At 36.7% G+C, this 61,248-nt stretch overlaps 3 protein-coding genes across 32 annotated transcripts; 2 read left to right on the top strand and 1 right to left on the bottom strand.

Annotated features, from left to right (window-relative positions):
• Positions 1-4,392: 4,392 nt before the first annotated feature.
• On the top strand, positions 4,393-5,651 carry LOC140178761 (uncharacterized). The gene is made up of 2 exons (XM_072216002.1): positions 4,393-4,464; positions 5,343-5,651. Exons 1-2 carry the CDS (start codon positions 4,393-4,395, stop codon positions 5,649-5,651), a joined length of 381 nt encoding a protein of 126 aa, XP_072072103.1.
• A 37,391-nt stretch (positions 5,652-43,042) lies between these two features.
• On the top strand, positions 43,043-48,039 carry LOC112744385 (uncharacterized). 30 transcript variants are annotated; one of them, XM_072215124.1, is made up of 13 exons: positions 43,057-43,849; positions 44,044-44,159; positions 44,590-44,664; positions 44,759-44,875; positions 44,965-45,138; positions 45,571-45,675; positions 46,043-46,135; positions 46,330-46,437; positions 46,918-47,073; positions 47,173-47,252; positions 47,373-47,439; positions 47,506-47,554; positions 47,771-48,039. In XM_072215124.1, the coding sequence occupies exons 5-9, from the start codon at positions 45,109-45,111 to the stop codon at positions 47,017-47,019; spliced, it is 438 nt and encodes a 145-aa protein (XP_072071225.1). In that variant the 5' UTR covers positions 43,057-43,849; positions 44,044-44,159; positions 44,590-44,664; positions 44,759-44,875; positions 44,965-45,108; the 3' UTR covers positions 47,020-47,073; positions 47,173-47,252; positions 47,373-47,439; positions 47,506-47,554; positions 47,771-48,039. The 30 variants fall into 30 exon arrangements, with proteins under 30 accessions (XP_072071222.1, XP_072071220.1, XP_072071228.1 ...); XM_072215117.1 differs by having other exon boundaries at positions 47,353-47,439; XM_072215116.1 differs by having other exon boundaries at positions 47,353-47,439; positions 47,760-48,039.
• A 1,833-nt stretch (positions 48,040-49,872) lies between these two features.
• On the bottom strand, positions 49,873-53,675 carry LOC112744382 (uncharacterized). The gene is made up of 2 exons (XM_025793988.3): positions 50,572-53,675; positions 49,873-50,481 (listed from the first exon to the last, which is right to left on the bottom strand). The coding sequence occupies exons 1-2, from the start codon at positions 53,408-53,410 to the stop codon at positions 50,096-50,098; spliced, it is 3,225 nt and encodes a 1,074-aa protein (XP_025649773.1). The 5' UTR covers positions 53,411-53,675; the 3' UTR covers positions 49,873-50,095.
• Positions 53,676-61,248: the final 7,573 nt, after the last annotated feature.

Below are 61,248 nucleotides of genomic sequence, written 5' to 3'. Positions count from 1 at the left end.
TTTTTTAAAATTTATTAAGTGGTGGCTGACTTTTCCTTTCCACTCGGACTCGGGTTTTACTATAATTAAAAAAGCATCCTTTAAATTAAGTAGAATAATTTGAGTAAATTAATCCATAAATGGAATTTCATACCTATCTTTCCTCCTCAAAAGAATAGTTCTATCATTGTGCGGACTGTGACGATAAAGTAGAGCTCATTTGAAAATTTACTATTTTTATATTCTTATAAAAAATAATTTTATACTAGTGGAAAGTATTTAATTATGTATACTAATTTAATTTGTACCTGATCTGTTTCTTTAAGTCAGATTACACCAACAACTCCGGAATCAGAATCAGCGAAATAAGATAAAACAAAATAACTTTTCTACATATCTCTTCAACCAAATCATCAAAACCCCAATAACCGAAATAATAGCAAGTACGACTTTGTCAAACCTAACGGAATTTCAAATAATCGTCTATAGGCTAGTAATATAAAATCAGATGACTAGTCTAGTAAAAGGTACACAATTCATTCTAATTCTACTTTGAAATTCTCATACATTCATGCTTACTTGAGCGTTGGAGTCCCTTTGCAGGTACCCAACGCCGCCTTTCCATGAAGAAGACATCGTTCCACCCTCTTTACACCAAGGAAAGCTAGTTCAAGTGTCTGTAAAACGAGCTATACCTCGGAGCCCACTTTCACATAGGAACATTTGTCGCCCACCGTAGGGCCACGATTTTTCTAACCCCACAATCCTTTACTTTGTACGTTTTCCATACTTTTTTTCGCAGGTCACGACGTATGGCGGACGAGCACAGTCACGCTCCATCAAGCACCAATCAAGCTGAAATCCTGGCGATCAATGAGGCCCTCAGAGCCGAAAACCACAAGATGGCCGAACTCCTACGCCAAATGGAGCATGACCGTATCAAAGGAGGAGAACACAAGAATGCCGAAAACAAAGGCAATGATGATGAACATACTTCAGAAACTAAGCACACCATTCCCAAAGCCATGAAAACAACTACCAAGAGAACCAACCCTTTCACAAAAGAAGTTATGAGCTTCAACATGCCCAAAAATTTCACCCTGCCTTCCACCCTAAAACCTTACCAAGGAATAGGAGACCCGAATGTCCATGTCACTAAATTTCATGCCATGATGTTTATAAATAAGGAATCTGATCCAATCCTATGCCACACTTTCCCAACTTTTCTAGACGGAGCCGCCTTAATCTGGTTTTCTAACCTTCCTGAAGGATCAATCTCAAACTTTGATGAGCTAGCCGACCAGTTCGTCAATCACTTCGCCGCATCCAACATATACGTCCACAATTATGATTACTTAAGCACCATCAAACAAGGGCCGAACGAAATCCTGAAAGATTACATGACCAGGTTTGCCGAAGCGACCAACAAGATACCCAACCTAAATCCCGAAGTCTACCACCACGCCTTGAAGAGCGGTCTCCGGCCGAGGAAATTCAAAGAATCTATAGTCATTGCAAAACCAAAGACCCTAGCCGAGTTTCGAGAAAAAGCGACGACCCAGATTGAAGTCGAAGAATTTTGAGCACTACGAAGAGCGGAAAAACCAAATAGGGAGGAGGAAAGGCGAAACAAACAACCAAGCAACAGGACGGACCAGAGACCGTTCAGGCTAACACCAAAATTCAACAATTACACCCCCCTCAACACAAAAAGAGAGGATATCATAAAAGACATCCTGCACTCAAAGCTTATTAAACCTCTTAATAGAGCCGGTACATATCAAGACCAACGATATGTAGACAAATCTAAGTACTGTGCTTTCCACCAAAAGTACGGCCATATCACGAACGACTGCGTGATAGCAAAGGATGTCCTTGAGAAGCTGGCCAGCCAAGGGCTATTAGACAAGTACATCGACAGCCGTGGTCGAAAGCGGATCACAGAAGACCTCGGCCCGCCATCCAAAACGATTGACAATTCCCGAGACAAAGGGAAAAAGGTAGACAGTGATATCAATCCACTACGCAGAATAATAAATTGCATTTCTGGTGGTTTTACAAGTGGTGGATGTACAAACTCGGCAAGGAAAAGGACATACCGAGCTATGATGACGATGATAGAATCAACTCCATCTCGACCTATCAACAAGGACAAGCCAGAAATTTCATTCATCCCTAATGACTATAAGGCAAATGATCAAAACCTGGACGACCCTGTTGTCATCACAGCACAGGTCGGAGAGCCACTGGTAAAGAAAATCCTGATAGACCCAGGAAGCAGCGTGGACGTACTATTCTTTTCAACATTCCAAAAGATGAAGTTGAGTGACAAGAACCTCCAACCTTCGTTCGGAGAATTGGTAGGTTTCTCAGGTGAGCGGGTCTCTATCCGAGGTTACATTTGGTTACAAACCACTTTTGGGGAATACCCTAACAGTAAAACAATAGACATACAATACCTTGTCATAGATTGCAAAAGCCCTTATAATATCATCCTGGGCAAACCTTCATTGAACGCATTCAATGCTATTGTCTCTACTGTGCATTTGTGTGTTAAGTTCCTTTCGCAGGATAACAAGGTCATAACTATCCATGGAGACCAAAACGAAGCCAGGCAAGGCTATAACACCAGCCTGAGGAACAAACAACCAAAACAACCCGAAAAACAACATATCCAGGCCGTATACAATTCGGAACAACTACCCCCCTGGCCGAACCGGACCCAAGGACCAACCACCAAGAACGGCCGATGCCAATCGACGACCTCACTAAAGTTTAGTTAACAGGCGAGGAAGCCAAGTATACATACCTCGGCAGCGTGCTGAGAGACGAAGAACAGGATCAACTGACCGAGCTACTAAGACAAAACGCCAACTTGTTTGCATGGACCCCAGCAGACATTCCAGGGATAGACCCCAACATCATTTGTCACAAGCTAGCCATCAACCCATCAGTTCGACCTATAGCACAAAAGAAAAGACACCTCGGCACAGACAAAAGGGCATCCTCCCTCGAGGAAACCGAAAAACTGCTCAACGGCGGCTTCATCAAAGAGCTCAGATATTCCATCTGGTTAGCCAACGTGGTAATGGTAAAAAAGAACAACGGTAAGTGGAGGATGTGAGTGGACTATACAGACCTTAATAAGGCCGGCCCAAATGACGCATACCCCCTCCCGTGTATTGATAAACTTGTTGATAATTCCTTTGGTTTTTGATGTTTAAGTTTTATGGATGCCTATTCTGGCTAAAACCAAATCCTAATGCATGAGGCTGACCAAGATAAAACTGCTTTTATCACTGACAATGGTAATTTTTGCTATAAGGTCATGTCATTTGAACTCAAAAATGCAGGTGCCACTTACCAAAGACTCATGGATAAAATTTTCACAAACCAAATCGGGTGAAACATTGAAGTCTATGTTGACGACATGGTAGCAAAATCTACGCATACAGCAGAACACGTCAATGACTTGAAAGAAATCTTCCAGCAACTCCGAAGATATAGCATGACGCTCAACCCAGAAAAATGCGCTTTCGGAGTTCAAAGCGGAAAATTCCTCGGATTCATGCTAACTTGCCGAGGTATAGAAGTCAACCCCAAAAAATGTCAGGCAATCCTAAACATGAGAAGCCCAAAAACAATTAAAGAAGCCCAACAATTAACTGGCCGACTTGCAGCATTGGCTAGGTTCCTGCCCCGCATAGTACACCAATCACACCATTTTTTCAAAAGTATAAGGAAACAAGAACAGTTGAATTGGACCGAAGAATGCGAAGCAGCTTTCACCGAGCTCAAAGTCATACTATCAGCACCCCCAATCCTCTGAACTCCAGAAGTTGGTAAACCACTTTATCTTTATTTGTCTATCACTAATCATGCTGTCAGCTCTATCTTAGTAACAGAAATAGGAAAGCAACAACACCCGATATACTTCATCAGCAAACACCTTCAAAATGCAGAGATTCGATACCCGAAGCTATAAAACTAGCTTTGGCTCTGGTAACAACCGCCAGGTGCTTGAGGCACTATTTCCAAAGCTACACGATTGTAGTCAGAATCGAACAACCCCTAAGACAAATACTAACGAAGCCTGAACTAGCAGGGAGATTAATCAAATGGCCGATCGAGCTGTCAGAATATGACATCCAATACCAGTCCAAAGGTGCCATCAAATCACAAGCACTGGCCGACTTCATTGCGGAACTTACTTCAGAAGAAAAAGATCCCAGAGATAACATATGGACACTATACGTCGACGGAGCCTCAAACAGTAAGGGTTCCGGAGCAGGAATTATACTCAAAGACGAACAAGGAACAACATTAGAACAATCCCTACAATTTACTTTCCACGCAAGCAACAACCAAGCAGAGTATGAAGCTCTAATAGCAGGACTATGACTGGCTAACACAATGGGTATAACACAGTTAAACGTCAAATGCGATTCTCTCCTTGTGGTTCAGCAGGTAACAGGTAACTTCCAGGTAAAAAATCCATTATTAGAAAAATACAACACTATCATCAATAACCTCGTCAACAATTTTCAAAAATTCAATATATCCCACATACCTCGGGAACAAAATGATAGAGCAGATATCCTCTCAAAATTAGCAACAACAAGAAATCAAACTCCCACACCCATATTATCTCAACTAACACTCGAAGAACCTAGTGTTATGCTAACAACAGTCTCGAGTATTTCGCAGGAAGATGATTGGAGATTACCTTTCATAAATTACTTACAAACAGGTAACATCCCCAGTAACATCCAAAATCAACGAAAATTCAAAAGAAGAGCAAGCTTCTATGCATTGCTCGGCACCGACTTATACAAAAGAGGATTTAAAAGACCTCTCCTACGATGTTTAAATGCGACAGAAGCCAAGCTGGAAATAGATGAAGTTCATGAAGGTGTCTGTGGCACACACATAGGCGGCCGAAGTCTCGCTTCCAAAATCCTCTGAGCAAGTTACTACTGGCCAACAATACAACAATATTGCATGAACAAAGTCAAGCGTTGCGATCACTGCCAACGCCATGCACCAATCATCCACAACCGGGCCGAGCAGTTACACGCATCCGAGATATGCTGACCGTTCAACAAATGGGGGCTAGATATCCTCGGACCTTTTCCACCCGTCCCAGACCAGGTTAAATTTTTAATTGTCGCCATTGATTACTTTACAAAATGGATAGAGGCAATACCTTGGCAAAAATTACTTCTGAAAAAATGATTTCTTTTATTTGGAAAAATATATTACGTCGATTCGGTATTTCTCAATTCATTATTACTGATAACGGCAGACAATTTACAAATAAAAAATTTGCAAATTTCTTACAAAATTTCAAAATAGTTCAACAGTTCTCTTCTGTCGAACATCCACAAACTAACGGTTTAGCCAAAGCAACAAATAAGATCGTTTTGCAGGGTCTTAAAAAGAAACTAGAAGACTCAAAAGGGGAATGGGCCGAGCTTATCCCTGAAGTACTGTGGAGCTATAACACAACTGAACAATCATCAACAAGGGAAACACCCTTCAGGCTGGTCTATGGATGCGATGCCATGATACCCATCGAAGTATCCTTACAAAATATTCGAACTACAAAACTTAGCGAAAGAGATAACATCAAAAACAGAAAAACTGAGCTTGACCTCGTCGAAGAACACTGAGACACAGCGGAACTACAAAAACTAGCATCCAAACGAGCTATATCTCGAAAATACAATCAGAAACTCAAACCAAGAATACTATCGGAAGGCGACCTCGTCCTCAGAAGAATAGAGGACATACGACAACATGGAAAGCTAAGTGTAAACTGGGAGGGACCATTCTGAGTGCTTAAAGTCATCGGCAAAGGAGCTTACAAACTACAAAAACTTGATGGAACTATCCTACCAAATAGTTGGAACATATCTTCCTTAAGACTGTACTTCAGTTAGTCTACAAGTCGGGCATGGTGATGTACTCTTTTTCCTACTACCAGATTTTATCCCTAAGGAGGGTTTTGCTAGAGAGGTTTTAATGAGGCACACCACCCCGCACATACTTCATCATATCCAAATTCAATTAATTTTATCCACATTCTATATCATACTATACTCAACCTGACAATACTAACAAACCGAAGTATTCAAACAAACATCCTTCACAAAAAATAAACATGTAACAGAAACATGAAGCAAAATATCAATGTTATAAAACTTGTTCGGCTAAAAGCCAGCATTCATAACAAACCTATCAAACAAGGCCAAAACGGCCATAAGTCCAAAAAACTTCAAAAACTCAAACCTAAAGCTAATACAGCTTAAACACCAGGATTTTCATCCTCGCCCTTAACATCATCATCATCATCATCAACTAATTCATTCCCAACAATTACTTTGCAAGGGTCCAACGCTGATAGATCCACGGCAGGCGCCAGAAGCTTTGCCTGCTCGACCGCTCTCTCGAAACCAGCAGAAAACATTTCAAACCCATGGTCCTCTTTCTCACTCTTGAGCTGCTTCTTCTCAGCAGCAAGGACAATCAGCCTAGCCTCCAGAGTAGTTTTTTCCTCGTCTACTTTCTTTCCAGCATCCTCGGTGGCGGTCAACTTCTCTTGCAAAGAATCCACCAAGTCCAGCGCAATGTGAAGCTTATTCCCCTTCTCCAAATTATCTTGCATCAACTGGTCAACCGAAGCCTTATCAAACGAATCTCTCGCATGTTTAAGTTCCTGTGTATGGCCAATTGACACTAGTCGAGCCCCTATCACCTAAAACAAAACAACAGAATGAATGACACAGATAACAACTAACACCACCAAAACAAGGAGAATACAGATATCTTTACCTGAAGATATTGACAGATACCCATATCACCAACTTCCTGAACAAGCTTAACGTCAGCAGGGTTTTGGCAATATTCATCAGCCACCACGTTCAATGGGAAATGCTCACACCAAAGAGATGTCAAGTCTTGCTCTTCCCTATACCCATGGAGATTCCTCTGGTTCTCAACAAATCTCTTTACCTGTTCCAAATTGACCTCTTTCCCACCAAATTTATCCTCGGCTGCCCCCCAAACCTTTTTTTTACCCTCCCTCTTTCTCTTATAACTCACCTTCTTAGCAGGCGACAGCTGATCAACCTCGGCCCCCTTCTTAGCCACAGTATGGCTACTCGAACCCTACCTCTCCACATTCTTTGTTCGAAAAAACGCTCTCAAACTATTTGAAGTCACCTTCGGAGCCCTCTCAACTACAGAAGAAACAGAATGCACATTGAGTCAATAATCAACAAACACGATGTAGAACAAGACAAAATCACAACTTACCAATATAACTCAACAATGCATCATTATCAGATTCCAACTCCAGAATTTCCACAACAGATAACAAACTTGAAGACGAAATATTGTTAACCAAAAACTCTACCAACATCTCATTTTCATATTCCATCCTCTCCAACCCAAGAATCTGCCTAGGCCTCGAACACCAAAACAAAGGAAACCTTTCTGACAAGCAATCATCCACATACCATGGAAACTCTTCAGCAGCAACAAACACTTTCACAAACATTGATTTAAAACCCTTGTACGACGACTTATATAGACTAAATACAGAACGACCAGGAGCACTAGCCAAATTTATCCAACCCCCTTTCCTTACACCCTTACATTGAAACAACGCGAAAAATACCTCCAGTGACGGAACCAGATCAAGATAAGACATCAATACCTGAAAAGCTCTAACAAAAGTCCACGAATTTGGATGTAATTGAGAAGGTGCGCACTTTATTTGATTCAAAACCCCGCACTCAAACTTAGAGAAGGGAAATTTCAAACCCAGATCAACAAAACCGCAACTATACATAAAAAAATATTCAAACCCCTCCCCACGATGATACACACGATCAGAAGAACAACATGACGAAAACACAAGACTGATAACACTACCCACCCTAACCCATGAAGACGACACACCCAACTGAGCCAAACTACGATCATCATCAAACACGAAAGCATACTCTTTAACCGACTCTGCCACTCATGCAAAAGGGTCCCGAGGATCCCATACCCAAGCCTCCTCAACAATTTTATCTTCAATAACGCCCTTCTTTCCCCGACCCCAACGTTCTTACTCACAACACTTTTCCCCTTATCCATCAGGAAAAATAAACCTACAGTATACACATGCAAAATTGAGATAAGAAAGAAAACCTAACCTTTCCTGCTCATCTTCACGATTAATTCGAAAAACTGGAAGCAAAACTAAAGTCCAACCCTTTTCAAAGCCCACTATAGACACGACCCTTCAAAAACCTCAAAACAATCTGAATCGTTTATCTAAGACACACACATTACGATCTTGGACAGAGAAAAGAGAACCGCCCCGTTCCTTGCCACACATTAATTGCAATTGTCCCATCAATTTCCCACTCTTTCTTTCCCAACACATATTAGAAACAAAATTCAAAATCTGCCGCGAAAATCAAAACCTCCAAAAATAAGACCGAACTAAGAAAATCCATCACAATTCCGAAGTATATCTAAACAAAATCTAAACCATCCATACCTCAGCTTTCCCATTACAAACCCGATCACCAGCCCTAAAGAACCACCGATAAACAAGGGTGACCTTGGGGGCTTCCACTGATTCTGATTCCAAACTATAAATCAGTTTTAAGCTCACTCTGTTTATAGCTCGGCTCTTCAAAACAGGTCGACCTTGGGGGATATGATCCGTTCCCTTTAAGTCGGATTACACCAACAACCCCGGAATCAGAATTAGCGAAATAAGATAAAACAAAATAACTTCCCCGCAGATTTCTCCAACCAAACCATCAAAACCCCAATAACCGAAATAATAGCAAGCACGACTTTGTCAAACCTAACGGAATTTCAAATAATCGTCTATATAGGTTAGTAATATAAAGTCGGATGACTAGTCTAGTAAAAGATACGCAATTCATTCTAATTCTACTCTGAACTCTCATACACTCATGCTTACTTGAGCGTTGGAGTCCCTTTGTAGTTATCCAACACCGCCTTTCCACGAAAAAGACATCGTTCCACCCTCTTTACACCAAGGAAAGCTAGTTCAAGTATCTGCAAAATGAGCTATACCTCGGAGCCCACTTTCACACAGGAACAGTACCAATAAGCTAAGCCCTGTTATAATTAAATATATTACAAAATCATTTTATACTAATTCATGAATTAAACTAATTTAATTTATTTTTTTAACAATTAATAAAAAAGCTGAAAACTAGTCCAATTAAAAAGAGAATGATGGAATACGAAGCATAGCTTATATAAATCTCTCACGTACTAAAAGTCTAGGAGTGAGACATACACCAAGTTAAAACTCCAAATCAGACCAATCAAAGGCACCGACAAAACAAGAACCAGATAATAAAGACATACCATACGCACAACAGCACAAACAGTAATAGCGTAATACGAAAATAGAGAGACATGTAATCCAACGAACCATGCATGGCTTATATATGTATTCTATTTTATGTTTCATATCTTCGAGCAAGAAGTCAAGAGTAGAATTGGGTTTCACGTGATGCAGAATTGCAGAGAGAACAAGTCTATTAACTGAATATATATATATATATTAGATCACTTCCTATATACACAAAGGCGAGAATTGAAAAGAAACTAAAACACAATTAATTAGCATTTATTAGCAGTATTGGATTTCGTTAAATTAACTCTGTAACGACTTTGAGTATATCTACTATGTGAGTTTTATTCTAAACTTTTCAGAGAAAATTTGGTATACGATTTTATTTTTCTTATCCTATATACGACTAGTCTAATTTTACGTGAGTTTTATGTGGCTGTGTGTGTGACTAATCAAGACATACATATTTGTGCTTAACAATATAAAGAGAATTTCTTAAATACTTAACATAAAACTCTTGTTCTAATTAAATTATAAGTGATAAAACACCTGTTAGCATAGTTGGGGCCATGCTGTCATCCATTTAGAATCTCTAGAAAAAAGAGGCATGCGCACAAAATAATATGATATGCTATACTACCAACCATTATATTGTAACAAACCTTACTATCATAATAAAGTGAGCAATTATATATTCCTCTTGTTCTGAAAGTTGTTGTCTTTAGCATTAACATATCCAATAATTATTCATTAAGATAGAATGAAAATCTGAAATGGGGCCATCTGCTAGCACTACCGTTTGTTACATGTGGGTGAATAATGTTAAATGTTAATTATGGCTCGCATATAATGTTACCAATAATTTTGAGTGAGTTGATTTTGTTTCTAGCATCTAGCTTACTAGGATTTAACTTTATAGAATGACGAGGAACGCTTCACGTCAACATGATAGAGGAAAGAAGAACAATTAGTATTATGAGTTTAATCATGGAGTTAATTTTTTTAGTAAATATTAATTATTTTTTATTTTAAATTTTAAATCTTAATATTAAGTTTTATATTCTTCAAAAAATAAAAATTTAAAAATAATTTTACAAAAAATTAACTAATATTAATTAATTAAAAATTAATTTATTATTATTATTATTATTATTTCTTCCTACATGTACTCAAATGGCATAGTCTCTCCATACTCAATTAAGAGGTTACGGGTAGCAGTGGAAACAGGCCAGGCCAGGCTTTGCTCTTAACAGGCCCTGTCATGTAATTAATTGGCCTGACCCTGGCCTGCAGCCTGCTATAGGCTTTTTTCAAAGTATTAAGCCTGACCTGTTATTCAGTCTGGCCTGACTTAAAACCTGTTAAAAGGTCAGTTAATTTTTTTTTTACAAAAATAAAAATATTATTTAAAAAAATATTTTTTAATAAACATATTTATATATAAAATGTCATATTTAATATTTATAAGAATTTTTAAATTTTAAAGTATTTAAAATATATAAAATTATTTACAATTAAATATAGTAAATTTAAAATATCTCATTATTTTGTTAATAATAAAAAAATTATTTATATATATAATTATATATTAAAAGGCCCAAACAGGTCTGACAGGCCAGGCCAGGCTAATTAGTGAGTCTGAGCCTGGCCTATTAACATAATAAGACTTTTATAACAGCATGAACCTGTGCCTATTTTATAACAGACCAGGCCAAACACAGGCTGCAGGCCCCTCGCAGGCCGCCTGACCTTTTTCCACCCCTAGTTGCAGATTCGAGTCTCCTATCTTTGGTAAAAAAAAAAAAAAAAGTCTCCCTTGACTCAAATTTGTACCAACCATTGCATTTAGCTATTTTATTTATTTCAAAAATGACCAAAATCCCAATGTTAAAGATATGTGTGACATCAATTGACGAATTCTCTAAAATCTGTGATATCATATTAGTTTTTAAAAAAGTACAAATTAATATCATTAGTTTAGTCTTTGAAATATTTTATACATTAATTTAATTCTAAAAAGATTATATGATATCAAGTAAGATAACGAGTTTATGCATGGAAGAAAAATTAGAAAGACAAATAGCGACGATAACAATTTTCAAAGACTAAACTAATTTAACATATATATCTTTCGCGATAAGAATAATAGCATAAATATTTGATTCTGAGATACAAAAGTAATATTGTGTATTTTCAAACTAATATTTCTCCAATTGTTTGATATTTAACTCAAAGTTATCAAGGGATTCAGCAGTAGAGAGAGTCCCCATTAGTCATCATATTTTTTCCTTCTCCACCCATCCGGCTTGAACAGGTAAACATCGCTCCTGCTTCAATGATTCAATGCAATTATTTTTTAATTAGGAAAACAAAATTAAATTCCATTTTTTATTCTTTTTGGATGGAGGCCACTTTTAGGGGAGAAAGGAATTACTATATGCTAGCTAAGTCTTTTACAAGTCAGTTTTAAAAGATAAAGTAAAGAGCACTAAAAGAAAAGTCATATATATAGACCTAGAAAATGAAAAGTCTTGAGAAGAATAAGAAAAATTAAAGAAATAAAGAGAAAGTATGGCTCAATGCATTTCAAAAAAGCAAAAAAAAGGAGAGAACAGACAAGATAAAAAGTATACACCTCTTTAGGCATCCAAAATTCCAAATTTCCACATGTCTATTGTGGTAGATATGTATATATAGATATTTCACTACTGCATATTTGACTTGACTTTTACTATCATTTAAAAGAAAACATTCTAATTTCATCCCTTGCGAGATGCTAAAATGACACTTCTCTTTTTTCTATTTATAAAATATACATTTTTCTCCCTTATAACTTTTAAAAAATTTTTTCTTAATCCATTTTAAATTTTTTGTGTTAACTAATGTTAACTTTATCCATTTTCAAAAAAAAAATTATTTTTTACAAAAATACTCTTTAGCAAAAATTTTATTTTTTTGTCATTAAATTTTACTTACCAAAATACCCTTTAATAAATTATTTTTTATTTATTAAATTGTATTTTTATCAAAATATTTTAAAAAAATTTAATAATTAAATTATTTTTTTATAAGATACCCTTCAATAATTTTTTAATTATTAAATTATGATTTTACCAAAATTTTTGTTAATATTTTTTTTATATTTTACTATTAATTTTTTGATATCAATATATATTATTTTAATATTAAAAAAATCTTAGTAAGATTATTTTTCAATATTAATATCAATATATATGAATTATAATATATATTAACGATAGTAAGATTTTTTTATTTAATATTAAAATAATATACATTGATATCAAAAAATTAATAATAAAATATAAAAATATATTAACAAAAATTTTGATAAAATTATAATTTAATAATTAAAAAATTATGGAAGGATATCTTAGAAAAAAATAATTTAATTATTAAATTTTTTTAAAAATATAATTTAATCAATAAAAAAATAATTTATTAAAGAGTATTTTGGTAAAAAAAATTAATAACAAAAAAATAAATTTTTACTAAAGGGTATTTTTATAAAAAATAATTTTTTTTTTTGATAAAGTTAACATTAGTTAACACAAAAATTTAAAATAGATTAAAGATAAAGTTTTCTAAAAGTTACAAGGGAGGAAAATGTACATTTTATAAATAGGGAGGAGGGAGGTGTCATTTTAGCATCTCGTAGGGGGAGTGAAATTTTCTCTAAAAAATATTATCAAATTATATTAAAATGTTATCTATATATATTAGTAACATTTTAATAAATATTAAATATATTCTATGTTACAAAAAAGTTTTGCTAACATTCTTCTAAAAATTTAATAACATTTAATAAAAATGTTACAAAAAATATTATTACCTAGATTATTTTTTTATCAATAGTTGATATAGGCTTATTTTTTATAATTTTTTTAGTAGGAGTACATAAGTAGTACATAGTATATAAAGAGTAATAACTCAACAAATATTTTTAAGGAGATTTTTTATTATCTTCAACAATGAGAATAACTTGTTCATCAAACCATCAAGATCACAGGTTAAACAGTTTAGGATATGAGATTTTCTTCATGGTGCGATGAGGGTGGAGAACGACAAAGTTATAAATCAAATTGAAAAAAATTGTAAATTGAGATTCAATTATTGCCAATTTTGCCATTTTCTTTCTTTTTCTAATTTTTCTTTGCACATTTCTTTTCCCCTTTTCTTACATCTTCCTTCAAACTCATTCAATAGAGTTTGATGAGAGGCTATTTCGCAAGATTCTTTTTCGGTGAACAAAACTATTCTGATCAAAGAGTTGGAAGGAAGAAGATTTGAATTCTTATTACTCTGTGATTTGATTTCTCAAAATGGCGAATATGGTAAACAGATCCTCGAGTGGTGATTTTGACAACCAGAGCAATGCCAATCTCCTCCATCAACTCACAAATCTTCAATCTCAAATTTTGAAGAACACCACAAGTCTGATTCAATATCAATCAAACCCCTATTTTCTTCCCCTAGAGAAAATCTAGGTAGTAGAGGTCTTGGAGTTACATTGGCATGCTCTCATTGTAACAAGAAAGGCCGCACAGAAGATGTGTGCTATAAGAAATATGGGTATTCCTCCCATTTCTATAAACGACAGCAACATAACACCACCATCAATTACATGATCACTGAGGGCATGATGATATACTCAGTGAGTCCCAGCTCAATTGTCTTTAATAGAACACTAGAATATCAAGATTTGGGTTCACTCCAGAGCAAAGATTTGCCTTGTTAGAGTTGATCAAAGACAAAAGTGTGCAGCAACAACCTCATAATGCAAATCAAAATTTAACTAATTCCATTCAGACTTTCACTTCAGGTAAAACCATTGCATTACATTTTAATGCGAGAATTATTTGTATTATCACTCCAAAATCTGCACTATAGGTCATTGATTCCGGTGCAATAGATCATGTGACTTTTGACTTAAAAAATTTTGCAAGCTTTCCAAATATTGCTCCAATCAATGTGATATTGCCAAATGAGACCAAAACTGTTAGCACCATCATTGACACAATCACATTCTCTAAACAAATTTTTCTCTAAAATATTTTATACATTCCTTATTTTGATTTTAAACTGATCTCTGTGTCAAAATTAATCTCAAACTTATATTGTCAACTGTTAATCAATGATAAGTGTTGTGAGATACAAGATCGATCCACATCAAAGATGATTGGCATTGCTGAGTGTATAGAAGGGTTATATACAATGAGTAGAGGACCAGAATTCTCTCACTTTTCTCCTCTTCCAACAAAGCAAGCTTCATTGGCGGTAACTGCAACTACTACTCATCCCACAACACCTTCACACAATGAGCACAACAACATTTGGTATCTTAGATTAGGACACATACCCATGTATAAATTGATTTTACTGAAGAAGTATTATCCTTTTATAGATTGTATTGCTTCAAAATTTTCTTGTGACTCATGTCATTTTGCAAAACAAAAGAAATTATCTTTTGATCTTAGTACCACTGAAATAAAAGACTGTTTTGACTTAGTTCATATGGATATCTGGAGTCCTATTTCTATCCCTTCCAATGAAGGACATAGGTATTTTTTTACTGTGGTGGATGGCAAAGGCAGATTCACTTGGATTTTTTTATGAAAACTAAATCTGAGGCATCACAATTGGTTATTAATTTTGTAAATTTTGTTAGAGTACAATTTGAAAAACAAGTTAAGTGTATAAGGACTGACAATGGGACAGAATTCACTCTAAAATCTTTTTTTGCATCAACTAGCATTTTACACCAAACCCCTTGTGTAGAAACACCAAAATAAAATGGGATTGTAGAGTGAAAACATCAGTACATTTTAGGTGTTGCTAGAGCAATGTTATTTCAATAAGAAATTTCACATTATTTTTGGCAATACGCAGTTGCTCACGCTATTCATCTAATTAATAGGGCGCTCAGCACTAAACTGGATAATGCTAGTCCTTATAAGCTTTTGTATGATAATTTACCTGACTTTCACATTTAAGAGTGCTTGGTTCTCTTGCATATGCCTCCACATTAACAAATTCAAGAACAAAATTAGACCAAAGAGCAAGAAAAATAGTTTTTCTCGGTTTTAAATTAGGAACAAAGGGTTTTTGACTTATTGATTTAAAATTAAAGAAAATTTTCATATCTAGAAATGTAACTTTCTATAAAACTCATTTTTCATTTTCACATTTCACTAGCACTGACATTCATGCGATACCCACTCGTACTTCACAATGCGTTGATCTTTTTCAATATGATACACCATCCACACATCATTTGCAATCACCCACACCTACCACACTCACAGATTCAAATGAACATTTGTCAAGTTTCATGCACTCATCAATTTTCTCACACACCATTTCACCCATTACCACACCACACACCAACAATGCACCTACATCACAAAACTACGACATCACATGACTGCATCACTAGAAAATCTGAAAGAGTTAAGAAACTGTCTGCTTATTTGAAGGACTATCATTGTATGATAACCCATGCAACTCACTCTAGCAACTTTTCCAACTCTAACTCTTTATATCCTATCTCACAACACTTGTCATATGATAAACTAACCCCAAAATATAAGTCACTTTTTTCTAGCCATCACCTCAAATCCAGAACCTAGCACTTATGAAGAAGCGGCTGCACATGAATATTGGAGAAAGGCAATAAAAGATAAATTGACAGCTCTAGATCAGAACAGAACTTGGTGTTTCACTGAACTCCCAAAAAGAAACAAGGCTATGGGTTGCAAATGGATTTTTCGGGTAAAATTCAATCCCGATGGCACCATAGAGAGGCACAAAGCGAGGCTAGTTGCAAAAGGATTCACTCAAGTGTAAGGAGTAGATTATGGTGATTCTTTTAGTCCAGTTGTCAAAATGACTATCCTACAAGTAATGTTAGCATTAGCAGCGGCAAAGAAATGACATTTGAAACAGGTGGACGTCAATACTGTCTTCCTTCATGGAGATTTGGACAAGGAAGTTTATATGAAAATATCACCTGATCTGGCTGTGTCACAATCAGGTTTGGTTTGTAAATTGCAAAAGTCTCTATATGGGCTTAAGCAAGCAAGCAAGCGATGGAACATTAAGCTCACTCAGACTCTTGTGGATGATGGTTATAAGCAGTTTTTTTATGATCATTCACTCTTTATCAAGAAACAATCCGAAAGCTTCACTGTCATTCTAGTATATGTTGATGACTTAGTTTTAATTGGGATTGACATTGGTGAAATCAATACCATCAAGCAAATTTTGGATGACAAATTCAAAATAAAGGATCTTGGTGATTCTTGGGAATGGAAGTAGCACGCTCTAACTCTGGAATTCACATTTATCAGCGGAAGTACGTCATGGACAAAAGATTTACTTTGCTAACAATAAAAAAATATTACAATAGATCTTTAGTAATATTTAAAATGCACAAAATATTAAATTAAAATCTTTTTCTTCAATTACATATTCTACACCACTTTACAAATTAAATCCAAGATATTTAAACATTAAAATTGGTCCAATAAGTTAATTTTTCTATTTCTTCAATATACTTACATGATTAAATACAAAATTATGTATAATATATCTATATTGATAATCTAATTATGTATGGAGCTATCATTTAGGACCTAGGGATGAACTGTTGAAGCAGATGAACCAGTAAATTTTTGTTAGAGAAATAGAAACATATCCCGCACGCACCCCTCTATCATAGATATAATTTACTCTTAGTCCATAAGGTTGTCCTTCTGAATAAGAAGCAAGTCCATGGAAAGCACAATGATCAACGTAATTTGTCTTACGAAATCCCATCCATTTTTGCTATTGGTGATCGAATCCCATCACAACTTATCAAAATCTAATTATTCATGAGATTAATTTATTAGAGAGAATCATAATTCACCATCATATTTCAATCACATAACTAATTGCTCATTTTGTTGTTATTGCTACTTTTTGTTGCATTCTTAGATCAATATATATGAATAGCTAAGACGAATTGAGCTAAGCTAATTAAACCAAAATATGCACTACTAACCTTTGCAAAAAGCTTAGACCCATATGCAAGTTTTAACAAAGTTTTTCCATCTGGATTTGATTCGATCATTGCTAGCTTTGAAGAAAACTGAATCACATCCTAGGGGAGCTGGCCAGCTAAAGTTTCCAAAAGTACTCGCCTTTCCACAGCTCGCACCTCTTGGCTGCAGCATACCCCTTCTTTAACCATTTGAAAAATACAAAAACTTATAGTATAAACTAAGCCACCAAAAGGTAAATTAAGAAAGTTTGGAATTTTTGAATCCAGCCTGGGTACTTTTGATCCTCTTATTTGAAAGTAAAGGAGCACAGTTCTCTGCCATCTTCGGACTTCACCACCATCTTGTACAGCTGATAATAATTTTTAGAGTTAAAACTGACAAGTACCAAGAAAGAACCCGATACAAGTTCGAGAAACCATCTAGGGGATTAGGACTATGATCATGTGAGAGAGAAAAACTTACTTAAGCCTTCATAAGGTGTCAATGGCTTGTAGTTAAAGTTGAAAACCTGTGTCACGTTATCAAAATTAGGATGCTGAACAATAAGGTTCCATTGTGAATAGTTCATTCTGTAATTGAAATTTGTGACTGATCTTGATCCTCCGGTACTCTTTGTATTGGAGCTTGATGTGCCAGTGAGCTCAAATCAGACACATATGGCTTGTATACTGAACTAGAGGTGGATTCAAAGCCCTGCTTGGTGGTGAAACGATGAAGCTAAATGCAGAGACTTTGGACTGCAAAAACAAATCGTAAAGGATACATTAGAAGAAGAAAGTCTAAAGATTTTCATTTCTTTTAAACCAATAAAGGTAAGTAAGAACTTACTCTACACAGCTTCCAGGTTTTGTTTTGTTTTGACAACCACAGGTATAAAGTGGGCAATTGACTATTTTTAAATCAAAATATTTTTAACTTAAAAATATCAACTCAGCTGATAATAAAGCACTCCATTACAAAAAGAATATAATAAGTTGTGTTAAAAAACTGTTATAGAATTCTCATAATTTAACAAAATAATTATTAATAAAAGGGATTGAGAGCATGAAATCACCTAGAAAATCATAGAGTTGACATATCTCTATGACTAAAATCAAGATTATCTTGAGACTCTTCTCCCATTGGTTGATTATCTAAGATGCATGTATCAATTGTTGTTCCAGGTATATCATCCCTAATCAAATTAACATCATCTTCAATACTTGTAGATTGATAAAGCATAGAACTTGTTATTTGAGGACCATTCTTGAACTTTTTCATGTCATCATTATCTAAGTCATCTATATATCAAAGAAATCTCTTGGAATGGTGTTGGTAACAACATGTCAAGTATCGCTTGGATCTTCTGTGGAATAAATTTGTCTCACTTGATGAGTTGCAAACACGAATGGATCATTTTCATAAATTGGCTTTCTAAAATTGATAACTATTATCAGTTGAGATTGAACTAGTTCACATTACCCTTTAGTTCAACTTTCAAGTAAGAGGATCAAAGGTACTAAAGCTTAGTTTAGTTAGTAGGTTCAATTTAAATTTATATTATAAATTTTTCTATTTACATAACACACACACAATAAAATAAAAATCTTGCAATGAGATAAAGAAATGGTTACTATATTTATCGACAAACAATGTAGAGATTACTGTTTGATAGCTCACTAACTAGTGTAAATTTCCCCTGACAAGTATGTAATAAAAGCATTTAGTAATGGTTCTAACTTTTAAATGCAACAAATAGCAAAAACAAATAAACTTAAACCACTTACAATATTTGTATAGCCAACAACAGCAACAATAGAATCATTATACTATATTTGTATGAGGATAAGGAAAGGGTTACTAACACCAATTCTCAACCTCTTCTATACTAACAAGTAACAATACAATTTACAGATCAAAATTTCCTCTATCATTGTTTGATTAACAATAAAGGGGTTCTTAACAGTAAAATCAAAGTAATGTTGAACAATGTACAATACAATGAACAATGACTTCTTAGCGCTTTTTTTATCATAAAATTGGAAGCTCTTTTTTACTAGCAATAACAAAATAACTCAATCAGGCGTGAATCATGACTGCAAATCATTCTTTTTCTAATAAGTTAATTTGGTAAAAATGTACAATTGATTGAATTTTTGCATAAGTACAGAAGCAACAAGACTAAAAATCTCTTTAAGGATCTTTGCATTAAGGTATTAAAAATAATGAATAATTGATGAATCAAATAATTCTATTGAAATAGTAATAATATTGTTACCAAATTTTGCTAATCAACCTACTCTATATTTGTAGAACAAGACAAATCTGCTGCTATAACTGAACCAAATCCAATTATACACAAAATTGACAAAAATTTCAGCCTGTAACTCCCGGTGCACGCAATAGTCGTAACATGTCACATTATATCCAAGTGATACTTCTTTGTTCTAGTTACTAACTACTAACACTTTACTTTCTAGTGCAAAAAATTGCTATGATAACTAAATGAATTTGGTAAATGAAGCGAAAAAAGAAAAAGGAGTACCTTAGCAGCTGGAGATGCAATTTTGGAATCATCAGTGTCTTGTTCGAGACTCCCGGGCTTGAATTGAGCAGATCTTAACATTAAGAATTCAATCAATTCATGGCCAACAGATCTTAACAAATATATACAAAATACTTAAGAAGATTGCAAGAATAATAATGAAGCAGTGAAAATTAGAGAAGAAAGAACACGAAAGGAGATTTTTCTTCTCCTTATCCGTTAGACTCACCTCAAAACAGAGATAAAAAACCCTAGATATGATCGAGAGAGAAAAATAGAGTTTGTTGAAACAAGAGAGAGATTCAAGGGGCGGAGTGCGAGCAAGATTGAAGGCACGATCGAGATCGAGATCAATAACGCCAGTGAAATTAAGAGCGAGAGTGCGAAGGAGAGCAAGATTTGGAGTGAGATCACGCTGATAGCTTTGGCGCATTGGTTCTCTGTGCTAGCAGGTTTCCCAATCTTTTTTCTGTCTCAGCCGTTAGGTTAGATCTCCAATTTTGATTTTCAAAGAAGGGGATGTTCATTTATTTTCTTGTCCATAGGAATAGGTAACACTTTTTAAGTTTTTTTAAAAAAATTACATGTATTTTTACTAACATTTCATTATAAATGTTACTTTATATACAATTTTATAATAATTACTAACACTTTAGTAAATGTTAAGAGATAAATATTACTAAATGTTTAAAATATAGTAGTAGTTTATGTATGTTCTAATGGATTTTTCACAAAAGACAATTAGCGGGACTGAATTCAAACCGAACTAATTAAATTGATTCTGAAACTAATGAATAATCGAATAGAATCCGAACCGAATCGACAACACTCTCCATTAATTGGTTCGAATAATGAATAGGAGTGTGAAACTCAAACCAATCCGTAAATCTAAATTTTTTATTAATTAAATTAAAAGATATATAAATTCAATATATATATAAAACTTTTAGTGAGATCATTAACCTAATCCAAAAATTATTGCAGCCTCCCTATCCAAATCTATCGTATTTTTCTCCTCAAAGAAATCCTAGCAGAGCTTTTTTACCGTTACTCACCCTAGCAAATCGACGAGGGCTTCCTCACGATGGCGGCAGAAGGTTGACGGCAATCTGCAGAGCACCAGCAACACCGTCATCTGTCGGTGTTGTCTTTTCTCCAACAGCGTCGTCTTCGCCGGCAACATCGTCTACTCGTCAACAACATTGTCTCCTCCGTCTATGGCGGTCGTCTTCTCCAATCAGGTAAGGATCTGATTTTTTTAGGTTAAGTGTTATTTTTTGTTAAATATTATTTTTTTTTGTTCAATTTTTACTATTTATTTTTTTTTGGTTGAAATTCTAAATTTTGAGTTCTTGTTGGAAATCATGTTTGTCAAAATTTCTGAATTTTTGTAAAATATATAAAAAATTAAAAATTTTGAGTTGTTGATGGTTTTGGTATGTGTTTCGCAACTTCAAAAATAGGGAAATTAACCCTATATGTTATGTGTTTACTGTATTTATAGAATTTTTAAAATAAAATTTTTGTTTTTTCAATTTTTTTTGAATTTTTGTTTTATTGGGTATCTAATTATTTAAACCGAACCAATTTATTTTTAATCGATTTAATTTGGTTCGAATACATATACAAAAAAACGTAAAATCGAACCAATTTAAACTAATTAAAATTCAATTGGTTCGATTCTCATTTCATTCCAAATTTAAACCAATTCGACCTTTGAATACCCCTATGAATGGTTAAAGCTTTCCTATAATAATTGTAAAGTATTTTGTTTTTTTTTTAGGAATTTAATTTTAATGTCAGGATAAACTATGAATAATGCATTTATATTTTATTAATATAAATAATTATTTTTTATTTTAACTATATAAATAATTATTTAAAAATTTGAATGTATTTTTGATTATCTAAAATATTTTACAATACCATCAATAAAACTAGACTCTTTCTTTCATCATACATTAGTGAGAAATCCGTGTGATGCCATATTTTATATGAAACGATTCAGTTATATGCAATAATATCAATAGGGTTAAATTTTGATTTATAATAAAGATTGATATATAATTGTCTTTATGTAAAGTTGATAATTAAAAATTATTAAATAATTTAACATATATAACTAAATTATCATTTAATAATTTTTAATTATTAATTTTATACAAAAATAAATAATGTACGTGAACTTTCACCTTTTTTATTGATATTAGGTTTCTAACAATATATTTCTTATGTTTCTAAAATAATATAATCTCTGAGCGGTATATCATCAGCAAAACTAGAAATGAATAGTAGTTTGCTGTGTCAGTAAAAACCCTCAATATAATATGATTTATATTTATATCTTTACAATTTCGCTATATTTACACTTTTTATAATAAATATTATTTCGATACCAATCATTTTTTAACAACTAAATACACATTTTTTTTGTTTTGTGAATTAAAAAATAATTTAAATACACAATAAAAAAATTAGTAACAACCTTAGTTTTTTATGAATATTAAAATTGTTTGGTGTATGAATAGTATTTTTTTTATACTTTTATATGATAAAGTCCTCTTAATATTATCCTGTAGTTAAAAAAAAAAACTTATAAAAATTATAAAAAATATATATGTCATTGTGGTTACAAAAAATATTTCATACTTAAAACGAATTGAAATAATCCTCACTTAAAACGAATAAATATCTTCCATATCCAACTACCCTCTCCAATAACAACTTTAATTTCACAAATATTTTTCTTTCACAATAATCATGTAATTTATTTGTAATTTTTTTATAATAGGTTATTATTTTTATTTTTGTTATAATTCAAATAAGCATATTAGCATATCCATGATTGGTAGAGAAGTCACATTGCATTCAAAACACACTTTTATCAATAGAACATCAAACTAAAACTGATTTCATAGGTGAATTCTATTTAATCCTTTTTATTTTAAAAGGTAAGTTATTTTTTTGTTATATATTACAGTATTATTGATTAGAATATGTTAATTTATTATAATTAAATTTAATTATTTATCTAATTTAAAATTTGATAACTTAATCAATCAATTATAGTATAATTCTTTATATAATTTATAAAAATCATTAAAAAATTTTTATTTTATATTTTTTTTCAAACTACATATTTATTAATTATTTTTAACCAAAAAAATTTCAAAAAATAAAATGAATAGATAAAAAAATTCAAAATACATAAAAAAATTATTCTCATAATGCTATCGGTTGATAATTCTATCTTACTTTCTTTGTATTTAAAAAATCATTTTTCATACAAGAACATTTTTGTATAGAGATGAAGATAATTTGAAAAAAAAAAGATTAAATTCGGAGTTGTTGACAACAGAAGAAAAAATTAGGAGATAAAGAACTATGCAATCTGCACGTAATTCGAAATTTAAATTCAATTGAATGAAATTAAGGAGATTTATTTTATAAAATGTGTTATTATCTCAAATTTTTTTTATAATTTTACATGCTTATATATATCTCAATTTATTTATTCAATAAATTCATTCAACATGGCTCTAATTGAACTATAATTGAAAACAAACTTTATTGTAATGGAAGATTTTTTTAGTAACTATCAAATATATTATATATGAAAAATTTTTTAAAAAAATATAAAGGAAGCAAGAGAGAATTATCAAGATATAGTGTTTTAGAAAATTTTAATGTCTCTTAAATTTTTATATTTATTTTTATATCTTTTGAATTTTTTTTGTTAGAAATGATTAATAAATATGTGGCCTGAGAAAAAATAATAGAGAGATTTGGGTAAAATTCACAAAAAAAATACCTGTTTATTAAAAGAAAAAGAGTTTTTTTTTTTTTTTTCGAAGATAGATAAATTGTATTTCTTTAGAAAGTAAAGAGACACATGAAACGCTTTATCTTTTCTGAAGAATTTTTCTTTGCAATCGGAAGGCCATTTCCATTATGCTTGACGCTGATGTTCTCTTAGCTTCAAAAATTTATGGGATTCGGACTTTCCATAAGGACCAGCATATACATGTAAAGGCTGTGAGGGAGGATTCACTTCCTTGGCTGCATCTCACTACCGTGAGCCACCAGATTGCAAAATCGACAGGATCCTGTTGGGTAATCGCCGGTACAACGGGAAAAGAGCTCCAGATTTCCTTTGCTGGACCACAGTGTCGCAAACAGTGCACGATTGATTCCTGCTCCGTTCCACATCTTGAGCACAGTGAGTCAGTGAGGAAGTTGTTGGAAATCGATGGTGAAGAAGTTCCAGCACAGGTAACTTTCCGTGGCAAGCTTTCCATAAAAATACTTGTATTTTCGATGGGATTTTTAACCCCCTAATGGCTTTCCGGATTACAGGATTCTTCATTACAGCTGGGATTTGCTCCACTGGGTCATGGAAAAAATTGTAAGCAACAAGATAGCCCGACGCTGAATCGTACTGCTTCCTCTTATTCCCGATCCACTGGATTTTGTCTCTACTATCTGCATTAATGCTGAGGGAGAGAATACGGTTCCTGACTACTGAAGGAAACAACTCGGTGATCAAATCCTGGTTCCATCTTTGCGTCTCGGTAAGGGAGTAGCCAAGGGTCGTGCCATATGCGAATATTCTCTCCTGTGCCAATGCTTCAACACAAACCTTTTTCCACCACCTTTCTCCCCTCTAATAAGCTCTGCCATCCCCAGGACGGTTGGTAACCTTTTACAGCTTGTAATGTGTTTGAGTATCTATAGTATCTCCCTTTCAGTATGCAAGCTAGCAATGAGTTAGGATTAATAGTAATACATCATAATTATTTGCCTAGCAGTGCCATATTCTGAGCATTTAAGTCCTTAAATCCCAAGTCTCCTTACTTTTTTGGTCTCGTCATATGGTCCCAGCTGATCCAGGCCATCTTTCTCTCTGAACCATGCTGACCCCACCAAAATTGTAATAATATCCTGTGGATATCATCTATGAGTGAGTCTGGTAGTCGAAAACAGGAAAGGGTGTACACAGGAATAGCTTCTCCAACTGCCTTGATTCGGACATGTCGTCCCCCAGCTGATAATAGTTACCTCTTCCATGTCTGGGCTCTTTGGCGGATCTTGTCTATAACTGCACCAAAAGTGGCTTTCTTGGATCTTTGTATCACTGATGGTAGACCAAGGTATTTATCCTGAGCTCCTACATATTTAATGTTAATCACCTCTGCCAAATGCTGTCTCAGAGTATTAGGAGTGTTCTAGCTGAAGAAAATTGCAGATTTATTTAAATTAACCTTTTGTTCGCTGATTGTTTCGTAGTCATAGAGTAGATCTAGGATATTAGTGCATGCCTGATGCGGTATTTGTACCCACTAACTTACCGGCAAGTGCACCGGGTCGTACCAAGTAATACCTTACGTGAGTAAGGGTCGATCCCACGAGAATTGATGGATTAAGCAACAATAGCATTTGATAGGATTAGTTAGACAAACAGAAGATAGCGTTGGAAGTTCAAAAACATTAAAAAGTAAATTCAAAGTTTAAAGACAGGCAAGTAAATAAGTTGGGAATAAAATATGGAGAAAATAGTTAAGGCTTCAGAGTTATCTATTTTTTCGGATTAACTTTTCTTACTAACTATTTTAAACATGTAGGATTTAATTTATGGCAACTATATGTGACTAGACCCTAATTCTTTAGACCTTTATAGTCTCCTCTAAAATTCATCAACAGCCAATTCCTTGGTCAATTAATTCCAATTAGAGGGTGATGATCAATTTCCAGTTTATATGCCACAAAAACTCTAATTACCCAAAAATAAAAGGATTATATGTCACGTATCCCGTTAAATCCAGATAATTAAAATTTAGGAGAATATATTTTCAAGTTGTTGTTCAAGTAGAGAGCTTTTCCAAGTTTTACAAGAACTCAAATAGAAAAAAAGGGTCATACTTCCGTTCCACCCAAATTCATAAAATAAAGAGCGAAAACAATTCTTAAATTATAAATCCATACATAAATTAAAATAGAAAAAACAATAAAATTAATCCATAGAAATAGACAGAGCTCCTAACCTTAACAGTGGAGGATTAGTTGCTCATAGTTTAGAGTAGAAAACTAGGATTGTAAATTGGGATAGAATGGGATCCTCCCCAAGACCTCTACAAAGGAAGGAAAGCTTCCTCCTTTTATAACTAATCCTAATAAATTTAAAAATCTAATATCTAAAACTAAAAATTAAAATAATATCTTTTCCCAATTTAAGATTTGAATTTAAATTTGAATTAATTAACAGATCTTCAGTTGATGGGTGGGGACCACTTGTTCTGTCCATTCTGCAGCTTCTAATCTGTATTTTCTGGGCTGAAAATTGAGTTAAAACAGCCCAGAAATCGCCCCCAGCGTTTTTCTGCGTTTTCTGCACGTGGCGCATGTGACGCGTCTGCATCGTCCACGTGTTCGCGTCATTTTTACAGATTCCAGTCCACGCGTTCGCGTTAGGCACGCGATCGCGTCATTGCGATCTCCTCCATTCCGCGCGGTCGCGTGAGCCTTGCGTCCGCGTCGGTATTCACTGGTCATCTCCTTGGTTTCTTCTCTTTCTCTGCAGAAACTTCATCAAATCCATCCGAATGCTACCTAAAATAAATAAAATTGCACAAAACTCAAAATAGCATCCATATTGGCTAAAATATAATTAATTCTTAATTAAACTCAACAAATTAGATGCAAATTCACTAGAAAAAGATAGGAAAGATGCTCACGCATCATAACATCAAACTTAAACTGTTGCTTGTCCTCAAGCAACCAAAACTAATATAAGCTTAGGATGTGAATTTGCATAAGAATGAGAGTTCGATTAAACCCATGTCTCTTCTTATAGTGGGATTTACAACTGCAATCTTGAACAGTTTTGGCATCTCACTTTATCCTTTGAAGTTCAGAATGATTGGCATCCATAAGAACTCAGAATTCAGATAGTGTTATTGACTCTCCTAGTTTAGTATGTTGATTCTTGAACACAGCTACTTTATGAGTCTTGGCTGTGACCCTAAGCATTTTGTTTTCCAGTATTACCACCGGATACATAAATGCCATAGACACATAACTGGGTGAACCTTTTCAGATTGTGACTCAGCTTTGCTAGAGTCCCCAGTTAGAGGTGCCCAGAGTTCTTAAGCACACTTTTTTTTTTTGCTTTGGACCACGACTTTAACTGCTCAGTCTCAAGCTTTTCACTTGACACTTTCACGCCACAAGCACATGGTTAGGGACAACTTGATTTAGCCGCTTAGGCCAGGATTTTATTCCTTTGGGCCCTCCTATCCATTAATGCTCAAAGCCTTGGATCCTTTTTACCCTTGCCTTTTAGTTTAAAGGGTTATTGGCTTTTTCTGCTTGCTTTTTTTTTATATATTTTTTTTCGTAAGCTTTGTGTTTTTCACTGCTTTTTCTTGCTTCAAGAATCAATTTTATAATTTTTCAGATTATCAATAACATTTCTCTTTTTCATCATTCTTTCAAAAACCAACAATTTTAACATTCATAAACTTCACTATCAAAAATATGCACTATTCATGTCATGCATTCAGAATCACAGAAAATACCACCACATTTAAGTAAATAAGACTATTCTTCAATATAGACTCACTTTCTCATGCAATATATCACTCCTGTATTTTTTATTTGAATTTAAGCACAGTGAGTAATACATGAGACATCTTTTCAGAATTAAAGCAATAGGGAGAACTAAACTAGTCCTAGGATTCTAACTAATAAAGGATCATGCAACAAACAAAGAAAAATAGCAGAAGACCGGAACATAACATAGACAAAGAGGGGAGGAATAAAAAATGAAAGGAACTCAACCACCTTAGTCATTCTAGCAGTCGTTTATTCTTCAGGTTGTGCTCCTCAGTGAAGATGATTCGCCTCCCTTTTGGTGCCATAGGAATAAACAGAAAACTTCTAAGCGAAGCGTCAACACCAAACTTAAAGGTTTGCTTGTCCTCAAGCAAAGAAGAACTGACTGACGTGTACGCATCAGCGACGCGTGCGCGTTGTGTGCTTTTCTTTCTTTTTTTTTTTGGAATATAGCTTGAGGTGTTCGGTTCCTATTATAAAATAGCTGCATGATCAGAAAATTAGTAAGAACTTAATAAAAATCAAATAAGTAAGAAAACTACTACTATGAAAAACAACTAAGAATGAAAAGGAACGATCATACCACGGTGAGTTGTCTCCCACCAAGCACTTTTAGTTAAAGTCCTTAAGTTGGACATGTTGTGAGCTTCTTGTCATGGTGGCTTGTGCTTGTACTGATCCAAGAATCTCCACCAATGTTTGTAATTCCAATGGCTACTGGGATCCCAAACTAGGCGCATAACGCCTTTGAGCAAGTTGAAGCAAGTGACAAAGTCCCAAGAGTGTTGATTGTGGGAATGAATTTTAGGGTCCCAAACCTTGCTTTTACACCCGTCTTCTTGTGTATCACCATTGTTCCCACCAGGTGGCAAGCAATCTGAATTCTCACAGAGACATCCAAACAACCTTCTAGACCCATTCAAATTAGCTCTACACCAATTCTTGCACTTCAATTCAGAGCATGCAACCATATTGAACCTTGCTTGACAACTCTTACCACTAACCATCTTCCTCTTACTCTTGATGCCACAAAAAGCTCTAAGTTGACCATCCGTCTCCAGTAGCCCATATTCAAGTGGGAAAGTAAAGGTTAAGGATAGGAATTTTACCCTCTTGAATGTTGTATTGGATGGTAATGGCCTTGGGAGAGGTCTTGCAAGCTCCACTCCCTTGTGTTCTTCTCTGAATTCTACCACCTCTTTGCAAGCTTCCTCAATTTCAACCTCTTCTTCTTGGTAGCTCTCTTCTAATTCAATCTCTTCTTTATTGCTTACCAAGGGCATGGGAGGTTGTGCATCTTCCCCTTCTTCCATGTGTGAGGATGGAAAGTTCTCTAATTCACTGGAGTATGAACTCCTTTGATTGATTTCCTCACTTTCTTCTATAGGATCTTGCATTATATCTCTTGGGAAGGAATTTGCTTGCTCCTCTTCCTGTGACTTGATAATTGACTGCACATGCTTCTCTATATTTTTGACACTCATCTTTATATCCTGTAAGAATTCTTTCATGAGAAGCTCAATATCTGATGGTATTTGAAATGAATAAGGAGGAGGTGATGGTTCTTGATAAGTGTAAAAAGAGGATGGCTCTTGGTATGAAGATGGATATGGTGGCTCTTGATATGGATAGAGAGATGGTGGTTCTTGGTATGGATATGGAGATGATGGTTCTTGATAGTTGGAACATGAAGCATTGAAGTTTCTTTGGTTTTGACTTTCCCAACCAAAATTCGGGTAGTTCCTCCATCCACAATCATATGAATTACTACTTGGGTGGGAGTAGTAACCCATGTGATCTCTCTCCATTATTTTTTCTTAGCACAACACACCAAACAGAATTAAACGCACCATGTGGTAAACAGGAAAGCAAAGAAGAAATAATAGAATTCTAAAAATTAAAATAAGAAAAATTAAAATAAAACTAACTAGGAAACACCAAACTTAATTTCAGAAATTAAAAAAAGGATTTATTGTTATTTTATTTTATTTTATTATTTTTTTAAATAAAAATAAAATAAAACTAATAGAATATAAAAAGTTAAAAAATTAAACAAAGTAAAACAAAAAAGAAAAAAAAATGAAAATAAAAAGAGTAATAAAATAAAACAAAAAAAATCAACGAGATTTTTTTTAAAAAAAATATTTTTAAACGGAAAAAAATAAATAAAACGGGGGCAGGGGGTTTGCAAATGGAAAAAAAACAAGGAAAAAAATTTTTTTTGAAAAATAATAAAACAATATTTAAAACGCCTAATCTAAACAATCAAACAACTAATAGTTGTTAATCACAGTCAATCCCCGGCAACGGCGCCAAAAACTTGATGCGGTATTTGTAACCCACTAACTTACCGGCAAGTGCACCGGGTCGTACCAAGTAATACCTTACGTGAGTAAGGGTCGATCCCACGAGGATTGATGGATTAAACAACAATAGCATTTGATAGGATTAGTTAGACAAACAGAAGATAACGTTGGAAGTTCAAAAACATTAAATAGCATTTTGATGGAATTTCACTATAATCATCCTTGATTACAAACACCAATTCTCCCTAGGAACTACCCTTCCTATCCGGGACAAGTCCAGAATCTAAACCTAAAATGAACTTGACTTGGTCACTGCCAAGCTTTCAACTGTAAAGTGCTAACCCAACTTACAAGGGAATTCCCACAGAATCATGAAACACAACACAGATGTACAAAGGAACTCTAAGGACATCTATGGCTTTTTCTTTTAATTTTGCACTCTCTGCCTTTTTCCACTCTATGGCTTTTTCATACAAACCTCACTGTTTGCTTTTTCCATGAGACTCAAGACATGATAAAATTAAACAAAAAAAATTATAAAATGAGAACATTGAAGGAGAAGAAATTCTGCCAGCTTAGAGAGCTATGAGAACCCTGTGCTTTTGCACTCTCACTCCTTGAATCAACCCTAACTGTTCACCCTTACTTATAGGAAGAACCCTCCAAGGTTGAAACCAAACAAACCAAGCCAATCTTCTTCTTCTTCAAACAGAACCGGTTCGGCCAGAGAGAGAGAAGAGATAAAACATGAAAAACCCAACATGCAATTACCTCTAGTCCTTCCTTGGTCACCAATCTTCATAAATCTGAGCCCTTCATCCTTGCCTTGCTCTCCAAGATGAACTTCTGGCCCTTGATGCTTCATGATGATGATAGCTTCATCTGCTCCAATCTCTGCCTCTTCCATCACGTAGCCACTCTAGCTACCTCCTATGATAGTTGAGCAGAAACAGAGATAAGCCATCCTCCCAAGATTCTTCTTCTCTGTTGGCCGAGATCTTAGCCACAGCATACTTTTCGTTTGCTTTTTCTTGCCATCATTGTGATGGTCTTTGGGCGTGCTTCTTCTTCTCTGTGGTAGCTTGCTATAGCTTCCATGGTTGGCTGTGTAATGACCGAAAGAGATGAAGAAAGTTAAGAGAGAGAGGAAAGAGAAATTTGAACATTAACTAATGGATTTTTACAAAGTAAATTAAATGTTCACTTCCCTTTGTTTCTCAGTGGCGTGTAGCAGTAAAGGAGCTGTTCTGAGGGTTACCTGAAACTGGAGGTCGATCTCGGACGAGATCTTCTGTACTGGTCGGAGATAGCATGTCCGGCTGGCTGATGGCGGCCGGAGCTGTTGTATCCGACTTGTTGGACTTACAGCACTGCTGATCCTCGGTCACCGAAGGGTGGGGGGTACCTGCAAGAGACTCCGATGCTTAAGTTAGCACGTGTATTAAGCAGGTTTTTATGTAGAATCAGAGTATGAGTTATACCTGGGTGATCCAGTGTATTTATAGTAGTGTGGGCTGACCTTTCAGATAAGATAAGTTAGTTATCTTATCTTATCTTATCCTGTTTTGGGTGAAGTCAGCTTATCTTCAAGGGAACCGCCTTTATCTCTATAGGCTTGGATTACCTTTGGATTTGGGTCGTGTTCCTCTATTTGGGCCCTTTATTGGACCTTCCTGTTGATTTGGCCGATCTCTTTGAGAAGAGATCGGATAGTCGGACCTGAAGGGGTCGGTCGCCATGTCGCTAAACATCCCGGGTCGGACAGCTCGACCCAGGGTATGAACAGTGCCCCTGCTTGAGCTCGGTCTTCTGATTTGAGGTCGAGTTTTTTGACTTCGAACTTTTATAGCGAAGCCGAACTCGAGCACTTTTGTCGATTCCTTTCTTTGTAGAGCTTTTTGAATGTAGAACGTTTTTCTCTAAGAGCGCGCTCTTTTATATCGGCGCTTTGGAAACATGCGAGGGTTTAATGCCCTTATTAATTTTAGCATTAATTGCCCCGTTTCCTTTTGGCTCTTTATTTTGATTTTGAAATCCTAGAAATGGTTTCTCTCCTTCGCTCTTTTTGTAACTTCTTTCTCTGCTCTCATCGTTCTCTCTCTTTCGCTTGCGCTTCTGCTTTCTTGTGTTGTGGCGTTTGTTTGGCAATTTTCTAGGCAGCTTTCGTTTCTGCGCCTCCATTTTTCTCCTCAAAGCTTCTTTCGCCACCAGGTTAGTCCCGTTTCGTGCTTTCTTTTTGTTTTTGTCTTTGTGATGGAGTTTTGATTTTGATCCTCCTTTAGAGAAAGTTGGGATCTTTCTGTTTTCATTGTGCCCTGTTGCTATTGAAATGTGCATTTCTGGGAGTTTCTTCTTCTTCTGCATGATCCTTTCTTGCTTTTGCTCAATGCCTTGAGGGCTTTACATGTTCTTTGTTGTTTCTGTTCGGATACCATTTTTCCAGAAGAATCCGCATCTGTTCCTTGCTTTATTTGACGGTTGCTTTGCCTGATTCTGAAAAAGTTTGCACCTTTGATGGTTTCTTCTTAGCCTACTTGATTTTTGGGAATGTTTTTGCTGGTAGACTGTAGTGATTTTTGTGTTTTACTTTGGTGGAGAATGCTTGCTGTTTGAAGTCTTTATCTTGTTTGAGAGATGCTGTAGATTTTCCTGGAAACCTTGCTTTGTTACTGCCTCCAAAGGATGCCCCAGGATGTCGGCTTGAGTTTTGGGGTTTTCCTTTTCTGTTTCTTTACCTGTATCGTATTAATCGAGTCATTTTCTCCCTTGTCCGATATGTTTTTAGTAACCCCATCTTCTTTTCTTTATTGTAGGGTTAGTTGGCCTCATGTCTTCTCGCAATAACATTGTAGAGATGTCTTCCCGAGTTCCTGAGGGGATGTTCGATTGGCTGGACTCCCTTGTCTTGTTGTGTGTTTCTATTGTGGATGCTGAATTTTGCATAGAGCTGAGGAAGCACCATAGGATTTGTGGTAATAGTGCCCAGGAGGGAGATTATGAGTTTGTTGCTCCTGATTCTGATGAGAGAGTTTGTTTTCTGACTTCCGTCAGGGGGGAGCATCCCTTCTTTTACGCCTATGAATACTTCTTCAGTCAGTTGAACGTTACTTTTCCTTTTACTGCCTTCGAGACCGACTTGTTGTGGTCGTGTAATATTGCGCCCTCCCAGCTTCACCCAAATTCCTGGGGTTTTGTTAAGATTTTTCAATTACTCTGCCGAGAATTAGGTGTAACACCTTCCCTGACTCTCTTCCTGTACTTGTTTGTATCTGCCAAGCCTGGTGGTTCTTCAAAAAAGAAAACTTCCTGGGTTTCCTTCATGTCTGCCCAGGGCCACAAAGTTTTTGCTATGTATGATGAGTCCTTTAAGGACTTCAAGAATTATTTCTTTAAAGTTCGTGCCGTCGAGGGCGCCCCCCCCTTTTTTCTTGATGAAAACGATGAGCTCTCTTTCCCTCTATGGTGGCAGAAGGATGTGAGAGTGTCTCGCTATACTTGGGAGATGCTTGACGATGTCGAACGTGCTTTTGTTGTTGTTCTTGAGGATTTATGGGGGCGCCTCCTCATCTTGATACAAAAAGATTTTTAAACGATCTGTCTCTGGTTCAGACTGTTTTGGGTATTTGTCAGACTTGTTTCTATACTTGTTTTATTGGCTTTGCTTCCTCTTCTTGTAATTGTGACCCTTTGCTGTGGCTGGTTTTGCAGAGATGTCAAAAAATAATGATTCCATGAAGGCATTCAAAAGGGCAAAAAAGGAAACTGCTACTCGGAACATCTCGGCCAAGGCGGCTGGGGAGGGATCTTCGCAAGTTTCAATGAAGCCGCCCGTGCCGAGTTCTCCTGGTCCGAGGAAGGTGATCCCCACTCCTCGGGTTCGTCCGGTGGATCCCCCCAATCTTCTGCTGCAGCTTCTGGTGCTCCTCCTAGTAAAAAGCAAAAAATGATTGAGCCTTTCAACCTTGATGCTCCTAACTTTGATGCGGTCGAGTTTGTAGACCAACAAATCGGTCCTTATGGTGTCCTCCCTATGGATGACGTGTCGCTTCTTCATCATTTTGATTATATAACTCGGAGTAGTATCAAGATGGCACACATGGGAGCGGCCCTGTATCGAACTGCTCAAAGTCTTTCTCTCCATGCCACTAAAGCTTTTATAGAGGAGGCCAAACAGGAGTTTGATCGGATGAAAGGTTTGAAGGAGGAGCTTGAAGTGAAGGTGGCCAAGTTGGAAAAAGATTTGGAGAATGAGAAGGCGAGTTCCATCTCTCTGGCGGCTTCTGTGAGGCTGGCCGAGGACACGGCTATGAGACATAAGGATAGTTATGTGACATCTTACCGGGAGGTGTTGCGCCTGAGGGAGGAGTTGGAGAATGCCCGAGCTGATTATTTCGAGCTCCAAAGTCATCTTGTTGGTAGTGTAACTGCTGCCTATGAGAGTCTGAAGGAACAAGTTCGGGTTATTGCGCCCGAGGCCGACCTGACCCTCTTTAGCCTAGATAACGTTGTCAGGGATGACAAGATTGTCCCTGATGACGAGGATGATGATGATGTTGAACCTCCCCCTGTGTCCTCTGCCAAAGTGTCAACTCCTGCTATCCCTACCGAGGTCGGCTCTCCCGCTTCTGATCCTGACTGCCAGATCTTAAACCGGGATGACAGTACTATGTATGCTGTTCCTCTCCAGACTCGCCCTCCGTCTCCTCGGACTGATGCTGCTAAAAAGTCTGCTGACCCTTAGCCCATTTATTCTGGATATTTATGTAGTTGGCCCGGCTTGTGGGCTTTTTAAACTCTTTATGTTTTGTTAACTGCAGATACTTTCTCGTTGCTTGCCTAGCAACTTTTTGTTTTGACAAACAAAAGTACTTTCTAGCTTTTGAGGCAGATTTTGGTGGCCTCTGAAGCTTTATAACTTTGTAGATTATATCATGTTTTTGCCCTTAACTTGGTGTCTTTTTGTTTTCTGAGGATGTTGGAACCCTGCCACTCGTCCTCTTCGGATTTGCTTTATTGTTTGTAGCTTGGATCCTTTGAGGTTATGGTTTTGTGGGTCCAACTTGTTTTTCGGTTTTCTCGCTCTTGCTTGTATTTATAACCGATCTCTTCAAGTTGGTCCTTCAAGTTATCTTGGTAGTCCTTTGTCCGGTCTCTCTCAGGGGTTACCTTTGTAACTTGCTTTGTAGTAGGTCGACTTCTTTACGTCGTCCTTTCTAAGTTATTGTTGTAATCCTCTTTCTTAGATCTTTGTCAGATCTCTTTCAGGGATTACTTTTATAACTTTTTAGTAGTATGAGTCCGACTTCGTTATGTCGGTCTCTTCTAAGTTATTTTTGTAATCCTCTTTCTTGGATCTTTTATTAGATCTCTTTCAGGGATTACTTTTATAACTTTTTAGTAGTAGGAGTCCGACTTCATTATGTCAGTCTCTTCTAAGTTTTTTTTTGTAATCCTCTTTCTTGGACCTTTGTCAGGTCTCTTTCAGGGACTACTTCTTATAACTTTTTAGTAGTAGGAGTCCAACTTTGTTATGTCGGTCTCTTCTAAGTTATTTTTTGTAATCCTCTTTCTTGGACCTTTGTCAGGTCTCTTTCAGGGACTACTTCTTATAACTTTTCATTTTGGGCTGACTTTGTCATGTCGGGCCCTTCTAAGTTAAAGTAATCCTCTTTAATAGGGTTGGCCAGACCTCTTTCCAGGGTTTACTTATAACTTGGGTTGACGTGGTCCGACTTCTTAACATCGGCCAGTCTTTAAATTATTATTTAGCAATCCATAAGACCTCGTCAGGTTCTTTTTCGAATCACTTTCGATAACTTCTTACATCATTCTGTGTTCATCTTTTGCCGATTTGTAGAAGGTGGTTGCTATCTTTAGATCGTCTTTTGGGTAAATCGCGTTTTCACCTTTATCGGACGATTGTCTTTATCGTGATCGTGCAGTGAAATTGTTATTCACTTTCTGCCGATCTGTTGCTTTATAATCAGACGATGAATGCTTCAGATTAATGCGTCTTGAATACTTGTAGAATATCTAAAATATATATTTTATTCAAAGGAAAGTGCAAGTATATACATGTGGGAATTTTTCATCCCTTTATGTCGAATAGTGTTTGAGTCTCAACTTGGTGCCTCATTAAAAAACCTTTTCAGGAAAAAGAGTGCATCCAATAGTGAGATCTTTTACTTTTCTAGCTGTAGTACCTTCTTAGGTTGCAGGCGTGCCATGATCTGGGAAGCTCTCGTCCATCGAGTTCGGACAGTCTGTAGTAGCCCTTCCCAAGTACTTTTAAAACTCGGTAGGGTCCTTTCCAGTTTGCTGCCAACTTTCCTTCTCCTGGTCGAGTTGTTCCAATATCATTTCCGATTAGGAAGAGATCGTTCTCCGTGAAACTTCTTGGCATTACCTTTTGATTATATCTGGAAGCCATTCGACGTTTTAGTGCTTCTTCCCTAATCCGAGCTCTTTCCTGGATTTCAGGTAGTAGGTCGAGTTCTTCCTTCTGAAGTTGAGAGTTGGCCTCTTCATTGTAGTGGACTACTCTGGATGACCCTTCCTCGATCTCTACTGGGATCATTGCCTCCACTCCGTATGCTAGTCGAAAGGGTGATTCATTTGTCTTGGAGTGTGTTGTTGTTCGATATGCCCATAGGACTTGCGAAAGTTCTTCAGCCCAAGCTCCCTTTGCATCTTGTAGTCTCTGTTTTAACCCCGCCAATATGACTTTGTTGGCAGCTTCGGCCTGTCCATTGGCTTGAGGGTGTTCGACGAAGGTGAACTAGTGCTTTATATTCAAGTTGGCTACTAGTCTCCTGAAGCCTGCGTCTGTGAATTGAGTGCCATTGTCTGTGGTGATGGAGTATGGAACCCCGAATCTCGTGATAATATTCCAATATAGGAATTTTCGGCTTCTTTGAGCGGTGGCGTTGGCTAAGGGCTCTGCCTCAATTCATTTTGTAAAATAGTCTACTCCGACTATGAGGAATTTCACTTGTCCTGATCCCTGGGGAAAGGGTCCGAGAAGATCAAGTCCCCATTTTGCAAATGGCTAGGGCGAGGTTACACTGATGAGCTCTTCTGGCGGGGCGATGTGGAAGTTGGCATGTTTCTGACATGGTGGACATGTCTTTACAAATTCTATAGCTTCTTTCTGTAGGGTTGGCCAATAAAATTCGGCTCGGAGTACTTTTTTGGCAAGAGCTCGTGCTCCGAGATGGTTGCCGCACATGCCGCCGTGTACTTCTTCTAGCACTTCTTTTGTGTTGTTGGTCGGCACACATTTTAGTAGCGGTATTGAGATCCCTCTTTTGTACAGGATGTTGTTTATAATAGTGTAGTACTGTGCCTCCCTTTTTAATCTTTTCGCCTCTTTTTCCTCCGTGGGGAGCGTCTCTGCTTTGAGGTAGTTAATTATAGGGGTCATCCATCCTTGGTCCTGACCTGTTATGGCTAGGATTTTTTCCTCTTCCGAAATTGACGGGTTCTGTAGCATTTCCTGGATGAGGCTTTTATTGTTGCCCCCTGGTTTGGTGCTGGCTAGTTTTGAGAGTGCGTCAGCTCGGGCGTTTTGTTCGCGGGGTATGTGGCAGATCTTATATTCCCCAAGTTGTCCGAGCTGTTCCTTGGTTTTATCCAAATACTTTTTCATGGTGGGATCTTTGGCTTGATAGCTCCCTGTTATCTGCGAGGTGACTATTTGTGAATCACTGTAAATGTTGAGTTTTCAAGCTCCAACCTCTGTAGCCAGCTTCAAATCGGCTAATAATGCTTCATATTCCGCCTGGTTGTTTGAGGCCGGGAACCCGAACTTGAGGGAGAGCTCAACTTGGGTTCCTTGGTTGCTTTCTATTATCACGCCTGCGCCGCTTCCAGTCTTATTTGAAGAACCGTCCACGTAGAGATTCCATTCTGTGGGAGTTTCCGAGGCGTCTGTGGATTCTGCGATAAAATCGGCCAGATGCTGTGATTTAATGGCCGTCCGTGCTTCATATTGGAGGTCGAATTCTGATAACTCGACTGCCCATTGTAAAATTCTGCCTGCTAAATCCGTTTTTTGCAATATTCCTTTTATGGGCTGGTTAGTTCGAACCTTAATGGTGTGAGCCTGGAAGTACGGGCGAAGTCGTCGAGATGTTAGGATAAGAGCATAGGCAAACTTTTCTATCTTCTGGTAGTTCAGCTCGGATCCCTGTAGCGCTTTGCTAATGAAGTAGACGGGTTGTTGCCCACTTTCGTCTTCTCTGACTAGTGTTGAGGCTATTTCCCGGCTTCCTACTGCGAGATATAATATGAGCGGTTCTCCTTCTCGTGGTCGAGCTAAGATAGGCGGCCGTCCTAAGAACTCTTTGAAGTCTTGGAAGGCTTATTCACATTCTGTCGTCCATTCGAACTGCTTTCCCTTTCTTAAAGTAGCATAGAAGGGGAGAGATCTTATCGCTGCCCCTGCTAAGAATCTGGATAGGGCGGCCAATCTCCCATTGAGTTGCTGCACTTCTTTGACACAGGTGGGGCTCTTCTACCGCAAAGGTGCATTTTGCATGATTGAGTCGCATGTCGTGCTTCCTTATAGTGTTGAACACTTGAGTCAGGTCGGACAGTAATGTGTCTTCGCTTTGTGTCTTTATCAACATGTCGTCCATATAGACTTCCATGATTTTTTTGATGTGGTCTGAGAAGACTTTGTTCATCAGCCTTTGATAAGTAGCACTCGCGTTCTTGAGACCGAAGGGCATCACGATATAGCAGTAATTTGCTTTCGGCGTTAAAAACGAGGTCTTTTCTTGATCTGGTGGATACATGGGGATTTGGTTGTATCCCGAGTATGCGTCCATAAACGAGAGGTATCTATATCCGGAGGAAGCATCTACCAGAGCGTCGATACTTGGGAGTGGGTAAGGATCTTTTGGGCAGGCTTTGTTAAGATCGGTGTAATCAGTACACATTCGCCACTTCCCATTTGATTTTTTCACCAAGACAACGTTGGCTAGCTATAGTGGATACTTGACTTCTCTTATGAATCCTGCCTCCAGTAGTGCCTGTACCTGCTATTCCACAGCTTGGGATCGCTCTGGCCCAAGTTTTCTTCGTCTCTGCTGCACCGGCTGAGATCCTGGATAGACCGCCAACTTGTGGCACATTAGCTTGGGATCTATGCCTGGCATGTCTGCGGCTTTCCATGCGAATAGATCGACATTATCGTGCAAGAACTGTATCAGTAATTCTTTTGAGTCTCCTCTTAGGATTGTTCCGATATTAGTTGTTTTGTTCGAGGTGTCTCCGATCTGAACCTTCTCTATCTCACCTTCTGGCTGCGGACGGAGTTCCTCTCGTCGCTGCACTCCGCCAAACTCAATTGTATGAAACTCTTCTCCTCTACCTCTGAGGTTTAGACTTTCGTTATAACAGCGGCGCGCCATCTTTTGATCTGCTTTTATTGTAGCTATCCCTTCCGTAGTTGGGAATTTCATGCATAGATGTGGGGTCGAGACTATTGCGCCGAGTTGATTGAGTGTTGTTCGACCTATTAGAGCATTGTAAGCTGAACTTACATCGACCACAATGTAGTCTATTTTGAGGGTCCTGAATTGGTTCCCTTTTTCGAAGGTTGTATGTAGTGATATGTATCATAATGGTTGTACCGGGGTATCTCCCAGTTCGAACAGACTGTTCGGGTATGCTTTAAGCTCCTTGTCTTCTAAGCCGAGTTTGTCAAAAGCTGTTTTGAATAAGATGTCGGCGGAGCTTCCTTGATCTATTAGTGTGCGATGGAGATTGGCGTTTGCCAGTATGATGGTAATGACCATGGGGTCGTCGTGTCCCGAGATGATTTCAGATACATCCTCTTTAGTGAACGTGATTGCAGGGATGTCGGGTGCTTCCTCCTTTCCTTTGACATGATATACTTCTTTGAGATATCTTTTACGAGATGATTTGGAGATTCCTCCCCCTGCGAATCTGCCATGTATCATATGAACGTGTCTTTCTGGTGTACGAGGTGATCGCGCGGTTCGTCCGATATCTTCGTCCCTTCGTCTCTTCCTTTGATCATCATCTCGGGTTGCTAGAAACCGATCTAGTTTTCCTTCCCTCACCAACTTTTCTATGATGTTCTTTAAATCGAAGCACTCATTGGTGGAGTGACCTCGCACTCGATGGTATTCACAATACTCATTCCAATTTCCTCCCCCTCTTTTGCCTTTGAGTGGCCGAGCTGGGGGTATTTTCTCCGTGTGACAGACTTCTTTGTATACATCAACTAGGGATACTTTGAGAGGAGTGTAATTGTGGTATTTTTTTTATTTTCTCCCCTTGCCGATCTTCTTTCCTTTTGGATTCCTTGTCTTTATCTCGGTAGAGGACCCCAGATTTGGAGGTTTCTCCCAACCAAGCGTTTTCTTCCATGTTGATGTATTTTTCTGCTCGCTCCTGTACTTCGTCTAAGGAGGTAGGGTACTTCTTTGATATAGATTGGCTAAAAGGTCCCTCTCGTAGGCCGTTGATGAGTCCCATGATGGCGGCCTCTGTTGGTAAGCTTTGAATGTCCATGCATGTTTTGTTGAATCTCTCTATGTAGTTGCGGAGGCTCTCCCGTTCTCCCTGCTTGATCCCTAGTAAACTGGGGGCGTGCTTGACCTTATCTTTCTGGATGGAGAATCTGGCCAGGAACTTTTTGGCCAGGTCGTCAAAGTTTGAGATGGACTTTGGAGGTAAGTTGTCGAACCATCTGATTGTTGTCTTCGTGAGAGTTGTTGGAAAAGCTTTGCAGCGAACGACATCTGAGGCGTCGGTAAGGTACATTCTGCTTCTGAAATTACTGAGATGATGGTTGGGATCTGTGGTGCCATCATACAAAATCATATCCGGGAGCTTGAAGTCTTTTGGAATTTTGGTTTTCATGATTTCCCTGGTGAATGGATCTTGTTCTTTGCGTGAATTTTCCTCAGGAGTGGTCCGAGGAGCTTTTGATTTGAGATCGGCTTCTAATTGCTGTAGTTTTTCTTCCAACTCTCGACGTCGTCGTGCCTCTCTTTGCAGATCCTTTCCGATCTCCCGTTGTTGTTGGGTTTCTTTCTCAAGTTGCTTTAAGCGATCTTGAAGCGCTTCTATTGCTCCCAGATTTGGTGAGTTTTTGTCTCCGTTGGATTCTGGAGCATCCTTCAATGTAGTGTCCACGTTCTTGTGCGGTGTCCTGTTTTCTAGATCTGAGTCGTGGTCGTTGTCATGGCCGTCCGCCATGGTGTTGGGATGACTTCCAGGTTCCCCGGCAACGGCACCAATGTTCCGAGGGTTACCTGAAACTGGAGGTCGATCTCGGACGAGATCTTCTGTACTGGTTGGAGATAGCGTGTTCGGCTGGCAGATGGCGGCCAGAGCTGTTGTATCCGACTTGTTGGACTTATAGCACTGCTGATCCTTGGTCACCGAAGGGTGGGGGGTACCTGCAAGAGACTCCGATGCTTAAGTTAGCACGGGTATTAAGCAGGTTTTTATGTAGAATCAGAGTATGAGTTATACCTGGGTGATCCAGTGTATTTATAATAGTGTGGGCTAACCTTTCTGATAAGATAAGTTAGTTATCTTATCTTATCTTATCCTGTTTTGGGTGAAGTCAGCTTATCTTCAAGGGAACCGCCTTTATCTCTATAGGCTTGGATTGCCTTTAGATTTGGGTTGTGTTCCTCTATTTAGGCCCTTTATTGGACCTTCCTGTTGATTTGGCCGATCTCTTTGAGAAGAGTTCGGATAGTCGGACCTGAAGGGGTCGGTCGCCATGTCGCTAAACATCCCGGGTCGGACAGCTCGACCCAGGGTATGAACAGGAGCCATCAAATCAATTGTATAATCTCTCTCATATTTTCCATGCATTTATTAACTTTACTTAAATGAAATTTGAATTCCATCACATGGTGAAGTATGAGATCCGTTGGAGACATAAGGTAATAAGAACATTTGCTTTCCTTCTCCATTAGTTTCGGATCATGCATGAGGAACAATTTGGGCTTGTATCAGTAATAGTTCAATTTGGCCCAAAAACAACTTGTTTCAGCCAAATAAATTAAGACAATTTGTTCCAAGGCTGAGCTACAAGTAATACATTTGGGCTTTCCAATTTTCTTTCCTTTCGACCCAAATCAATTCAGCTATAGTGATTAAGAATTTATAGCAATGCTGATTGTTAATTTTAATCTGGGTTTGCACCAAAATTCTTTTTATTTTCGGCTCAATTAAAAACCTGCATCACAAAATTATTAATTTAACAAGTAAGAATTAGAATCAATTTATTTAATTATATTTAATAATGTTTAGTCATCACAAATATTAATTTAGAGTTTTCCAAACTCATCATGGACCAATCACGCCGAGGCTGTCTCTGATAGTTTGCTCTCCTCTTATTTCAACTTTGGCCTTGAGTATTCTGGTTTCTCGCCCTTTAACATCAAAAAATCCTGCATCTATCACTTTACCCAATCCTCCTCCCAGTTTATGAGCCACTTCTAAGGTTTTAAAAGTTTCAGGAACGCTCCAAAATTGGGCCCATATTGGGATGATACTAATTCTCTGTTCATCAACTTTCGCCCCCTCCTTCCACCGTTGGACGTAGGGATGGCAATACCACTCGAACCCGCGGGTACCCACCTCGCCCCGCCCCGCCCCGCTCGGGGCGGGGCGGGTAATTACCCGTCTCGCACCGGAGAGGGTTTTAGCGGGGCGGGTTCTTGGGAGGGGCGGGGCAGGGTCGGGTTTAGGTAATACCCGCCCCTACCCGCCCCGCTATATATATAATATATATAATTTTAATATATAATATGTATAATATATGTAAAATAATTAGTAAATGATTAATAATATTGTATCATATTTAAATTTTTACTTTAATTTATGTTATGTATGTGATGATGGTTATATAAATTTTGAAATTTAATTTTATTTATTGGATTTTAATAATAATAGGGGCGGGTAGGGGCGAGGCGGGTACCCGCAGGGGCGGGTTAGGGTTCAACGTTTTACTACCCGCAGGTAGAAGTGGGGCGGGTTCTATGCGGGTTGTTGTACGGCGAGGCGGGGTCGGGTAGAGCAAAAACCCGCCCCGTTGCCAGACGTGAAGCGCGTAATTCACTACAAAAAATATTGGTTAAAATGACGCTTATATTATGGCGGTTGTATGTAACGCCATAATTTTTGTTAATTTCGGCAGAAATTAAGGTCTGCCATATTATTCCGGTGATTGGTGGCGGTTTTTGTAGAATACGGTGGTTTAAAACTGCCATTATCTTTAGTCTTTCTTAAAGACTTAGAAGTGATGTTGTTGTGCATAGGAGAGGATGAGAATAAAAGTAATGTTGCGAATGAGAGAATGAGTGTGACGAACCTAACCCTAATTTTCTGCCACCGTTCATCTTCTAACCACCGCTCAGCTCCAAGTTGCCGTAAGCAACGTTATCATTGTTGTTGCCCTTGGCGGAGGTTCTAGATCTGCTTCTCTGGCTTCGATTTGAGGTTTTATCGTCGTCGTTCATCTCCGCCGCCATTCATTTGCTCGGCATCGCTCAGCTCCAAGTTGCCGTAAGCAATGTTATCGTTGTTGCTGCCTTTGGCGGAGGTTCTAGATTTGCTTCTCTGGCTTCGATTTGAGGTTTTATTGCCGCCGTTCATCTCCTCACTGCCGTTCATCTGCTCGTCGCCGTTCATCTCCTCACCGCCGCAAGCAACAACGTTGATGTTGCCTTCGGTGGAGCTTCTGCAATCTAATTTTTTGCTTTGATTTGAGGGTTTGCTTTCTGTTCACAACCATTCATCATCTCCTCGCTGCCGCAAGCGATGCCGTTGTTTCTCTCTCTGGCGGAGCTTCTGAGATCTAGTCCTTTGGCTTCAATTTGCAGATTCAATCTGGTTCTCTAGCTGTGAAGCTATTGTTGCTGCCTCCAACTAAGCTTGTATGATTTGGTTCTACCATCCATATCAATTCACAGTAATCTACTTCATCTTCTTTTTTTGATTTTCCTCCTCCATACGATTAAAATAGCGTTAACTAATTTAAATTACATGATTAATGTGTAATTAATTGATGATTACCTTACGAATAACTAAACACCAAAGTGATTACGCAAGTGAACGTTGAAGAGAATTAATTATTTAATTAATTAATTAAAGAAATTATGGCAGAGGACATTAGATTCTTCGAGTTGAACACAGGTGCCAAGATACCTTCTGTGGGATTAGGAACTTTTCAGGCTGAAAATCCTGGAGCCTTGGCCAAAGCAGTTACCACCGCTATCAAGGTACACTCACATTTGTTTTTCTATTTTTATAGTTTTGTTAAACCATTACAATTTTACAGTTTTGGTTATTGTATTATAAGTAGAAGAGCTAACCCTAGAGGTGGATGATTATTAATTTTGATTATAATTATTGTGTTTGACATGTCAGGTTGGATACATACATATCGATTGTGCTTCATCTTACGACAATCAAATAGAGTTAATAATCATTAGTTTACTGAATGATTATGAATTTATGATCTTACCTCTTACTTGCATATGTTCTATTATTTATAGATTTTTGACTTATTCTTAATTTTTGCTTATGTTAGCTGGTGAATTTGTTTATCTTTGGTAAAGTGAAGTGCTCGATGTGTTTGTTAATGTTTGCTAGTAAACTTCTTGCTTTGAAAATAAAAATAAAATAAAATTGGAATCTTGGTCTCTGTAGATTGGTTCTGCTCTCAAGAAGCTTTTTGATAAGTTGAGATCTCAATAGCTTGACATACATTATTCAATTCCAAAGGTAGTTACTGCTATATTCTTCCCTTGTCAGTTTCTTTGTGTTCCAAGTTCTTTTGCTTTGCTTATAGTTTCATCTTTACTTGATGGCATTTTAGACAATGCTCCAGAAAAGGATATTTGGTCATGGTGGTGTGATGATATCTGGTCTTGATTCATCTGTTTCAAATGACTAACTTAAGCATATTTTTGGATTATATGGAGAAATTAAAGAAGTAAGTTTTAATTCTGGTTTTTCACCTTTTTTGCATCATGTGTCTTACCAAGAATTATTTTGGCATTAGTAATTATTGTGTAATGGCAGATCTATGAATCTCTTGAAGTGAATCATGTGAAATTCATCGAGTTCTATGATGTGCGAGCTGCCAAAGCTTCTCTTGGAGCTTTAAACAGGATCTGCATTCCTGGGAAGCAAATCAAGCTTGAACATGGCCATCCTAGAATTGCTATGTATTGGCTCGGGGCTGGTGCTATGCAGGTAGTACTAATATTTTTCTCTGAACTGTTATTACCTTTTAGATATATCACTATATTTTATAATGTATTCAGTAGTTTGCTTTCCCAATTCTTGTACTGGTTGTGAGATGTGAGATAAGGTAGCATTTGGTTATTTTTGTAGCACGTGTACAAACTCTATAGCTTGTAACCAAATCCTAACTCATTCAAAATGTTTTAGATTATAGCTTCAGATCTTGTAACCAAACCTTGAGTTCTATAAGTGTGAATCAAGTTGATCCTTCTATCACCAATCACTACAAAAGGGGGTTTTCTAAGAGAGGTATATTAGTATCTTTCTACTCAAATATAGTCAAAAGTGTGGCACTCTATAAATCATTGTAAGTTTAAATTCTAAATTTTGTGGTTCAGCTCTCTTATATGTAAGTTTAAATTGTATGTTGAATTGTCTCAGTTAAACTTTGCAACTGAGAAACATTTTGCAACTGAGAAACAAAGAAGAGAGCAACTGAATGGCAAATACAAAATCCTGAGAAGTCTTATCCCAAGCCCCACAAAGGTATACAACACTTATAAACTTATTTACCAATTTTGCAACATATATAAAGCCTTTCAGCAATCCAGATGGATGCATAAGGACCTTGATATTATCCTTCTACTTTGAGAAAAGAGAAAATATTTGTGGTTTATTAGTATTGCCGGTAATATATGTGAATGCTTTTTTGGATTTATATAGTCTTTTTGTAATTATATACTGCTTTCTATAATTTTTTCAAGAATTCCATCAGAGCAAAATCTTTGTTAGATTTATAATTAGATTTATAATAGTTAGATTTATAATTATGCACTTTTTTCTTTAAAAAAAAATGATATTTGCATTTAACTATTATGTTTAATCTAAGTGTTGTCTATTACTCCATCTTCAGGCTTTGCTACAGGCTCTTGGTGATAGGAAGGGTATTAATCGGTTTGGTGACTTCTCTGCTCCACTTGATGAAGCATTAATACACGTTTCACTGGTAATTCACACACCAATTGCAGAAATGATCATTAGACATTAGTCCAAGTCTGAAGCTGATTGCTAGAGCTCATCAGCTGGTTATGGATGAATTTAACTGGGCTCATGTAATTTTCATTCTCGTTGAATGATCTTCATTTTCTTGCTCTAGAATTATTGGATAAGTTTCAGCTGTGCATTGTTTTGTGGAAATAGGAACAAAAGGTGGTTACGACTTTCAGTGCACCCAACTACTGTTACCGATGTGGGAACATGGCTTCCATATTGGAGGTTGATGATTGCAAGGGCCACACATTTATCTTGGTAAGGAACCTACCACATTTTTTGTTCTTAAATCAGTACTTCAATAATATTAGTTATTGGATATTCAAATAATATTATTTAATTAGTAAGTTATCATTTTAATTAATAATAAGTCAACTGCATTACTCAAGTACTTATAAATGTGAATAATTTAACAAGGAATTGTCGTTAGCACAGATATCTTCTTTATAAATTACATATTTTTTGAGTAATATATTCTAAATCGATTTTCAAGATTTTTTTTAATATTTTAATTTAATTTTAATTTTTAATAAATTTTAATTACTAAATTAATTTTTAATAATTAATTAATAATGAGTGCTTAGCTTGTGACCTAGTGTTAATAATTATTCTCGTTAAGAACTTAACTTGCAAGGATAAATTTATTCTCGTTAAGAACATATATTAATGAAACCTCGGCTTGACTATCCAAATAAATAAGTATAGCTATCATATTCATCTTTCTTGGATGTACTTTAGGTTGGTGCAAGAGACATTTTCTTGCCAGGAAGAGGTTGGCGCAACCATGCCTCTGTTTGCCTCGATCGCAGGGACACTCGCTTAGGTTCATCTAAGAAATAGATCAAACAGCTTCCTTTTCTGGATATTTAAGCAACAAGCAAAAATTTAACCCAGGTATATTCTTCACTATCTAGTCACAATTTTTATTCTTTCTCCTCATCAACACAAACATTTTTTAATTTTATGGATCTTAACAAGTGTTGCATATTTCAGATTTCTACAATTGGAATAGAATCAAGGTTAAATATTGTGATGGTTCATTGTTTACTGGTGACATCGAAGCAGTGGATCCTGTAAGTATTGTAACATTGAAAATTCTGTTCTAAGAGATAAGATTTGTTATTTTGTAATTTCCATTCTGATGAGATTTGCACAACATGATAAATAAATTAGAAAACCAATTTACACTACAGAGGAGGAAGAATTTTCGTTGCTTTCATTGAAGACTTGCTGGCAAAAGAAATGAGAAATACTCAAAATGTAAGCAACATTATTTATTTATGTTCCAAATGATTGGGGTTCACTAATTGAAAATTGTAAGTACAGGCTATTCTTTCAGGATGTTCAGCAGGAGGATTGACAACAATACTACAATGTATGTTTCTCAAATATCTATAGTCAACTTGTTACCTAATTTTATTGAGGGATTTCTAAATGGACCATGTTATTTTTGCACATATCAAAATATTGGCAACAATTCCTTTTTTTTTATTTATAGATTTTGTCATGCCATCATTGCAGGTATTCTTTCTCATTTGTTTCAGGTATCTCCTCCAGTCTCTTATAATAAGTTTTGGTAGTTTGGTTTCAGGCTACAAGGTAAAGGAAACAGCGAAGTTAGGTCCTGCTAGAGAAGCCTACGAATTCGAAGGGTACTATATATTAGGTGGAGCCATCATAATTCAATAATTCATGAGTTTTATGATAGAGATTTGATTTATCTTTAGCTACATGTTATGTTAAGAATTAAAAAATCATGTTATATTTGATACTTTATTTGTATAGGAGTTATAGGAGTTATTACTTTTGATTTTCAATACTAAAATATTATATATTATGTTTAATACTTTATTTGAGTTACGTAATATTTTGTTTATAAGTTATGATTTCTTGTTATTGTGAAATTTTAAACAAAATTATTTGTTTAACGTAGTAAAACCGACGGTTAAAACTCATGTGCAGATAAAAGTGTATGCTAATTTAAAAGATAAAAAATGTTACTTTTATCCGGTAAAAACGACGGCTTGTAACTGCCATTTTAAACAATTAAAATGCATTTTAACTTGGAAAAAATGGTGGTTTTAAACTACCATTTTTAAACAATAAATATTGCCGTTTTAAACAACGAAATGCCATTTTAACCAACAAAAAGATGCTGTTTTATTTGGAAATAACGGCGGTTTGAACTGCCATTTTAACCCAACTCAAAAACCGCCGTTTTAACCAGGTAATTGTGGCGGTTTGAAACTGCCGTTTTAACCAACCAAAAATGCCATTTTATCTGAAAATAACGGCGGTTCAAACCGCCGTTTTAACCCAACTCAAAAACCGCCGTTTTGACCAGGTGATTGTGGCGGTTTGAAACCGCCGTTTTAACCAACAAAAAATGTCGTTTTATTTGGAAATAACGGCGGTTTGAACCACCGTTTTAACCCAACTCAAAAACCGCCATTTTAACCAGGTAATTGTGGCGGTTTTTCTAAAACCGCTGTAATAACCAAATGGCGCTTCAAATTATGGCGGTTTTTCTTGAGCGCCGTTTAAGGTAATAATGGCGGTTCAAACCGCCGTAATAACCCTAAAAAACCGCCGTAATTACCAAGTTTTTTTGTAGTGTAATCCTTGAATAACCACGGTGAACCCTTCTCTATTCTCATCGCATCCCATTTTCTATCGAAGAAGAAGTGAAATTGGTTGTGTCTTATCTCTGTAACTCTAAAACCATAAGGATGCCCCCATATTGCCCGTAGCGCTCCCTCCATTGTCCCCGTAGAGAATTGTTTATGAGCGAACAATTTGCCAATTAGATTGTTAATACAGTTTGAAATTCCTCTCCTTATATCTTCTTCCTCCAATTGTATCAAACCCTCACCATCATCTTCATTCTCCAGTAACCTTTCCTGGCTATTTCTCCTCCTATCCTCCATGCTCCTGTGTGATAGAAGAACGTAGACTTGTAGAATGTATTGAATTGTTGATGTGGTAGAGACTTGTGGATGATTGACGTGAGAAAATTTTTTGAAAAGTTGACCTTGACGGCACAGAAACTCTGTTAAGAATAAAAACCCTAGCAGAGCATTATTACCTTGACGGCACTATGTTACTTTAAAAAAAAAAGTGTTTAACAACATATAATAGTAATAAGTAATAAAATCCTTTAGATTAAATGGCAAGAGAGTAATAGTAACTAAAAAAAAAATATAATAATTTATTATTATACTAAGCGATTGAAGAAGAGTCTCTCAATAATCAAAACTTAACCAATTTAATTGAATCTTAGTGGTTTGGTAAAGTAATATTTTAAAACTTTTAGTTTTTTTTTTTTTTTTTTTTTTGGTCAGAAGGATTAGACAACCCTTAATCCTAGACATTACTCATGTATTATACACCCATACAACACACTTACATACACTACATGAGTTCATTTAAGGTTCATTTTTCCTCTTAAACTTTAGGTTAACTATCTCATTATTGAAGTGTTTACAAGTCTATCAGAAATTAATAATGGGTTCCAACTTAGGGTCTGTGTTGTGTTGTCCATCTTTTTTTGACATGTACATATGCTACATTCTTTTTTCTAGTTTATCGTCTCATCCTTCCTTTGCACCCAAATTAAGGATTGAGTTCAAAAAAAAATAAAAAATAAAAGAGGGAATTGGATTAGCATATCCAAGTAACCAGTACGCAAAATAATTAAACAAGCCTATGATACAGTTGCCCATATCACACATGTTCTTGCCCATTTCCATTTTGAAGTAACTCATACATACATGTTATACACACTCATAAGAAGCAAAAAAAAAAAAAATGTTATACACACTCACAAATTAAACACGCCTATGATACAGTTGCGTTACATGAACCCCCATTATTAGATCACAATAATTCATAAGAAACGGGTGAGATTAATCATTAATCACACGAGTGGAGATTCCAAAAACTCTTCATTGAGTTGTCCAAGTCTGATCATGGGAAAGTGGTCGTCAGAGAAAGATGATTTTCCCATCATGAGTTCTTTAGACACTTGATGCATGGTTGGCCGAAATTGTGGACTTTGGCTCAAACACTCAAGCGCCCACTTTGTGATCAACATGATTTCCCCAGCAACTGACTTCTCAGGATGGGGAGGCCTTTGATCAATTACATCAACCAACAGCAAATTGTATGTTATTGATGCGGTTGATGGTGACAACAATGAATTGATCAGATCTGCCGGATGCTTTCCCAGAAGGATTTCAAAACAAAGCACTCCAAAACTATATACATCACATTTTTCAGTCACTTGCATAGTTTGAACAAGCTCTACATACAAATTATAATTTTGAAGTTATTCATAAAGCAACATATATATGGTTCTTGATTAAGTATAAAAGCAAGGGAAAAAGGACTTACCTGGAGCTCCATAGCCATAGGTGACTCCTGCAGGTGTGGTCCAATTTGAACCAGGCTGTAGAAACTTAACTGTCCCAAAATCAGAGACATGAGCTTCATATTCTGAATCCAAAAGGACATTCTTGCTTGATATGTCGCGGTGAACTATAGGGGGTTCGCAATCATGATGCATATATGACAAAGCATTTGCAACTCCTTTAACCACATTCACCCGCCTTTCCCAGTCGAATGCAGTTGCTTGCTTTTCATCACTTTGTACATGGTCCAAACTGCCACCATCCAAGTACTTGTACACCAAAAATGGGAATCGTGAATGCTGGCAAAAACCATACAGCTTTATGATGTTTCGGTGCTTGATTTCTGTCAATGCTTTGATCTCATTTTCAAATGCCTTCGAATTGAACTTTTCCTCCGCATCTGATTCCATGTGAAGTTTCTTCACAGCAACAACCATACCTGAAGGCAACTCAGCTTTGTATACGGATCCTTGGCCTCCAATTCCAATGAGATACTTGTCATCAAAATTATTGGTGGCTTCAATGATAGTTTCGAACGCCATTTTTCCATCATGGCTCCATATGGAAAAGTGTTCTTCTGCTTTTGCTTCCTTAGCCGGGTCTTCTTTCATTCTGGCTCTTCGACAAATAATATACATTGAAACAGCCACCACACAAAGTACAATTATTAGTACTCCAAAGACAAGAAGTAATACTAATAACACGACCTTGTGATTTTTGCTGATAGGACTGATTCTTGGGCATGGCACCAAGCCAGTGACATTACCACACAAGCCTTTGTTATTTTTCAATGATTCAATTGAAGCATTATGAAAGGCTTTATTATTTGGTAGTGGTCCTTCTAACTGGTTGTATGATATGTTGACATAATCCAAGCTCGACATGCTATCAAAACTTGATGGAATGGTGCCAGAAAGATTATTGTGAGAAAGGTCCAACAATTGCAATTGTTTCAACTCTCCAAGCACTGTTGGTATTGGTCCGTGCAACATATTCCCACTAAGATCGAGAGAATTCAAAAGTTGGGTCATGTGAAACTCGGGGATGCTTCCCTCTAGCTTGTTGTTGCTCAAGTTCAATTCCAACAAGTTGGGTAACTTAACAACTTCTGTTGGTATGTTCCCACTCAACTCATTTCCTGCTAGATGCAAGCGTTCAAGATTCTGCAGTGATCCTATTTCTGATGGAATATTCCCTGAAAGTTGGTTGTTACTGATCTGGAGTTCAAGCAGGTTTTTCAACCTCCCTAACTCTTTTGGAACCTGTCCTGTTAATTGGTTTGAAGAAAGGTGAAGCCTGCCTAGCTTAGCAGCCTCAGCAATTTGCTTTGGTATATGGCCAGAAATATTATTGTTGGACATGATCAAGTTCAAGAGACTATGGCTCTTCCCCCAGTCTGGAGAAATTTGGCCATAAAATTTATTATCACTTAGATCAATATGTTTCAGATTTGGATATATGCCAAAAGCTTTTGTTATGTCTCCCTCTATTTGGTTTCCTTGTAATGTGATCCTGACAATACTGGAGCAATTCTTCAAGCTTGTTGGAACTGGACCAGTAAAGTGGTTGTGTAAAGCATCTAAGTATACTAATGAGCCACCTAAGCAGATTTGAGTTGGCAAAAGGCCAGTAAGATTATTTTCGGCTACTAGAAAGGACTCCAAAATGGTAAGGTTATTCAAGGTTTGTGGAGCTTTGCTACTAAAATTGTTAAAGGACAAATCTAGTGCGGTAAGCTGTTTCAGGTTTCCAATTGTGTCAGGAATAGATCCAGAGAGACTGTTGTCTTCAAGTTCAAGTTTAACCAAATTGATCAGGTTACCAACAGAAGCAGGAATTTGTCCAAAGAAATTATTGTTGCCAAGGAATAAGTAGATGAGTGATGTCATATTCCCAATGGTAGAAGGAATGGGCCCAGAAAGGTGGTTGGAATTAAGTGTAAGGGCTTCCAAATTGGCCAAGTTTCCGATGGAATCAGGGATTGATCCAGAAAGTCGATTGCCACCAAGAAAAAGATTGTTCAAGTGAGACATGTTCCACAGGGAGGGTGGGATTGGGCCAGAAAGGGTGTTATTATGAAGAAGAAGAAAATTCAAGTAGCTCAGGTTAGCAAGTACAGAAGGGATAGTACCAGAGAGAGTGTTATCTGATAAATCAAGTACGGTAAGGTTCGTCAGTGTTCCAATTTCTTGTGGAATGAAACCAGCGAAGTGGTTTCCGCTGACAGCAAGATAATTAAGGTTGACCAATTTTCCAATCTCATGAGGAATGCTACCAGAAAAATTGTTGCTTCCTAAGTCTAGATATGTTAAGTTGGTCAAATTTGCAATGGAACCTGGGATTGGTCCACTTAGACTGGAACATTGTGAAAGATCAAGCATTTGTAAACTCCTCAAAGTCCACATCTCTTTAGGGATGGAACCCTCAAAAGAATTTAAAGAAAAGTTCAATCTATTGACTCTGGACATATTACCAATTTGAGGGGGGATGGTTCCATAAAAGAAATTGTTGTAGATATTTATGGTGAGGAGGTTGGGGAATGAGGAGAAGTTGAGAGTGTGGAGTGTACCTTGGAGTCCAAAATTTTCAAGACTCATGGTTGTGATGGACCTGGATTTATCACAATGAATCCCCTTCCATCTGCATGGACTGGTCCCGTTCTTCCAAGATGACAAGGTGAGTTTGCTTTGGTTGTCAAGGCTGGCTTTCCACTTCAAGAGTGCATTTGCTTCCATGGTGTCAGTTGAAGAGAGTTTTACTAGGACACACAGGAATATGAAGAGGATGATGATCCCCCTGCACCTGCATGCTATGAAATTCATTTCTTCTTCAGAGATATATGGCAAGAGGTATTCTTGTATGGGGTGGTGATGATACAACTTGTGTGGGTTTGAATATATATAGTGAGTTTTTGGAATGAATGATTATGGTTATTGACAGAGACATGAGTGCGCTATTGATAGTCTAGCTCTTTAATATAGTCTCCTCTCCTCTATCACAATTCACAACTCTCAAATCACGTTCACTTTCTGCGAAAGTGTGTCTTTCCAAATATTAGAGAGGAAAGGTAAGAAAAGTCTATGGACCGAGTTCACACTGAAGGAGTGAAGGGGACTTTTACTTGGTGATTGCCAAATATTATTAAACAATTATTTAAAGAAAGGTTAGATCATAAAAATTTATTTTTAATTATTATTTAATTTTTTTAGTCTATACTTTTAAATATTGATGACTAACTAATGATCAAAATTAAAAAATTTTGATAACTCTTTAATATTTTTAAAACTTTTTTTAATCAATTATGTTTTAATATAATAATATGAAAATATTATTTGTCTTTTAGTTGTGTTAAAATTTTAAATATTTTTTTAAGTAAAAAAGATTTTTTTATTTAAAAAGGATAAAAGTTATAACTTCTAGGAAAACATGATATTTGATTTTTCTAGTATTTTTATTTGAGTAATATTAGATAATTATTTTTTTTTGTCAATATCAACCAATTTTTTTAAAATTATTTTATTTATCTTAAATTTAGATTTTAAATTATAAATTATAAACCTAAATTTAAAAAAAAATTAGACGTACAAGTTTTATTGTGAACTAAGTCCAACTATATATGTTGAACAATAAAATTTTAGTGAATAGGAGAGTGAGAGTGATATAAAATAATTTTTGTTGATATTAGACTAATTCAATTAGACTTATTTGATAAAAAAAAATTATACGTATAACACTACCCATTTTAAAATTGTTTTCTTATACTTTTTTTTTTATTTTCATTGAAAAGAAAATCTTACATCTAAACACACTTTAAGTTAGAATTTAAATTTACTTTGTTTCATGTTTGCATCGGTCTTAACTCTCCAACTCTCCTATAACAAAAATGAAAAGGAAAAGTATAAGGAACCAATGTTTTTATTGTACAATGCATATAATAGAATTTAATTGAAATTAAAATTAAAGAGTACTGCTAAGAAGTTAATGGCCTAAGTGTACAATGTGTATAATGGGCTAAAATTTTTTGTTCATGAATAAAATGAACATCACCCATACTATCTAGAATAACGATCCGAATACCAGGGATAATAAACATCTCATGTCATAAAACTACTCATCCCAAAAACTTAAGCTAATTTTGGGGTTCACCAAGGATTGAACTCTTGACCTTTTAGATCTATAACTCTAATACCATACCATAAAACTACTCATCTCAAAAGCATAACCTAACAGGACAATGTAAAACTAATGGTCATATCTCTAATACTTCCTAAACCTCCATTGTACACATTATACGCTTAGGTCATTGGCTCCCTATACTTATTCAAAATTAAATTATGGGTAATGGGGGTTTGAAATTAAAACTGAATTATGGTAACAATCATTAATTATGAAGATTTGCTAATTTGAATTGTTTAAAAAATTAGGATTCAGTTAAACGAAACCATAAACCACGATCATCTCTCTATGAACGGCGCGGACACAACCAAGAACGCAAACCCTCTCGCCGACAGTGGTATCTCATCTTCTCCCTGGCTCGTGTTATCACCGGAAATCGCTCCCGGAGACGTCGAGGTCCGCACCGGTGAACGCCCAGAAGCGAATTCCGAGCGTGTGGCTCCTTCTGGCAGCACTGCATCAAGTCCACCTGCCCAGCCGGCATGTGGTCTATTATGTTTATTGACGGTACAAGATAAAAGAGTCAATAGTGTCTCTCCTTTGATACGTCCATCACCGCGTAGTAGTTCATAAATGGTGTGCAATGTCGTGCAGTCTCCGTGTCATGTTCCATCATCCATTCCTGATCACAATTCATCGAAACCACTTGAAGACGCTCCCGACCATTTTGTCGCCGACGGTCAGCAGTCTAATAAGGTGAGAATGGTTAGTTGACTTGTTCACCATGGATGCTTATTTATATAAGTTTTAGATGTTCACCGTTAGTGCAAGTGTACTATTTCCATTATTCTATGTTAATTGCTTACTTCATGAATCATGTTTATGCTTCAATTAACCATATTTGTGGTGGTTTTAAATTCATGGTGCGCATCTATGTATGGAGGATATGAGTGCGTTAATTAGTCATAGAATGTGAAATTTACCTGCGATAAAAATATTTCTTCTGTGGAGTATCCTATGTAGATATATCAATTTAAATATGCAAATTTAAACCAGCATGTATAAGCAATGTAATTGGTACACTGGATAGGTAGCTAGTTTAGAAGTAATCACCCATGATATGCTTGATCCCAAGAGAATAATATTATTAGTATAGTATATTGTTAAATAATATAAAATAAAACTAACTACATTGTTATTGTTAAGAGTTTTCCTGAAAATGTAAGCTAAATAGAATAATAAGAGGCATGCATGCTTAGATTCGGAATATATGTATTAAGTCTACATGATAGAAGGCCTATGCATTAAAAATGCTGCTGTAGTGACATTAGATTCTAAAACTCAGTAATAAAATAAGTGCATGGTGGTTGTATGTAATAGGTTAAATAAAATAAGTAATTTAGTTTCTATCAATAGGTTAAAATGCTTATATAATAGGTTAAATAAAATAAGTAATTTAGTTTCTATCAATAGGTTAGAGAAATGCATTTTTTTTTCAAATTAATATGGGTAGGATGATGTGGTCCAGTTATATTTTTGTATCCTTATTTATGGAGTTTGGAGAGGATTTTTGTGCATCTCATTTACTAGTTGATTATCTAAATAGTGTTCATGAATTTGATTTCGGTGTTTATTTCGTGATTATAGGCCTTGCCACTATTGGATGTTACTGAGGTTGGAAGTGAAGAAATGGATCTTGGTTACGAGGTTTGGATTCTAGTTTCATCCTGTATTCTAATGCTTGGGATAGTAACCATCCTCCCGTGCACATTTAATTCTTCAAAAAGTCAAAATAATCCATATTTCTAAAACTAAAGCAACTAGTTTTAATTGATTTATGATCTAAGGATAAAAAAAAAGTTGTTTATAATGTACTGAAGTGTGGTGAACAGGTCACGTCACTCCATGACCATGTATAAATGTATTGTACATTATAGAATTTTTAATAGGTTTAAGATAATGTGTTTCATTGCTGAACAATAATAACAAAAAGGAAAGAAGCCCGAGGAATAAAAATTCATATTTGTCTTGCTTTTCTGTGGTGTTTAGTGAGGGTCTATTTCCATGATATTTTCTAAGTATTTCTCCAATTATGCTTTCTAATTTTACATTTGTTCGTTTATTTTGCGATTGTAGGCCATGCCGCTTTTGGATCTTTCGCAGGTTGGAAGTGAAGAGATGGATCCTGGTCACCAAGTTTGGACCCAAGTTTAATTTTTGGTAGTCCTGAACTGCATGGTTGATTTGAACGTTAACGGTTTTGGTTTTTTTTTTAATATGATACTTAGGTACTGGATCATGATGGCCTTTGGGAAGACGAAATACCAAGTGTTGGTATGCGGTTTGAGCAATTGTAAATGGCTCATGAATTCTTGTGACATACGCAAAGAAAGTCGGGTTTGCGACTAAGATACGGATGACAACCTGTGATAAGATCACAAATCAACCCATTAACCAAGCTATTCACTGTAACAGGGATGGTTACCGCGGGTCTCTTGTCAAAGCGTCAACGCAGAAGAACAGGATCTCAGTCGCTGGGTGCAAGGCAAGGATATACGTGAAGTTTGACAAGGAGACTTAAGACTGGGTTTTCTTTAAGGTGGAGTTGAGTCACTCGCACCCATGTTCAGCGAGAAAGGCGGTGCACTACCATGAGTATAGAAAGCTTACCATGCATGCGAAGTGCGTGATCGAGGATAATGATGAGGCTGGGATTCAACCAAACAAGACTTTTCTAGCTTTGGCAAATGAGTCTGGGGGCCCATCTAACCTGGGATACTCAGAAAAGGATTTACGAAACTATATTACAGCCAGGCTCCAAACTAGCAACGTCAATGTGGATGTTAGAGAGATGATGAACTATTTCATGAGAATGAAGGACACCAATCCAAACTTCTTCTACGCGGTGAAGTTGGATGCTGAGTGTAAATTTCGAAGTGCAGTATGGGTGGATGCAAGGTGTAGGGCGTCGTACGAATATTATGGAGATGTTGTGTCACTTGATAGCACATATAGCACAAACAAGTATGGAGTAGTTGCGTTGGTGTTATTTTTCTTTTTTTTTCGTAGTTTGGTCGTGACTGATATTTGGTTTTTGTTGCTGTTTTTGCGTGTAGGCATGGATTACCGTTTGCGTCGTTCGTCGGTGTTAACCACCATGGTAAGTCGACCATCCTTGGTTGTGCTCTTCTTGAAAATGAGAAAATCCCAAGTTATGAGTGGATTTTCAGCCAATGGGTGAAGTTCATGGGAACTGCTCCACAGCGGATCATTATCGATCAATGCAAATTGATTTTTCGTGCAATAAAAAATGTGTTACCCGATACACGCCACCGGTGGTGCATCTGACACATTACGAAGAAGTTACCGCACAAGCTTGGAGGTTACCGCCGGTACAGAGAGTTGTATGATGACTTCAATGACATTGTGTGGAACTCTCGGACCGAAAAGTCATTTGAGGATAACTGGTCTGAATTCATAGACGATCATAACTTACATAACAACACATGGCTGTCAGGTCTGTTAGTGTACAATTACTTTTTGCTCATTAATTGAAATCCTTTTGGTAGGTGGCTTTATATGATTTAATAAGAAGTTTCTTTTTCTTTATGTAGACCTCTTTGATGATCGACGCATGTGGGTCCCAATATACTTCATAGGTGAATTTTGGGATGCCATGAGGAGCACGCAAAGGAGTGAGAGCATGCACTCATTCTACGGAAATTTCTTACACAGACGGACTAGCTTGGTCTAATTTGTTCACGAATATGACAATGTGCTTGGAATTAAGGAGCAAAGGGAATTGGAGGATGATGCAGCAGACTCGAGGGGGGTCATCCCTTGTGCAACGACCTCACCTATGGAGAGATAATTTCAGCAGGAGTACACTACCTGCATGTTTAGGAATGTTCAAATTGAGTTTGTCAAAAAGGCTAATTGCAGGGTCTCTGTTGTTGCGGAAGAGGGTCCAGTGGTATGCATGAAGGTTGAAGAGGAAAAACTAGTGAATGATACTATTCTTTGTGTTCCGTACGACGTCCACTTCGATCGATCCACACAGGAGGTTCGTTGTGAGTGCAATCTATTTGAGAGTTCAGGCGTGTTATGCTGTCATTATCTTGAAGTCTTCCATTCTTACAAGGTGTATAAAGTACCTAATCGATATGTTCTCCCTCGTTGGAGAAAGAACATAAAGCGCAAGCATACTTATGTCAAGAGTAGTCACGACGTCAGTCGGTCAGATGAGAGTCATGTTGCATTCAAGGGACTATGTTCACACTTCTACAATATTGCTCAGGATTTTGTAAACGACGACGAAGAAACAGCCTTGCTTCATGCTGCACTGGAAGAAACAAGAGCTAAGCTGACTGCTCACCGTGCCAAGAAGAGGTCTGAGAGTGTGGCGGACTCCCACAACAATATTAGCTCACAAAGTTCGAACTTGTCGGTGTGATGGACATCCAAGCCCCATCGAAGGTCAACACAAAGGGCCGGCCAAAGAGTAAGAGGCTAGGCGCTGCCCTGGAGAAGTCATTTAAAAAATCTGCTCGGAGGAAAAACAAGCATGACCCCCCGGTGCATGTGTGTATCAACCTCGACCCAGCATCTTTATTTGGTTTAGTACTATGGAAGAAGTTAACTGTTGACCTTTTGTTTTGTACACCAGGTGGTTTGTCCGGAGTCAACTCAAGATGTGAGATTCGGTGGTGTTGTAGGCCAGGCTGATCCCGAACAAGTTGGTGGCTTCATGTCATTGTTAAGCTCCTTTAGCAAAAGTTAAGATTTGTTATACAGTGCATTCATTTTTTTTCAAGATTACTGGAAGAGGCTGGTTTCATGGGGTAAACATATAGGATTTAAGTTTCTATGCATTTGATCAAAGAATAAGATTGGATAATTTACAGGAAGTATTTCAATGTCACCCAAGTGAACCCTTTTGCGTTATTTTATTCCAATGAATTGAATGCATAATAAGTATACATGATGGTTATTCTTTTACTTCGGAGTAAGGTTATTCACCCTAAGCATGGATGGGTATCCGTGGGTATTTCTGTGTGCAGCGATTGGTTGTTTTGATTAATTTTGACCAAGTTACACTGGATGTTCATTACAGTATAGTATAAGATGTTTAGTTTAATTGAATTTGTGGATGGTCATTGAATCTAAGTTGCAAAAAAAAAAAAAGATAGACCATCTTATGGTAACATAACCAATAAATTCTTCTACTGTACAACAACAAAATTCCTCCTGAAGTCAGTCTAAAGTGACATAAATAAATCCCTAGGCATATCAGCATGTCATTTTAATGTGGCATAACTAAATCGCTAAGCATATCAGCAGCAAGTTACATAATTATAGTATGGTAGCTGTATACATATTGATGGGGAAAAAGTGAAAATATGAGAAATCCCTAGGCATATCAGCAGCATATCCTGGATGTTCATTTTCACTCTACGCATGGATGTTTATCCGTGAGTATTTGTGTATGTCGCGATTTGTTATGTTTTAATTTTGACCAAGTTACATTGGATGTTCATTATAGTGCGTTATAGGATGTTTAGTTTAGATATATCTTTGGATGGTTATTGTTTCCCTAGTCCAATATGCACAACTATGACTACTTTACTATACAGCTTTGATAACTCCGGGAATCTAAGCTGCAAAAAAAAAAAAAAAAAAAAAAACAAAGATCCTTATACGGTAACATAACCAACGAATCCTTTTAATGTCGAACCAAAAAAATTCCTCCTGGAATCATGTAATTCTAATGTGACATAAATAAATCCGTAAGCATATCATCAACAACTAAAATAATTATAATATGGTAGTTCAATTCACTGGAGCTAAACCTAAGTAAGCAACTTCTTCCTCCCTTTGTGCATTGCCCCCTTCAGCAATCCTTCCGCACGTTCAATCAATGACCTCGTGCTAGGTGCAGTGTATGGTGAACTAACGTCCTTCTTCTTGTTCCGAGGTGCATTGCGCCGAACAGGTTTAACCGTGTCCTTCAATAATGAAATAAGCTGGTGGACCAATGTATTATGTGGGCCACAAATAATGTCCAGCATCAACTCCATTCTGTATGATCTGAGTGAATCCTGAGAGAACATTTATCAGGCGATTTGATATTAAGAACCGTTACAGTGATATTCATACAACATGAATAATGACATTCGGGCAGATGTTTACTAAACAAACCTCGTCCCATTCGTAGAGTTCACGATCTTCTGTCCAACTTTCCATTAACTTAATAACGCACATGCCACAGTCAAAGCTACAAGAAAATAAAATACTATTGCAATTAGCATGTCAAAAACTTGTAACGTGCTACGCCACATTATTGAAAGAAAACTTAAAAATCCTCGAAATTGGGTTATAATTTCATCTCACTTGTTCGGTTGCATTGGAACCTTGGCGTAGGAACGAGCTGGGCCGTACGTACTCCAAACGAAGGCAGGAATAGCAATGCTTGCCATATCCTCACACAGTCTCTCCTGAAAATCATGGAACGAACAAATTCGAATAACAAGCTATCGTATTAGAT

Source organism: Arachis hypogaea, chromosome 14 (genome assembly GCF_003086295.3).
Source record: "Arachis hypogaea cultivar Tifrunner chromosome 14, arahy.Tifrunner.gnm2.J5K5, whole genome shotgun sequence".
Lineage (NCBI taxonomy): Eukaryota > Viridiplantae > Streptophyta > Magnoliopsida > Fabales > Fabaceae > Arachis > Arachis hypogaea.
This window is presented reverse-complemented; position numbering and strand designations above follow the sequence as displayed.

What these genes read in the sequence shown, in the direction of transcription:
- LOC140178761 (XM_072216002.1), top strand. Translation starts at nt 4,393, where the DNA reads ATGGGTATAACACAGTTAAACGTCAAATGCGATTCTCTCCTTGTGGTT. An exon ending in AGGTAACAGGTAACTTCCAG is followed by an intron (nt 4,465 to 5,342) that starts GTAAAAAATCCA and finishes ATAGTTCAACAG; the next exon opens with TTCTCTTCTGTCGAACATCC.
- LOC112744385 (XM_072215126.1), top strand. Translation starts at nt 45,109, where the DNA reads ATGTATTGGCTCGGGGCTGGTGCTATGCAG. An exon ending in TCGGGGCTGGTGCTATGCAG is followed by an intron (nt 45,139 to 45,570) that starts GTAGTACTAATA and finishes GAATTGTCTCAG; the next exon opens with TTAAACTTTGCAACTGAGAA. An exon ending in CATTAATACACGTTTCACTG is followed by an intron (nt 46,136 to 46,329) that starts GTAATTCACACA and finishes TTGTGGAAATAG; the next exon opens with GAACAAAAGGTGGTTACGAC.
- LOC112744382 (XM_025793988.3), bottom strand. Translation starts at nt 53,410, where the DNA reads ATGAATTTCATAGCATGCAGGTGCAGGGGGATCATCATCCTCTTCATA. An exon ending in CTATGGCTATGGAGCTCCAG is followed by an intron (nt 50,482 to 50,571) that starts GTAAGTCCTTTT and finishes ATTTGTATGTAG; the next exon opens with AGCTTGTTCAAACTATGCAA.